Genomic DNA, 72,089 nt, shown 5'->3' on the forward strand with positions numbered 1-72,089 from the left:
TGCTACATCTGCCCAAGAAATTACAACAGTGATATCACTTCATAACCATGAAAATGCACACAATTCGATATGTAGTGTTGATAGTGAAGAATCCTTGAAACTTACTATAGGAGACTTTGTACGGTCAGAGTTAACTGTCACTGAAAAGTCCTGTTTGAGGAAGAAATACTTTGCAGAAGTTCTTCAAGTTGATGAATAAGCTTAGCAGGTCTTACTGAAGTATATGCAACCCAGTTGGAAATGCTGGATTTGGCCCACAGAAGAAGACATATCTTGGGAAAATATTTCAGTAATCTCCCAGAAAGTAAATCCACCCAACCTGATGAATAACAGGGGACACTTTGTTTTTAAGTAGTATTGAAATAGGCCTAGTTCTCTCTTGTTTAAGTTTTTATCATTTTAATATAATAATTAAAGCATTTTCTTGCTGTTTTGTTTTAAATTTCACTCAATAATATTGATGTATCTATGTGTCACACTCGCAACATGAAGGAAAAAAATATGTTGTCTTTTGGAAGTGTCTGTGAATAAAAATTATCAATCTTGTATTTTATTACTCCTTTCTTCACTGTGAAAAAAATTATCAACCATCCTGATTCAGAAGTAGAAGACGAAATAACTAAAGAACACGGCTATGTGCAAATGAAGGGTAAAGTTTTGTGACACCTGCAATACTACTTCACGATTTTTTTAGCAGGTTGAGTGTATAATTAAGAGCTATAATTTTTACAGGAACTTAATAACATGCTATTCTATTCACTAAATTAAAGTTAGCCTTACTCTGACACCTGAAGTACGAATAAATATAACTTTATGCATGAAAAATGTGACAAAATGTCACACCCGCAACAGTGGAATGACCCACTGCTGAGATTGTGGCATTATATTGATAAGAGAGGCAGAGAGAAGTCAAAACCAGCCTGTGTGGTGGACTATAATAAAAACGAGTTGGTTGTCTACTTATCAGTGACTATCGTACGGGGCTTTTGAGCATCGAACAGTGAAGTGGTGGAGACAATTGTCATTCCACATAATACTAGTGGTGATGATAAATTCAAGTACATTGTACAACAAGGTAATTGGGAAGTGCCTCACAGCATCACAGATTATGACAATGATCTGTGCAGGTCTTGCAGACAACAGAGATCACGAACCACAACCTGGTACATCGGGACTCTCCATATTATCAACTGGAAACCATTTTTGGGAAAAGACTGAGACAGAAATAGGCAAGAAACAGAAGCAAAAACAATGTGTAGTGTGTTCTCTGAGAGGCAAAAGCTTACTGGGAAAGTGTGGCATAACAACACAAGCTACCAGTGTAATGAATGCAAAGTGGGATTGTGCAAACTACCGTGTTTCAAAATTTATCATACAAAGACCAAAACTGCATGTTAAAATAAAGCCAAAAGAGGTTACTGTATATAAAACAAGCAGTATAAATAATAATTAAAATTCTTCCTTAAAATAACGTAGTATTCCTTCTGAGCATTAAGTGCATATATCCTTGACCAATTTTTCCTCTTTTCAAAAACAATGCTATAATTGAAAGTTTCACGAAAGCAAATATTAATTAAGAGACCAAAGTATTATACATAACTTTGAACTAGAAATTTCAGGCTTTTCAATAAGGGTAATGTCATTACTATAACAAAAACTATTTGGGAGTTGTAAATTAAAATACACTACAAACAGCTAGGCCTCGTGGTAGAGCTTCATGCGCTATGTCTCAGGGCCGAAAGCATTAACACCACCCTGCGCAACTATTAAAGTTACAGAAAGCCGTGCGACCGCATAAGGGTTAACCGTAATTACCTTGTGCTAGAAAACTCTGACAAAGTTCTGGTTTGGAGTAGATGAAAATGTCACGTAATGTTAAGATTTCATTCGCAAAGTGTGTTCACATAACTCCAATAACAAAAATCTTTCCTGCGCATCGAAAATTCGGTAACATCGCAAGCAAATGCATTTTTGTAAACTGTCCGTAACCACTTGTTGGCGCACATAAAAAGTAAAATCGAAATGTAGTGCAACTCTTCCAGAACACACTGAAGCCAGTTCCATATTTGTATGTTTCACAAAACATGTAACAGAGAAAGCAATGCAACCAATAATGGCAATAATGAAATACAATACATCAGATCCCTTAGCCTAGAGACAGCAACGGCACTATTCAGAGCCAAAATATTCCCAATACTGACGTACGGCATAGAAATTATTGGACTCCATCTTACAGTGAACAACCTAACAACACTATAAAGAGTGAAGGCGACCTATATAAAGAAAGCAATAGGAGTGTCCAAAACAACACGATCGACACTTATACCTACAGGCGAGGGAACCCTTCCACACTGAAGACCTTCGGACAATCCTGATGCTACCCTATAGCAGCGCCTCGGAAAGTCTACTTGAAACATTGAAGAAAAAAAGGGAAGACATACCTCCAGAATTTTACAACACAGGTGCCACAATTGACCAAACATAGACAAAGGAAAACTTCGAAATGAGACACTTGATCACCATTAGCAGTCCACGGTTTCCACCACCTTATTTGCAACAACACGTCATATCACGAACCAAACGAAATGTGCGAGTGTAAACTGTGTCACCAAATTTGCAAACGTCTGAGCTCTGTACCAAAAGGACACGAACAATAAGTGACTATGCAAATCGCAATATGTGAAATTTCTAATTTATCTTATTATTATCACTGTAGATTGAATTTGTATGGCTATTTGGCTGCAATAAACTTATTATTATGTGGAACAGTTTGTCTGTTTGGGTGCGTTGGATGAAATATAACATTACACGGGTGTTCTGTGCCAGGCACGGCAGACAACACACACTGAGGTGGGGAGGCAGTGAGAAGAAACTCCCCCGTCAGAGAATTTTCTATTCGTACTAAATTGTGAACTTTCTCGGAGAATGTTCTTTTGCTCTGAGAATCTTCCCGGGGGAATGTTCTCTTTTTTATTTATACGACCCAATAACAGATCTGATAGAGCACAATTACATTAACAAGCAGGGCACACACAGATGCATATTACACAGTGCTTCGAAGTGTCGTGAAAGACCTTATACCTGAGGAACAACGTATAGCTATGTTGAGAGCCAGCCGACAGCTCGACTTTCCTGCGTTAAAATCTCCTAGATTGCCGTAGAAAACAAAGGACTACCAGTTTAAGAGTGAGGCGATTGAGGGTCCTGTAACCGTGTTGCAACATACAGATAAATATTGTTTTCGCTATAATCTGAAAGTGTTTGAAGAAATACAAACCGATGTGTACGGTTCAAATTGGGTTGCGAGGCTACCACGCATTTATTCCACCAGTTGAAATTTTACTGGCAAAAAATGGTTCAAATGGCTCTGAGCACTATGGGACTCAACTGCTGTGGTCATAAGTCCCCTAGAACTTAGAACTACTTAAACCTAACTAACCTAAGGACATCACACACATCCATGCCCGAGGCAGGATTCGAACCTGCGACCGTAGCGGTTGTGCAGTTCCAGACTGTAGCGCCTTTAACCGTTCGGCCACTCCGGCCGGCTTTTACTGGCACATTTGCGTTTGATATATCTTAAAATGAAAGACTTCTCACTGGCAGGTACACAGCACATAGCAGCAAAGTGAGAGGTGGTGCACACATCCCTCTTTCAGCAGCCCTCTAGCATAGCGAGCTGCACGTTTTCAGGGTGTAGTGCCCTAGAGAAATAACTCAATCTCGTTTTTCTCTCTTCTTATTCTGTCCATACCACTGCACTCAAGAACACATCAAAGAGCTGTCGTGCAGTCTTCGTGTGGTTTACAGTAGGTATTCCTGGAGTTACAACTACCTAATGAAAGAACAAAAATAGGGTGAGCCTTAACAAATCTTTCTAAAGGATGTACATTAATTTCTAAACATTTTAAAAGTTTCAATGACTTGGAAACAACAGCCAACCAGTTGCACAGGGAAAATTTATTAAGGCTTGACCACAGTTTCAACAGTTTTAGAACTGTCTTCTTCAGGAGGTATTGTACCTTTTTTAACAAATACTACAACACTGTGTGTGGTCTTTCGTGATGCATCTGCACATAGAATCACATCATCTATATCCAATGTGGGAGTCGTTGACTGTCTAGCATATGTGCATGTCATTCAACTAATCACCATTTAAAACACATGATTTAATGTAGTAGCTCTCTACTGTAGACCTTTGCTTAAAATTTTTTTTAAATATAAATAATTTATCAAAAGTCAGATTGCTGCTTACCATAAAGAAGACACGTCAAGTTGCAGACAAGCACAATTAACTGACAGACTCACATAGCTTTCAGCCACAGCCTTCATCAGAAAAAACACACACACACACACACACACACACACACAAAATCGCCAAATGCATTCCAGTCCGAAAAGCTGGAGTTGGCGGTCATGTGGACATGAGGTGTCTGTCTCTCTCTCTCTCTCTCTCTCTCTCTCTCTCTCTCTCTCTCTCTCTCTCTCTCTCTCTCTACTGATCATGGCCAAAAGCTATTATATGTGAGTGTCTTAATCGTGCCTGTCTGCAACTTGATGTGTCTTCTACACAGTAAGCAGTATCTGTCTTTTCCTACATTGCTAATATTTTAAAAAAGTTTAAGACAAAGCTCTACAGCAGAGAGCTACTACTTTTAAATCATATATCTTATATGTCGATTAGTTGAATGAGACGCACGTGTACTAGACAGAGTCAATGACGCCCACAATGGATACAGATAATGTGATTCTACGTGAGCACGCTTCACTAAACTTATTTGTAAACATTTCCTGTAATTATTTTATTGTAACAATACCATATCTATTCTACACACAATGTCATAATATTGTACAACACCTTCTCAAGAAGACAGTTATAAAACTGTCAAAACTACAGTCAAAATTTAATAAACTTGCAGTTTGCAACTGGTTAGCTGATATTTTCAATCTGCTGAAACTGTTGTATGCACAGTTGCTGAAGCGCAGCCATATTCAAAAAGTTTTAAAATTTGCAGCTTGTGTACTAAAAATTCATCAGGCCTGTCCATTTGCAAACACTGCCCAAAAAAAAACTTTTTCTAGAATAAGGCACAATGGTGTGAGCACAACACAAATACTTTAAGTCTTTCAGTGTCCATTTTCTGCCACTGTTAAGTAATTTGTAGCAATTAATACACCACAGTACAGGCAAGAATTTAGTGAGAAAACAGAAATAGCAAATTAGATATGTTAACAACACACAAAAGAAAGGAAAAAGTGCGACTCAATCTATTACCACAAGAGCGAAAGCAGAACAGTCAGAAATTAGCCACATTTCACTTGCATTTACATTAAAGTTTGTACATAAATTCTTTTGGACCAAAAATTGACATCTGCAAACGAACATAATGTAACATAGCAGGTCATTTGCTAATGATGTCTCAATAACAAAGGCGAAAAGCATCTGGATGATTAAGTATATTCATTTCCAGCATCCAAACACATTTGACACAAATATTTTCTGTCAGTCGGAGAAAAACTAATTTACATTACAAACCTCTTTTTTTTTTTTTTTTTGCATCTTTTAAAAACATTGATAGACCTGTTCTCTAATATGCCACGACAGGGGGTAAGAAGATACCTACAGCAATTTTCCTTTCATTTATCGTCACATTCGAATCAATATCGGCATTTCCTCAAACAAAGAGGTCACTTTCACATTGTAAATAGTCTGCAAACTCTTCAATAATTAATTATTTTACCAGCTTAAGAACCATCCCTGATTCTTGTAACTAAAGGTGTGAATGGCCACAACAAGAATTACAGCCAACAGTTACCAGCCAAAGAGTGTGAATTTTTTCACTAATATTGCAGCAAAAAGCTTCCTGCAACGCAGACGCTGTATCTTCCTCCTGGTAATGTTGAGCTCCGCACCTCCAGACACCTGCAAGCTATGCCAGCTCTGCAAAAGGACACACCTCTCTCACGGCACTGTGAGACTCGGCAAACACCGCTGTCACTCGTCTACCTGCGAAATAAAAGGGATCCTAATTCAAGAAATTAAACAAGTTGCAGCATAACATGTAGTACATAATTCAAACACTAACTGTGCAAACTATTCAATAGCATAAATTACAAGTGGTTCAGAATGTCTTAAAACGTAGATTAAACAAACATCACAGGTATCTTTCACTTGATGTTATCAGAGCATATAGTGATGCTCTACAATGCTCCTACAATGATTCACGTACAACATTCTAATGTGTAATCTCTCTATTGAGCATCTGATGCAACATTTTCTCTGATGCACCACACCTATATGTATCTCATTCTATTTCACAGTTGTTCCGATTGCAGTAAACTGTACTGCTTGCAGTAAACATAAAATAAAAGTCTTACTGTGCTGCAGAAATTGCACTGCAAATGAGTTGAGGCAAGGAAACACAGAATAATATGGACAATTATATTTTAAGTTCCTGAAAAATCTAATCTCTGGTTTCCACACAGCCAGATTAGGCCAATCAGTGCCAAATAATATGTAATCAAGACAATAATTTGGTGAAGGACATCTTTATGTAAACTATGAGATGTACTTCAAAATCATTATTTTCCAGACTGCTGTTAGGGAATACAGCCAATCAACAGTGACATCTGATACAGAGGACAAACAAACGAATATATCCACATCGGCGTCAATAACAACGAACGTGCTGTATATACTGATGTAGAGATATAAGATTACTTGCATTCTGTGCACTCCATCAACTGACACGAGTATCACGTATAAAATCTTTCTGTTTAAACCGTGCCCACAAGACCAGTTGAGAACTATTAGCTATCTTACCTCTACGGTACACGCATCACTGTCTTTACACACTGTTACTGTGAAACATAGCCACACTTACGAAATGTCACATTTATCAAATAAGTACAAGCTGCAAAGCACGAACCCTACAAGATGTTCCCAGGACAAGAATTGTGTCTTTTTTTAACACTATACATATTCTACACAGAATTCTCAAACGCCATTTTCCTTACGTGAAGATGAAGCTCATATTATTCTGTCTTTTGAATGAACACAAAGGTTCACTGATCATTCTTACATATTTCATTAAATTATTGTTAAAATCAAACAATGGAAAATCCAGGATGGAATAATTATAATATTATGACAAGGATGGACTGCAACCCACCATATAGTGGAGACGTTGAGTCACAGAGAGGCACAACCTTTCGACCAAAAAGGTCTTCATCAGAATTAAACTGCTGCATGACAGAAGCAGGGGTAAGGAGTCTGGGCAGGGAAGGGGAGGGGCTGGCTAGAGGGAGAGCAGAGTAGGAGGGGGACGGGGGGGGGGGGGGGGGGGGGGGGGAGGTACACTGCTACTTGCGGGACCATACACGTTCGAGGTTGAGAGAGAGGGTACATCTACATCTACATCTACTTCTACATTTATACTCCGCAAGCCACCCAACGGTGTGTGGCGGAGGGCACTTTACATGCCACCGTCATTACCTCCCTTTTCTGTTCCAGTCGCGTATCGTTCACGGGAAGAACGACAGTCTGAAAGCCTCCGTGCGCGCTCGAATCTCTCTAATTTTACATTCGTGATCTCCTCGGGAGGTATAAGTAGGGGGAAGCAATATATTCGATACCTCATCCAGAAACGCACCCTCTCGAAACCTGGACAGCAAGCTACACCGCCATGCAGAGTACCTCTCTTGCAGAGTCTGCCACTCGAGTTTGTTAAACATCTCCGTAACGCTATCACGGTTACCAAATAACCCTGTGACAAAATGCGCCGCTCTTCTTTGGATCTTCTCTATCTCCTCCGTCAACCCGATCTGGTACGGATCCCACACTGATGAGCAATACTCAAGTATAGGTTGAACGAGTGTTTTGTAAGCCACCTCCTTTGTTGATGGACTACATTTTCTAAGGAGTCTCCCAACGAATCTCAACCTGGTACCCGCCTTACCAACAATTAATTTTATGTGATCACTCCACTTCAAATCGTTCCGCACGCATACTCCCAGATATTTTACACAAGTAACTGCTACCAGTGTTTGTTCCGCTATCATATAATCATACAATAATGTATCCTTCTTTCTATGTATTCGCAATACATTACATTTGTCTATGTTAAGGGTCAGTTGCCACTCCCTGCACCAAGTGCCTATCCTCTGCAGATCTTCCTGCATTTCGCTGCAATTTTCTAATGCTGCAACTTCTCTGTATACTACAACATCATCCGCGAAAAGCCGCACGGACCTTCCGACACTATCTACTAGGTCATTTATATATATTGTGAAAAGCAATGGTCCCATAACACTTCCCTGTGGCACGCCAGAGGTTACTTTAACGTCTGTAGACGTCTCTCCACTGATGACAACATGCTGTGTTCTGTTTGCTAAAAACTCTTCAATCCAGCCACACAGCTAGGTGCAGTCATAACGTTAAGACAGAAGACAGGGAGGACGAGGGCAGCAGTGGAAAACGAGAGGAGTAAAACGATTGTTGTGGATATGTTCGTGGGACAGGAGGCTGTGTAGTGGGAGCAGTGATGGGGATAGGTGTGTGAAGGTAGTTAATGAAGGTCGAGGCCTGGGGGGTATTGCTGGGAGAGTTCCCACCTGTGAAATTCAGGAAAGCCGGTGTCGGTAGGGAGGATACGGGTGGCACAGGCTGTGAAGCAGTCATTAAAATGAAGAACTCTGTACCGGGTAGCACGCTCGGCAACTGGGCGGTGCAGCCATTTATCGGCTACAGTTTGTCAGCGGTAATTTGTGCTAACAGACAGCTCGTCGGTTGTCGTGCCCGCACAGAACACGGCACGGTGGTCGCAGCTCAGTTTGTAGATCGCACGACCAGCCCTGCCTCTGACAGGATAGGTGATGTTAGTGACCAGACTTGAGTACGTGTTATGTCCCTTCGTCGGGCCACGGAGGAGCATTCCCCTCACAACTCAGTAGCTGACTGTAGCAACCAAATCATATTCTCTACCAGAGTTTCAACTACCTCTCATCATACCCTGAAATGAGGAATGTTCTGCTCATTCTCCTTCCCATCCCTCCCAAAGTGGTACTCTGCCACCGACTAAAACTAATGGCAATCGAATCTCAATGTAGACAAGTGTAATGTGCTGCGAATACGTAGAAAGAAAGATCCCATATCATTTAGCTACAATATAGCAGGTCAGCAACTGGAAGCAGTTAATTCCATAAATTATCTGGGAGTACGCATTAGGGGTGATTTAAAATGGAATTATCATATAAAGTTGATCGTCGGTGAAGCAGATGCCAGACTGAGATTCATTGGAAGAATCCTAAGAAAATGCAATCCAAAAACAAAGGAAGTAGGTTACAGTACACTTGTTCGCCAACTGCTCAAATACTGCTCAGCAGTGTGGGATCCGTACCAGATAGGGTCGATAGAAGAGATAGAGAAGATCCAACGGAGAGCAGCCCGGTTCATTACAGGATCATTTAGTAATCGCGAAAGCATTACGGAGATGATAGATAAACTCCAGCAGAAGACTCTGCAGGAGAGACGCTCAGCAGCTCGGTACGGGCTTTTGTCGAAGTTTCGAGAACATACCTTCGCCGAGGAGTCGAGCAGTATATTGCTCCCTGCTACATATATCTCGCGAAGAGACCACGAGGATAAAATCAGAGAGATTAGAGCCCACACAGAAGCATACCGACAATCCTTCTTTCCACGAACAATACGAGACTGGAACAGAAGGGAGAACCTATAGAGGTACTCAAGGTACCCTCCGCCACACACCGTCACATGGCTTGCAGAGTATGGATGTAGATGTAGATGTAGATATACTCATCCGACACTTCTCTGCCCCTGCTCCTGAACACTTGCCTCGTGGCTAATGTCGCTGAAATACACCCAAATGTAGAACCTGTCCCATTTGTGCGCCCACCTGAACCTACTCCAGTCCGGTCACAAGCATCATGTATCCCATCAAAGGCAGGGCTACTCGTAAAGGTAGTCGCACGAGGTACAAGCTGAGCAGCTACCACTGTACTACGTTCTACGTGGACACGACAATCGACAAGCTGTCTGTGCGCACGAAAGCCCACAGATAAACTGTGGCCGAGAAACGGCTGCACCACCCAGCTGCTCGGCAATCTGCCCGACGTGAATTTCTTCATTTCAATGAGTGCTTCACAGCGTCCTATCAAAACCATTTTCCTGAGTAGTGCAGGTAGGACTCTCCCTGCAAGATATCCTATGTTCCCGTAAACCCCTGACCTCAACCTTCATTAGTCATCATCCCCTATCTTGTTCCCACTCCACAGCTTTCTATTCCACAAGTGCATCCAGTCTTTTACTTCTGTCCTTTTCTGGTCTCCTCTCTCCCTCTCACCCCCTCCACCCCCCTCTGACCTCATGGCTACAGCTAGCTGCCCTATACTCCACCCCCCCCCCCCTCCGTCACCCCTGTATGCTCCCACAAGCAGCACTTCACCAACCCCCACTCTTACCCTGCTACCCCTTTCCTTTCGTGCCCCAGCTTCCTCCTCACCCCCTTCACGCAGACTGTTCCCATCACGCGCTGCTGCTCACATTCTGGCCTCGGCAGCAACAGACTGTGGCGATGTGCGCCTAAAAAGTGTGTGTGTGTGTGTGTGTGTGTGTGTGTGTGTGTGTGTGTGTGTGTGTGTGTGTGTGTTCCAATTCCGATGAAGGCCTTGTTGGCTGATGTATTTGATGTTTGATAGTCTTTTTGTTGTGCCTATTTGCAAGCCAATACTTCCACTCTATATGGTGACTACCAATCTATCCTTTTCATCCTACTTAAATTGTTGTTGTTAGATATATTCACTGACCAAGACATTATATTCTGTGGTATGTATAATCTTTGGAGATGGTGAAGTTGCATTTTTCTGTTGTTGCATTTCACAGTTATGGAAGGTTTTTTCCTTTACTGCAAGCAACAGTGTAAAATTTCCTTCAGTTGTCTATACAAATTTTTAACATAATTTCAAACAATGCAAGTGTCAGAAAGCCACTATGACAACAACTTGCAAAAAGTTTTACCAGCACATGAAACAGGACATCAGTCTTCTGGAGAGCAGATCAAATGTCGGGACTCCGACTGTAGGGTAACGTCAAAGTGAAATGAAAGTTGAAGTACAAAATCTGACTGCAAAGAACATACAGATGTCGAACTTAGATGTGAGAGAGCAGATATTGCCCGGCCAAATAAGTGCGCAGTGTAACGTGCTGCTTCCCAAGAGAGAAGGCGTGCCGGTCCCCGGCACGAATCTGTCTGGCAGATAAGTGTCGAGGTCCGGTGTGCCGGCCAGCCTGTCGACGGTTTTTAGGCAGTTTTCCATCTGCCTCGGCAAATGCGGGCCGGTTCCCCTTATGCCGCCTCAGTTACATTATGTCGGCACGAATACTGTCTCCAAGTACACGTACACCACAATTACTCTACCACGTAAACATTTGGGTTACACTCGTCTGATACGAGTCGTTCCCAGGGGGAGGAGGGGTCCACTGGTGGCCCAACCGCACAATAACCCTGGGTTCGGTGTGGGGAGGCGATGAGGTGGGTGGACTGCTGTGGGGTCGTGAACCACTGAGGGCTGAGACGGGACGAAGCCTCTCCATCGTTTCTAGATCCCCAGTTCAATACATAATACACACAATACACAAGCAGATATTACATTCCCGGCAAGTTTCACATAATCGACACACTGCACAGAGAGAAAACTATAGAAACTGGTCACCAACCTATTCGTAAACTAGTTTTCAAAACTACAATTCCGATGCAACTTGGGACAATGACAATCCTCATTGTTAATCCTTCTGACTCGTAGCAGTAACCCACATATTTTTAATGCAAAAACCATGAAAATCTGAATATGGATCGTGGAAAGTGGAAAATTTAAGTTATGAATGGAATGAAAATGAAATCAAGGGAATGTACAGCAGATGGAGGGAGACAGTTCTCTCTGTAAGCCCACCTTTATACAAGACGGTTGCGGACCTCAGCTGTTCCATATAAAACATCAAATCAAAACACCTTCGCCGGGGTGGCCGAGCGGTTCTAGGCGCTTCAGTCTGGAACCGTGCGACCGCTACAGTCGCAGGTTCGGATCCTGCATCGGGCATGGATGTGTGTGATGTCCTTAGGTTTAAGTAGTTCTAAGTTCTACGGGACTGATGACCTCAGAAGTCCCATAGTGCTCAGAGGCAAAACACCTTCAGATGTCCAAATTTCCAGTTTTATTTTATTTGCACTACCAGTTACAGCATTACATTACACCATCTATAGGCCCCCTGACCGACGTGTAGGAGAAACTCACCTCTTAACACGGTCGAGCCAAGCTGGCAGCAAGAGACAGTAGCGCACAAAGGGGTGGCTGGAGGGGCAACATAACTGGCGATGCGCCAGTAAACGGACTTCATTCATCCAGTATTTGAGAATGAGAGCACTTGGCTACTTCCGGCACACTTTACACACAATTCCCAATCGTTATGCAGCTGTTTCTCACTGATACCCCACACAAAATGATCAGAGGAAAAAAAAGTTTATCACTTACAACATTTATTCTGTTCTTGCAGAAAAACTGCAGTGCTGAGCATATTGTTCCAATTTATTATTTCTTTACAACAAACTATTCATAACACAGTTTGCGCACAGTATCCATTCATATCACTAAATTTACCTGCAAAACTATGTCACAGTAAAACACACAGCAAAAGATATAGCATCATACACATCTACACCTATATTCTGCAAACAACCTGAAATGCACTGTACCAGCTATTCGGGTTTTTCCCGTTCTACTCAAATATGGACTGTGGGAGGAATGATTGATTGAATGCTTCTGTGTATACTGTAATAATTCTAATCTTGTCCTCATGATCCCTACAAGAGTGATATGTAGTAGTAATTCCTATAGTCGTCATTTAAAGACAGTTCTTGTCCTCTGTTAGTAGACATTCTTGGGATACTTTATGTCCACCCTCACGAGTCTGCCAGTTCAGTTTCTTCTGCACCATTGTAACACACTCTCAGAGGTCAAACAAACCTGTGGCCACTTGTTCTGCCCTTCTCTGTATACGTTCAATATCCCTCACACTCTAGCAGTATTCTACAACTGATGGCAGAGACTGCCACCCGGCCCAGATTTCGTAAACATCGATTGTACGAAACTTTTCTCACTCGACATTCTGAAAGCTTTGGATCGACGGGATCAGTTAGGTGCAGTATTTCTCAATTTCCGAAAAGCATTCGACTCGGTACCACATCTTCGCTTATTGTGTAAAGTTCAATCGTATGGGGTAACGAGTGAAATTTGTGACTGGATTGAAGACTTTTTGGTAACGATCTTTGGTGAAGAGTTATCGTCGTAAGAAGTAAACGTAAGTACAGGTGTGCCCCAGGGAACTGTCTCGGGAGCCTCGCCGTTCGTATTGTATATTAATGACCCCGCAGTCAACGTTAATAGTAACGTCAGAGTTTTCGCAAATGATTCAGTTATCTATAGTGAAGTACTGTCTGAAAGAAACTGAATTAATATTAATCCAGATTCTGAAAAAAATTTCAAAGTGGTATAAAGATAGGCAACTTGCTTTAAATGTTCAGAAATGTAAAATTGTGCACTTCACAAAACGAAAAAACATAGTATCCTATGACTATAATATCAACGAGTCACTGTTGGAATTGGCCAACTCGCACACACGTGCTTTAACACACTGTAGAAACATGAAATGTAATGATGACATAGGCTCAGTCTTCGGTAAAGCAGGTGCTAGACTTCGGTTTATTGGAAGAGTACTGGGGAAGTGTCATCAGTCTATAAAGGATACTGCTTACGCATCATCCGTGTGACCGATTCTAGAACACTGCTCAACTGTACCTGTATCTAATAGAACTAACAGGGGATAATGAATGTATACAGTGAAGGGCAGATCACAGGTTTGTATGACTCGTGGGAGAGTGTAACAGTGATGCTGAACAAACTGAACTGGCAGACTCTTTAAGACAGATGTAAATTAGTCTGTGAAAGTCTACTAACAAAGTTTCAAGAAACGGCCTTAATTAGGAATCTTGAGGACAAGACTAGAATAATCACAGCAAGCACAGTGACATTCAAACTATCATTGACGCTGTGCTCCATAAGCGAACGGAACAGTAAGAAACCCTAGTAACAGGTGTAATAGGATGTACCCTCTTTCACGCATTTCGCGGAAGTTTTCAGAGTATGAATGTATGTTGGCTGAATGAAAAGTAATGCCTCCACCTTCATTAATTGGGTTTGGGTGGGAATATTTTAATAAATCAAATGCAGAAATAATCCTTAGAACGTGATCTTTAATTACCAATATTCACTTTTTCACATAATCACCAGCTAAGTGGATCAATTTCTGCCAATGATGAACACGTTTTCTGAAGCTGTCACGAAAGAAGTCTACACCATTTCCGCAACCACAGTCTCACAGTTCTCTCAACAGCTTCATCAGAAGCATAATGGTGTCCCTGATGATCGTCTTTCATTATCGGGAACAGAAGGAAGTCGCACGGTGCTAAATCTGGATTGTACGGAGGATGCCGTAGAGTGGTGAGATTCTGCTGTGGTGGCATGTGAAGTGTCTGGTTTGGCATTATCATGCTGCAGGAAAACCATTTCCCTCTTCCTTTCGAACCCTTGTTAGCTGTCGTTTCAAAGTTTGCAGCATTGTGATGTAACACTCTGAATTTATTGTTGTTCCGCAATTGAGGAAATCAACACAGATAACACCATCTGCATCCCAGACCACAGTGGCCACGATTTCTCCAGCCGAGGGCTGCGTCCTGATCCCCCCTCCCCGGGGCAAGCTTTGTGTCGATATTCCGTAGACTGACATTTCGTCTCTGGGTCATAATGGCGTACCCACATTTCATCTCCTGTCACAACTGAATGGAGAAAGCTGTCACCTTCATTCTCATAACACGAGAAGAGTTCCTCGCATATTTAAAGTCCGTGAGCTTTCATTTCAGGAGTCAGCATCCGGGGTACCCACTGTGCACAGATCTTCCGATAGCCGACCTAGGCAATAATGTGACGCACACGTTCTTGTGAAATGCTGATTGTGATTGCAATTTCTCTCCGAGTGATATGTAGATCGTCCTGAATCGATCTGTCAACATTTTGCTGTGAAACACCCAGTGGTTGCTCTCACAGAACGTCCAACTCTTTGTTTGTCACGCAGATCAGATGTTTCCACCTCAACATTTTTAAACTTACTCGCCCAACAATGCACAGTACTCACATCAACACAATCACCCATAAATGAGGTGACGAATCTCCTTTGGGGTGACACCTTCTGCTGCCAAGAATTCAATGACTGCACATTGCTTAAATCGCATTGACCGACCGTCTGCGCAGGGTTCCATACTTTACACTGTAACCACCCAACAGTTCAATGCTAAGGCTTCCTGCCAATTGGAGATGTAAAGAGGCAATGGAACAAGCCAGTACCTGCTGCATACCACTGCTGCCAACTGTTGAAGAGTTACGAAGGTGGTGGCATTACTTTTCAGTCAACCCTCGTAGATGCAGATGATCACAGATCCTCCAAACGTCCTCCTGCATCTCACTACAAGCTTCTGGCATTGCAACCACACTGTCTGCAAAAAAGCACCATGAAGCTCCCAGCATATTATACTAATTAACTTCTGTATACTGTAAACAGAAATGACCCTGTAACATTTCCTCACAGAAATCGAGACCAAAGAGTACAACAGCAATTGGTATTATGTCACAGGAACAAAAGAGGAAAAAATTCACCAAATTCAATCTCCAGATTGCAACCTGGAGACTGAATTTGGACAGTTATAAGTAACGCTCACACGCAGTCCCTAATGACGAATATGTCTAGCTTTGATATACGAGGGCAGTTCAATAAGTAATGCAACACATTTTTTTTCTCGGCCAATTTTGGTTGAAAAAACCGGAAATTTCTTGTGGAATATTTTCAAACATTCCTGCTTCGTCTCGTATAGTTTCATTGACTTCCGACAGGTGGCAGCGCTGTACGGAGCTGTTAAAATGGCGTCTGTAACGGATGTACGTTGCAAACAACGGGCAGTGATAGAGTTTCTTTTGGCGGAAAACCAGGGCATCTCAGATATTCATAGGCGCTTGCAGAATGTCTACGGTGATCTGGCAGTGGACAAAAGCACGGTGAGTCGTTGGGCAAAGCGTGTGTCATCATCGCCGCAAGGTCAAGCAAGCCTGTCTGATCTCCCGCGTGTGGGCCGGCTGTCCACAGCTGTGACTCCTGCAATGGCGGAGCATGCGAGATGATCGACGGATCACCATCAAACAACTCAGTGTTCAACTTGACATCTCTGTTGGTAGTGCTGTCACAATTGTTCACCAGTTGGGATATTCAAAGGTTTGTTCCCGCTGGGTCCCTCGTTGTCTAACCGAACACCATAAAGAGCACAGGAGAACCATCTGTGCGGAATTGCTTGCTCGTCATGTGGCTGAGGGTGACAATTTCTTGTCAAAGATTGTTACAGGCGATGAAACATGGGTTCATCACTTCGAACCTGAAACAAAACGGCAATCAATGGAGTGGCACCACACCCACTCCCCTACCAAGAAAAAGTTTAAAGCCATATCCTCAGCCGGTAAAGTCATGGTTACAGTCTTCTGGGACACTGAAGGGGTTATTCTGTTCGATGTCCTTCCCCATGGTCAAACGATCAACTCTGAAGTGGATTGTGCTACTCTTCAGAAATTGAAGAAACGACTTCAGCGTGTTCGTAGCCACAAAAATCTGAACGAACTTCTCCTTCTTCATGACAACGCAAGACCTCACACAAGTCTTCGCACCCGAGAGGAGCTCACAAAACTTCAGTGGACTGTTCCTCATGCACCCTACAGCCCCGATCTCGCACCGTCGGATTTCCATATGTTTGGCCCAATGAAGGACGCAATCCGTGGGAGGCACTACGCGGATGACGAAGAAGTTATTGATGCAGTATGACGTTGGCTCCGACATCGACCAGTGGGATGGTACCGTTCAGGCATACAGGCCCTCATTTCAAGGTGGCGTAAGGCCATAGCATTGAATGGAGATTACGTTGAAAAATAGTGTTGTATAGCTAAAAGATTGGAGAATAACCTGGTGTATTTCAATGCTGAATAAAACAACCCCTGTTTCAGAAAAAAAATGTGTTGCATTACTTATTGAACTGCCCTCGTATAAGAGAGGAAGCCGAATTGTCATTTTAAAGAGAACTGTCAATTTACACTGAGCACATGTAATGTCGTAACTTTCTGTATACAAACACTGTATGAAGAGTTAGTATTCTAAATGATGGGTGAAAATCTTGTAAGAAAAATGCTTCCCATTATCTGGTAGGAAGTTGAAGATATAGATAAGCACTTTCAAATTTTCAGCACCGATACATTTGCATCATAGACGTAGTCATTCATCTCAAGAACGATACAGTTTGACAGAATATCAATTCAAGAGATACTTATAAGCTCAAAATTTAAGTGTATTGTAGATTGTAACGTTAACTAGTAAACAGTGTCCACATATGAAACACCACACTTTATGTCCTAGATTTCATCATGTTAACCCTCTCACTACTACAGAACAGTTAACTCGTCATGCTTTGCTGCTATGCAGGTGCTGAGGACAGGCTAAAAGTTGCCCCTGGTTTTTCCAACAACTGCTACTGACGTGTTTAGGCATCCTGTTCCACTGACCTCTCACTGATCTGTACAACTTACTTCCATTTCTCAGTAAATAAAGAAGTTTCAAGTGTTTATCATATGACGTATGTACCTCTTTGTGTGCTACATTTGTAAAAACCTTGTTATGATGTTTCGAATCGTTTATAACATATGATGGCTGTTACAGCCACACGATTCCCAAAGGGCAGGGATGGAAATGGGTTCATTGCACACAACCGTCCAGCACATATCAAAACCAATAACTCAAAAATGAAATGAAATATCATTCGGCTCTCAATGCAAATAAAATTTCAACACACTGCAATGTACGAGCTAAAATCAACGGTATGCAAAGTTACCTTTTGTAAAATTTTGCGCAATATTTTACTCAATTTGATGCAGTACAGTAATTATGATAAATAACAAAAAGAAATTCAGTCCTTTTTCGAGCAAAGATATCAGACTGTAAGATGTGCAAAAATTAATTTCCTTTCGCTGAACGTTTTCTTACAAGTATTTCATAGCACTCAAAACGCCACCTCTCAGTACAGGTAGCAGAGTTCAGTGAGCAAATACACCGACAACAAAGCTGCGGCAGAACAGAATGTAAAGCTCATATCTGTAACAGCGAAACAGGTTAGAACAACATACTGACCCTATCTTCTACAAAGTCCTGAATCCAATCACACATCTGGCCCCGCACTCTGTAAGCTCTTATTTTGTTTACTAAATGACACTGGGAATATGTATCGAAGGTAAGTCTCTCTGCTAGAGCCGTGCTGCTGCACCGTTTGCTGACCCACTTCCAAATCGTTTATGTTGTAACCAGGCTCCCCCCAAAACTCTTTCTGTAACAAACCAAACTAATTTTAGTATTACATGTAGTACATGATGTTCATGTACCAAAATTACAGCAACTTGAATTTTTTTTTTTTTTTTTTTTTTTTTTTTTTTTTTTTTTTTTTTTTTACGTCAAACTGAGCAGGATTTTTCCCTTAATCCTCCAGACATCCGTAACATATTTGATTTCATTCAGAATTATAGTTAAGTAAATGTGAAACTCCATTCCAATAATATCACGAAGAGAATAGACTGCTGCTCACCATACAGAGGATGCATTGAGTGCTAGGCAGCCACAATAAAAGGACTGCAATACATATAAGGTTTCGAAGTAGAAAAACACACACACACACACACACACACACACACACACACACACAGAGAGAGAGAGAGAGAGAGAGAGAGAGAGAGAGAGAGAGAGAGAGAGAATGGTCATGTGTTTGTGAATTGTTCTTGTGCTAAAGCATGTGTGTTTTCCTATTTCAGAAGAAGGCCTTTTAGTCGAAAGCTTAAATGTATAGCAATCTTTTCAGTATGCCCATCTGCATTTCAATGTCTCCTCCATATGGTGAGTAGCAATCTATCCTGTTCATAATATTATTGTTATTGTTATTCTGATATGGAATTTCCATTGTTTGATCAAATCCCATTCCACTACCTGACGGGCTACAATTTATCAATATGGAATGTGAGATGTGATGAAATTATTATGACCCTGCAAAGCAAATTCATTACCAGGGTGTATATGCGGACAAGAAAAAATATATTTACATATTTCTTGGTTAAAAATAACTTTCCCTGGGTGAAAGTATACTTTTTCAATGCTAAGTGACAATATACTTTCCATCAGAGCTGTAAAACTTGTCAGTTCTTTCAATGGTAAAGGTTTTATACATTGGTGTAGAAGGTGTAGAATTTCCCTGCACCACTCAAGGGGGGGGAAAAAACGCATTTGGGAAAGATTTCTGAGGCGCAGCAACTGCATATTTTGTATTTTCAAAGTATAAATACGAATTCCACCAAATACTGCACAGCAGCTTCCAACACACTGAAATCTAGAATGTGATTCGCTTTTGTCAGCCAGTCACAGTTCACGTAACGTGATCTTGCCAGCCAATGACAGCAGATTTTCCAAGCACCGTACACGTGATCTAGTCAGCCAGTAGCGACATCACTGTGAAGTAGCATGAGGCACTAATTGGAAAAGTTAATGCTTTAAATTAATATGCATACAGTATAGCTACAAGAAAAGGTAAGCTTGCACATATAATATTGGTGGTCTGAATTTTTTGCCACTGGAAGGAGGAGTGATTGACATAGCACAGTGATAAGAGACGGGAGCCTCATATAGACAACAGCGGTTAAAATCCACACAACACCATCCACACTCAAGTTTTCTGGGCTTCTCCTGCAGCACTTCATGCAAATGTGGAGAAGGAGTGGAGGCGGGGGGGATTTCCTATGAAAATAACGAGGTTCATTTCCTTTGTCATACTTCCAGCAATCTCAACTCTTACTCCATCTCTACAGACCTCATAGTCAATGGGAGGTTGAACCAAAATCTTTATTTTGTTTGAAAAAGAGGGTAAATTAGTGTCATATTTTGATAAATCAGATTGTTTTACATTGAGCTAACTCAAAGCTCCATTTAAAACAGATGAGATATTTTCAAGAACTATTGGGTTGGCGCAGAAGTCTGTAGTGTTTTTTCATAAATTTTATAAACACGACAGATACACACAACAGACACTTTAGTCGTATATAAAATATTCTCCTTCACTATTTACAACAGTCTGCCAACGCTTGCATAACTTTTCAATTCCGCACCTGTAGAAATAGTGTGGTTTTGAGGAGGAGAACTCGTCGAGCCACGTTCGGAGCTCACTTTCATATGGAAAGAAAGTTCCTTGAAGGTTGTTCGATACAGAGCGGAAAGGGTGAAAATTTGAGGGCGCAAGATCACGTGAATAAGGTGAGTGCATAACAGCTTCCCAACCCAACTTCTGCATAGTGTATTTTGTCACTCTAGGAGAATGCAAGTGGGGGTTATCGTGGAGTAGCATAACTTCACGGAGTCTTCCTAGTAATTGTTGTCATACTGCGTCTGCAATATGTCTCTGACGCTGACAATAAGCGCCAACAATCGGCGAAGCAATTCGTAGTACACCACACTGTCACTGTTCCTCGACATGCCTAGCAGTATCTTTTGTGAATGTGAACAGGTCTTTGTTCGGGAGTTGCTGTTCTAGTTTCATCCATTTCTTTTTTTTCCTTATGTTAGCATGAAGACACCCTTTCTTGTTACCAGTCACAGTACAGGACAGTGCTGTTCGTGAGGATGACGAGCAAGCAAGCAAGCAACCGTTGATTTCAGTGATTTTGGCTTAGAGCATGCAGTACCCATACACCCAATTTTTGAACCTTCCCCATTGCATGCAAATGATGCACAATGGTGGAATGATCACAGTTCATCACATTTGCCAACCCTGAAGTAAACTGGCGTGGATCACTGTAGATTAATGGGTTTAAATTATATTCATCTAACCCAAAGGCCTTTCCGAACGTGAAAAGGCACTAATGTCAAAACTACAGTACTTAAAACAGAAAAACTATCTCCTTGCCGGGCTATGTCCGACAGCATAATCCCTGTAAGCAGCGCAAATGTTTCTGGCTGCCACCGCTGCTGTCATCCCTCAAACAGAAGAGTATATCGGAAATGTTCCAATTTCTTCACTTGGCACTCCACTTTCTAGTGTCCACTCACTACCTCCAAAGGAGAAACTGACAATATGTTGTTGTTGTTGTTGTTGTTGTTCTCTTCAGTCCCGAGACTGGTTTGATGCAGCTCTCCATGCTACTCTATCCTGTGCAAGCTTCTTCATCTCCCAGTACCTACTGCAGCCAACATCCTTCTGAATCTGCTTAGTGTATTCATCTCTTGGTCTCCCTCTTCAATTTTTACCCTCCACGCTGCCCTCTAATGCTAAATTTGTGATCCCTTGATGCCTCAGGACATGTCCTACCAACCGATCCCTTCTTCTAATCAAGTTGTGCCACAAACTCCTGTTCTCCCCAATTCTATTCAATACCTCCTCATTAGTTGTGTGATCTACCCATCTAATCTTCAGCATTCTTCTGTAGCACCACATTTCAAAAGCTACTATTCTCTTCTCGTCCAAACTATTTATCGTCCACGTTTCACTTCCATACATGGTTACACTCCATATAAATACTTTCAGCAACGACTTCCTGACATTTAAATCTATACTCGATGTTAACAAATTTCTCTTCTTCAGAAACGCTTTCCTTGCCATTGCCAGTCTACATTTTATATCTTCTCTACTTCGACCAAAATCAGTTATTTTGCTCCCCAAATAGCAAAACTCCTTTACTACTTTAAGTGTCTCATTTCCTAATCTAATACCCTCAGCATCACCCGACTTCATTCGACTACATTCCATTATCCTCGTTTTGCTTTTGTTGATGTTCATCTTATATCCTCCTTTCAAGACACTGTCAATTCCGTTCAACTGCTCTTCCAAGTCCTTTGCTGTCTCAGAAAGAATTACAATGTCATCGGCGAACCTCAACGTTTTTATTTCTTCTCCATGGACTTTAATACCTACTCCAAATTTGTCTTTTGTTTCCTTTACTGCTTGCTCAATATACAGATTGAATAACATCGGGGATAGGCTTCAACCCTGTCTCACTCCCTTCCCAACCACTGCTTCCCTTTCATACCCCTTGACTCTTATAACTGCCATCTGGTTTCTGTACAAATTGTAAACAGCCATTCGCTCCCTGTATTTTACCCCTGCCACCTTCAGAATTTGAGTTGCTGTGGATACAGCAGCAACTATATCATCAAAATTATTCATTAGTTCAAAAACTGTAATATGGGCCACAAGAAAAATTGCAGAAAGTTCAATCGTTCAAAATTGCGACAAAAATGAAGCCACACTCACAAACGTACATCACTGAAGAAAATGCATAAAGCCATTTAGTTACCACCATATAAACGTACGAGTGGTGGTGGTAGTGCCACTAAAAGGACGCAAATCAGGTTCGCTTTAAGTACACACTGTAACGGTCGTGAGCACCAGTTACGTTTGAGGTCGGATGGAGTGAACTGACGTTAGTCAAGAATACCTTTAAGGTGACAAGGACACCATTATCGACACCTCCCTCAGTTCGAATGAGGTCGTGTATTAGGGATACGAGAAGCCGTACGGTCCTTCTCAGAAGCCGGATGTCACTCTTGCGACACAGCAAAAGATTTGGCAGGAACGCTGCCACTGTACAACTGCTGGCAGCAGTGGTCACGAGAATGTACAGTCGCAAAAAGACTGAGCTCCAGGTGGCCACGTGGCACTACCTAGAGGGAAGACGGTCATGTTTGGCATCGCGCTCTGGCACATAATACTGCGTCTCCAGCAGCAATTTCAGCAGCTGTCAGTACCTCAGTGACACGACAAACTGTTACAAATCCATTATTTCGAGGACAGTTTTGAGACAGGTGCCCTGCACGCGAGCGTAGCACTGACCCCACACCGCCAGCACTTGAGAATTCAGTATTGACAAGTGAGAACTCATTGAAGGGCAAGATGGTGTTCTGTCGAGTTTTCTGACGAGAGCTGGTTCTGCTTCGGTGCCAGTAATGGACGTGTGTCAGTTAGGGGGAGGCCAGTTGAGGATCTGGTCTACATGCAAGACACATTGGACCTACCGTATTTACTCGAATCTAAGCCGCACTTTTTTCCGGTTTTTGTACTCAAAAAAACCGCCTGCGGTTTAGAATCGAGTGCAAAGTAAGCGGGAGTTGTGAAAAATGTTGGTAGGTGCCGCCACAACTAACTTCTGCCGTCGAATATATGTACAGACATGCTACACAGACATGCTTTGCAGGCTCGAAGATAAATACTCGCGTCAAAACCTCTGCATCAGTAAATAAATTTAAAAAAAGGTGGAAAACGAGATTTTTTTCTCCGCCCCGAGTTTCGACCACTGCATTTTCGTACATATCCAACGAAGTAAATACGAATTCCGTATCGTTCATCTTCGAATGTAGCAGCATTTCAATGTACTACAAAAGTCCGACTCGCAAGACTGTTTGGGATGTTTGTCAATATGGCCAACTCTACATTATGAATTTTTGCCTACCTGTGAGAAGAGATGGTTGCTAATAGGAACTTTTATGAATTGTGAATCACATGCAGTAGGCCTATTCTCTTCACCATAATAATAATAATAGGAATGTAAACATTTTGCCATGTATTCTTTTGTGTTTGCTGCGATCTCATTTAAATCCTGTCTGCCTAATAAACTACGAAACTAGAGTGAGACAACAACAAACGCGGAAGAATATAAATACGTCATCATGTTTTTATTTGCATTATTCTTATGCCTAATAGTGATACAGTCAGAAATGAAGCACGGCAATTGACTAGATTTTTAAATCTAAGATGACTAATTTCTGTGCAGAATCTAATGTACTAAAGAGGCGTCTGCAAAGATTTTCAAACGGAGAAAAATTTTCGATAAACTCTCGTTCAGAACATCTTCTATCATACGCAATCTATTATTTGGTTTTTGTTCATCATTATCAAAGAAAGCAGCAGAGAAAGTAACACCTACAACAAAGATTACGGCACTTATCAGATCAAAGAAAAATAAGCAATCCACTGAAACCAGACAAAGCACGTCAAAAAGGAAGGGTAACCGTATAAATACGGATGGAGCGCCTGACGCATAGCAAAGGTTAACTGGTAAAGCTTAACTGCTAACCTTACGACTCGAACCAAACTACTGTAGCTGTATCGCCATTCATTCGACCTAAATTGTGTCTCATATTACAATGGACCAACTTTGTTTCGATTTTAGAGATGCAGCCTAAAACGTTTCTCTCCCCTTGAATTTCGAGTCTCAGATTTCAGGTGCGACTTAGATTCGGGAAAATTTCTTTTCCTTGACTTCGAGTCTCATTTTTCAGGTGCGGCTTAGATTCGAGTAAATACGGTACACCTGGAGTTACGGTCTGGAGTGCAATTTAGTGAGAGAGCAGGAGCACCCTTGTGGTTACCCCACACACCCTGACGGGAAATCTGTACATCAATCTGGTGACTCAACCTGTTGTCTCATCTACAGCTACATCTACGTCTACCTTATTTACTCGAATCTAAGGTGCACTTTTTTTCCAGTTTTTGTAATCCAAAAAACCGCCTGCGGCTTAGAATCGAGTGCAAAGTAAGCAGAAGTTCTGAATTATGTTGGTAGGTGCCGCCACAACTAACTTCTGCTGTCGAATATATGTAGCGCTACACAGGCATGCTTTGCAGGCACAAAGATAAATACTGGCGCCAAAACCTCTGCGTCAGTAAATAAATTTAAAAAAAGGCGGAAGACGAGCTTTTTTCTCCGCCTCGAATTTCGACCACTGCATTTTAATACATTATCCAACGAAGTAAATACAAATTCCTTATTGTTCAACTTCGAATGTAGCAGCTTTTCAATGTACTACGAAAGTCCGACTGGCAAGACTGTTTGCGATGTTTGTCAGTATGGCCAATTCCACATTCTGAATTTTTTCCTACCTGTGAGAAGAGATGGTTGCTAATGGGAACTTTTGTGAATCACATGCAGTATTGTCTTCACCATAAGAATAATACGAATATAAACATTTTGCCATGTATTCTTTCGTGTATGCTGCTATCTCATTTAAATCCTGTCTGGCTAATAAACTACGAAACTAGAGTGAGACAACAGCAAACGCGGAAGTATACACATATCATATCATGTTTATATTAGTATTATTCTTATGCCTAATAGGGATACAGTCAGAAATGAAGCACGGCAATTGACTAGATTTTTGAATCTAAGATGACTCTAATTTCTGTGCAGAAAGTAATGTACTAAAGAGGCGTCTGCAAAGATTTTTAAACGGAGAAAAATTTTCGCTAAACTCTCATTCAGAACATATTCTATCATACGCAGTTTATTACTTGGTTCTTGTTGATCATTAACAAAGAAAGCAGCAGTGTAAATAACAACAAATAGCAGTCTCTTGCCATTGTTTCGCTACTGAGACAATTCCTCTCTTTTTTTTTTATTGTAAGCGGCGGTAGCACGCACAAAAGCAAACCATGCCGCGAGCGGCGACAGGTCGTAAACATTCATTATCAGAATGCGGCAAACAATGCATGACACAGTACAGTAATGCATTTTCAGCTCAGAGTGACGTAAACACCTATAAAAAAGAGAACAGCACTTATCAGATCAAAGAAAAATAAGCAATCAATTCAAACCAGACGAAGCACGTGAAAAACGAAGGGTACTCGTATAAATACGGACGGAGTGCCTGACGCATAGCAATGGTTACCTGGTAAAGCTTAACTGCTAAGCTTACGGCTCGAAGCAAACTACTGTAGCTGTATCGTCATTCGTTCGACCTAAATTGTGTCTCATATTACAATGGAACAACTTTGTTTCGCTTTGGAGGTGCGGCCTAAAACTTCTCTCCCCTTGAATTTCGAGTCTCAAATTTCAGGTGCGGCTTAGATTCGGGAAATTTTTTTTCCTTAATTTCGAGTCTCATTTTTCAGGTACGGCTTAGATTCGAGTGTGGCTTAAATTCGAGTAAATACAGTACATGATTACTCTGCTATTCACAATTAAGTGCCAGGCAGAGGGTTCAATGGACCACCTTCAAGCTGTCTCTCTACCATTCCACTCTCGAACGGCACGCGGGAAAAACGAGCACTTAAATTTTTCTGTGCGAGCCCCGATTTCCCTCATTTTATCGTGATGACCATTTCTCCCTATGTAGGTGGGTGGGAACAGAATGTTTTTGCAATCAGAGGAGAAAACTGGTGATTGAAATTTTGTGAGAAGATCCCATCGCAACGAAAAACGCCTTTGTTTTAATGATTGCCACTCCAACTCCCGTATCATGTCTGTGACACTATTTCTCCTATTTCGCGATAATACAAAACGAGCTGCCCTTCTTTGTACTTTTTCGATGTCATCCGTCAGTCCCACCTGATGCGGATCCCACACCGCACAGCAATACTCCAGAATAGGGTGAACAAGCGTGGTGTAAGCCGTCTCTTTAGTAGACCTGTTGCACCTTCTAAGTGTTCTGCCAATGAATCACAGTCTTTGGTTTGCTCTACCTACAATATTATCTATGTGATAGATAACTATGTGACAACCACTCTCTCTCTCTCTCTCTCTCTCTCTCTCTCTCTCTCTCTCTGAGGATGATTATTCTCTCTGCCATCATTATTGCATAATTTGTAACCTACATAATTTGTAATCTGTGGAAGAACCAAAATAAATACAAAAAACTAACCTTCAAACTTGGTCTTTCTTAGTGGGTGTTACCTTTTAAAGTATATCGAACAAATATGAGCAAGTAAAATTTTATATAATGGCATAAATGGTTGCTGGTGTTCTGGGCCCGAAATTTTTCTGTGGCTGGTCCTCAGTGTTAAGTTCTGAATGAGAGTCTAATGCTCTGCCATTTGAAGAATTCATCACACATTCTCACAGGTAACACAATTCATCATGTGTAAAAGGAAATTTACTTTGAAAGTGACGCTTCTCAAATCACCACTCTCAATAGTCTTCCCAAGACCTGTTAGGAATGTAAACAGTTGTGAAACGAGATCCACAAGAAAGACACATTGCACGCAGTTTGTTGTTTTCTCCATTCGGCACTCCAATTATATTCCTTTCGAAGTACACTGATAATATACCTCCATACATGACAATCGTATACAACCATTTGCTTCACGAAAGATCTATACCTACAGACTGGAAAGTTGCACACGTCACACCAATATTCACGCAAGGCAATACGAATAATGCTATAAATTACAAGCCGTATCACTAACATCAACATGCAGCAGGATTTTGATACATATATGTTTTTGAACATTACAAATTATCTAGAAGAGAACAGTCTATTGTCACACAGTCAACAAGGATTTAGAAAACATTGTTCTTGTGAAACAACTAGCCCCTTATACACACGAAGTGTTGAATCCTATTGACAATGGATTTCAATGTGTTTCTGGATTTCCAGAAGGCTTTGGACACAGCATCTCACAAGTGGCTTGCAATAAAATTTCGTGCTTACGGAATACCGTCTGAGTCGTGTGACTGTATTCATGATTTCCTGTCAGAGAAGTCACAGTTCGTAGTGACAGAAAGTCATCAAGTAAAACAGAATGATTTCTGGTGTTCCCCAAGGTAGTGTTGTAGGCCCTCTGCTGTTCCATACCTATAAATTTATGAGACACTCTGAGCAGTCCTCTTAAGATTGTTTACAGATGATGCTGTAATTTGCAGTCTTGTTGTTGTTGTTGTCTTCAGTCCTGAGACTGGTTTGATGCAGCTCTTCATGCTACTCTATCCTGCGCAAGCTTCTTCATCTCCCAGTACCTACTGCAGCCTACATCCTTCTGAATCTGATAGTGTATTCATCTCTTGGTCTCCCTCTACGATTTTTACTCTCCACACTGCCCTCCAATACTAAATTGGTGATCCCTTGATGCCTCAGAACATGTCCTACCAACCGACCCCTTCTTCTAGTCAAGTTGTGCCACAAACTCCTCTTCTCCTCAATTCTGTTCAATACCTCCTCATTAGTTATGTGATCTACCCATCTAATCTTCAGCATTCTTCTGTAGCACCACATTTCGAACGCTTCTATTCTCTTCTCGTCCAAACTATTTATCATCCACGTTTTACTTCCATACATGGCTACACTCCATACAAATACTTTCAGAAACGACTTCCTGACACTTAAATCTATACTCGATGTTAACAAATTTCTCTTCTTCAGAAACGCTTTCCTTGCCCCTGCCAGTCTGCATTTTATATCTTCTCTACTTCGACCATCATCAGTTATTTTGCTCCCCAAATAGCAAAACTCATTTACTACTTTAAGTGTCTCATTTCCTAATCTAATTCCCTCAGCATCACCCGACTTAACTCGACTACATTCCATTATCCTTGTTTTGCTTTTGTTGATGTTCATCTTATATCCTCTTTCCAAGACTGTCCATTCCGTTCAACTGCTCTTCCAAGTCCTTTGCTGTCTCAGAGAGAATTACAATGTCATCGGCGAACCTCAAAGTTTTTATTTCTTCTCCACAGATTTTAATATGTACTCCGAATTTTTCTTTTGTTTCGTTTACTGCTTGCTCAATATACAGATTGGATAACATCAGGGAAAGGCTACAACCCTGTCTCACTCCCTTCCCAACCACTGCTTCCCTTTCGGGTCCCTCGACTCTTATAACTGCCATCTGGTTTCTGTACAAATTGTAGATAGCCTTTCGCTCCCTGTATTTTACCCCTGCCACCTTCATAATTTGAAAGAGAGTATTCCATTGTCAAAAGCTTTCTCTAACTCTACAAATGCTAGAAACGTAGGTTTGCCTTTCCTTAATCTTTCTTCTAAGATAAGTTGTAGGGTCAGTATTGCCTCACGTGTTCCAACATTTCTATGGAATCCAAACTGATCTTCCCCGAGGTCGGCTTCCACCAGTTTTTCCATTCGTCTGTAAAGAATTTGCATTAGTATTTAGCAGCTGTGGCTTATTAAACTGATTGTTTGGTAATTTTCACATCTGTCAACACCTGCTTTCTTTGGGATTGGGATTATTATATTCTTCTTGAAGTCTGAGGGTATTTTGCCTGTCTCATACATCTTGCTCACCAGATGGTAGAGTTTTGTCAGGACTGGTTCTCCCAAGGCCGTCAGTAGTTCTAAAGGAATGTCATAAGATGATCAAAACAAATTGCAAAATGATTTAGATGGGATATGGTGCGAAAAGTGGCAACCGACTCTAAATAATGAAAAGTGTTAAGTCATCCACATGTACCAAAAGGATTCTGCTACATTTCCGATAAAGTTAAGACACACAAATCTAAAAACTGCAACTTCAACTAAATACTTGGAGATAACAACTAGGAATAACTTGAATTGGAAAGATCACATAGCTAATGTTGTGGGGTAGGCAAACCAAAGACTGTGTCTTACTGGCAGAATACTTAAAAGATGCAACAGATCTACTAAGGAGACTGCCTACACTACACTTGTCTGTCCTGCTGTGCAGTATCGAATCCTTACCAGATAGAATTAAAGTGAGTCTATCGGATAAGTTCAAAGAAGGGTGTGGAGTACACATGGGACAGGTCTTGCATCTACGTAAAAGTAAAAAGACTGGGCGCAATGGTCGGATAGGGTTGTATACTGCTGGAATGGGAACAGGGAGACTGGTTGGGTGAGGATAATGACTAACAAAAGTTGAGGCCAGGAGGGTTACAGGAATGTAGGATATACACTGTGTGATCAAAAGAATCCGGACACCCCCAAAAACATATGTTTTTCATATTAGACGCATTGTGCTGCCACCTACTCCCAGTTACTCCATATCAGCAATCACAGTACTCATTAGACATTGTGAGAGTGCAGAATGGGGCGCTCCACGGAACTCGTGGACTTTGAATGCGGTCAGGTGATTGGGTGTCACTTCTGTCATACATCAGTACGCGAGATTTCCACAGTCCTAAACATCCCTACGTCCACTGTTTCTGATGTGATAGTGATGTGGGAATGTGAAGGGACACGTACAGCACAAAAGTGTACAGGCCGATCTTGTCTGTTGACTGACACACACCGCTGACAGTTGAAGAGGGTCGTAATGTGTAACAGGTCTATACAGACCGTCACAAAGGAATTCCAAACTGCATCAGGATCCACTGCAAGTACTATGACAATTCGACAGGAGGTGAGAAAACTTCGATTTCGTGGTCGAGTGGCTGCTTGTAAGCCCCACATCACACCGGTAAATGCCAAACGATGCCTCGCTCGGTGTAAGGAGCGTAGAATATTGGACGATTGAACAGTGGAAAAACATTGTGTGGTGTGACAAATCACGGTACACAATGTGGCGATCTGATGTCAGGGTGTGGGAATGGCGAATGCCCGGTGAACATCATCTGGCAGCACATGTAGTGCCAACAGTAAAATTCGGAGACGGTGGTGTTACGGTGTGGTCGTGTTTTACATGGAGGATTTTTGCACCCTTTGTTGTTTAGCACGGCACTATCACAGCACAGGCCTACATTGGTGTTTTAAGCACCTTCTCGCTTCCCACTGTTGAAGAGCAATTCGCGGATAGAAATTGCATCTTCTGACACGATCAAGCACCCGTTCATAAAGCACGACCTGTGACAGAGTGGCTACACGACAATAACATCCCTGTAATAGTGTGGCCTGCAAAGAGTCCTGACCTGAATCCTATAGAATACCTTTGGGATGTTTTGGAATGGCGACTGCGCCAGGCCTCACCGACCGACATCGATACCTCTCCTCAGTGCGGCACTCCGTGAAAAATGGGCTGCCATTCCCCAAGAAACCTTACAGCACCTCATTGAAGATATGCCTGTGTAAGTGGAAGCTGTCATCAAGGCTAAGGGTGGGCCAACACCATACTGAATTCCAGCATTGCTGATGGAGGGCGTCACGAACTTTTAAGTCATTTTCAGTCAGGTGTCCGGATATTTTTGATCACAAAGTGTATTTTAGGGAAAGTTCCCACCTGCGCAGTTCAGAGAAGCTGGTGCTGATGGAAAGGATCCATACACTACACACTGTGAAGCAGTCATTGAAATGAAGGATGTTATGCTTGGCAGCATGCTCAGCAACAGCAACTGGGTGGTCCACCTGTTCCTTGGCCACAGTTTGTCGGAGCCCATTCATGCGGACAGCTTGTTGGTTGACATGCCCACATTCAATGCAACACAGTAGTGGCAGCATAGCTTGTAGATGACATGACTAGTGCCACAGGTAGCCCTGCCTTTGATGGGATGGGTGATATTTGTGATGACGAGTAGGTGGTCATAAGAGGATGTATCGGACAGGTCTTGCATCTAGGTCTATTACAGGGGTACGAGCCACGAGATAGGGGGTCGGGAGTAGATGTCGGGTACAGATGGACGAGTATATTGCGTAGGTTTGGTGGACAGCGGAATGCCACTGTGGGAGAGGTGGGAAGGATAGTGGGCAGGACATTTCTCATTTCAGTGCACGACAAGAGATAGTCAAAACCCTGGTGGAGAATGTAATTCAGTTGCTCCAGTCCTGGGTAGTACTAAGTTACGAGGGGAATGCTCCTCTGTGGCCGGACGATGGTACTTTGGGAGGTGGTGGGAGACTGGAAAGATAAAGCATGCGAGATTTGTTTTTGTACAAGGTTGGGAAGATAATTACTGTCCGCGAAGGCTCTGAAATAGACCTGGATGCAAGAACTGTCCCATACATCATCCCACCACCACCTACTCCAGCCTGGTTACAAACATAACCTATCCCATCAAAGGCAGGGCTACCTGTAAAACTAGTCATGTCGTCTACAAGCTGAGCTCCAGCCACTGCTGCATTCTATGTAGGCATTACAACCGACAAGCTGTCTGTCTGTAATTTTTCCAATTAATGACTGGATGATTAAAATCTCCATTGATGATCACTGTATAATTGGGGATCTTAAGTAAAAGTGAAATGAGGTTTTGTCTACAATTTTTCAGTTACATCAGAAGGTGAGTCTAGTTGGTGATAGAAGGATTCAACTATCATTTTATGCGCAACCTCGATAGCGAGTATTGCCCAAACAATTTCACATGCAGCTTTAATTTCTACCTCGTCGGATTTGAGTTCCTTGTCAACTGCGACAAATACACCACCTCCATTTCCCATTTGCCTATCCTTTCGATATACACTAAAATTTTCGCCAAAAGTCTCACTGCAATCAACTTCAGGTTTGACCAGCTTTCTGTACCTATTATTATGTGAGCTTCACTGCTTTTCACGAGTGCTTCAAACCCTGGCACTTTGTTGCAAATACTTCAGCAGTTTATCATTAGGATTTTAATACTCTCACCTTTGGGAGGCATTTCTTTGGATCTTACACTTTTACTTCTGGGTTTCCTACAGCTACTGTTATCTAGATAGGATGGAGAGTCGCCTAATCTAATAAAACCTGTGTGCACCCCACACAGTCAGCTACCTGAGTAGCAGCCTCTCTGATGTGTAGTGAGTTTTCAGCCTTACGGGCCAAGTACAAGAAGTCGCAGCCGAGCTCGTCACAGAAGCTTCAAAGTCACCGGTTCAGTCCTTCCAATCGACTCAGAACCGAACGACCACAATCAGTTCTGTGGAAAACGCTGCAAACTGTGCGCTTTGATGAAACTCCACGCACAACGCTCGTCTTCTCAACCTTCTCTACCAGTCACCGGAACGACCCAAGAATGACCTCGGAGCCCAGACGACAGGCACCATTTGTTCCAAAGTGCGTCAAAATCTAAAGTTGGTTGCACCCTGTTCCCTCAGTGGCTGCCAGAATAGCCTCTTCAACATGTCAAAAGAGGCCCCCACACATACATAATGAGCGCACCTGGTGTCATTTCCTGTCCCTTTCTGCCATTTCCCTGACGGGTTCCACCATTTGCCGTACGTTTGAGCTGCTGATGATAATATGGACTCCTACCCTCTTGCATTTGCCGCCTCCTGACAATGAACAAAACAGGTTTCCCCAAAACAGGTGAAGAGAGTTCCACTGACTCAGTTGCACTTTCAGTAAAAGACAGCATCTCATCTTGCCGGTTAGGGGGATCAGTACAACATCCTGAGGTCCTCCCCAGCCCCATCCACCCCGTACAGGATGCTTAGATATTGGCACACCACTCGCAGCCGAGTGGATGGGTAATGACAGATCCTGTACTTCCTTCAGAGGAGACAGGATCCACAGGAGAGGATAGTACTTGACGTACCTCTGGTACAGGTATCACAAGAACACGATCCTCGGGAGCTCTTCCAACCCACCGATTTGCAGCAGCCGCCAATCGTTAACATCTACACCTACATCTACATTTATACTCCGCAAGCCACCCAACGGTGTGTGGCGGAGGGCACTTTACGTGCCACTGTCATTACCTCCCTTTTCTGTTCCAGTCGCGTACGGTTCGCGGGAAGAACGACTGTCTGAAAGCCTCCGTGCGTGCTCGAATCACTAATTTTACATTCGTGACCTCCTCGGGAGGTATAAGTAGGGGGAAGCAATATATTTGATACCTCGTCCAGAAACGCACCCTCTCGAAACCTGGCGAGCCAGCAACACCGCAATGCACAGCGCCTCTCTTGCAGAGTCTGCCAGTCGAGTTTGCTAAATATCTCCGTAACGCTATCACGCTTACCAAATAACCATGTGACGAAACGCGCCGCTCTTCTTTGGATCTTCTATATCTCCTCCGTCAACCCGAACTGGTACGGATCCCACACTGATGAGCAATACTCAAGTATAGGCCGAACGAGTGTTTTGTAAGCCACCTCCTTTGTTGATGGACTACATTTTCTAAGGACTCTCCCAATGAATCTCAACCTGGTACCCGCCTTACCAACAATTAATTTTGATGTCATCATTCCACTTCAAATCATTCCGCACGCATACTCCCAGATATTTTACAGAAGTAACTGCTACCAGTGTTTGTTCCGCTATCATATAATCGTACAATAAAGGATCCTTCTTTCTATGTATTTGCAATACATTACATTTGTCTATGTTAAAGGTCAGTTGCCACTCCCTGCACCAACTGCCTAAAATAGCGAGTTGGGTCTCACACGATCGCTGTTTCCGGAATCCGTGTTGATTCCTACAGAGTAGATTCTGGGTTTCCAAAAACGACATGATATTCGAGCAAAAAACATGTTCTAAAATTCTACAACAGATCGATGTGAGAGCTATAGGTCTATAGTTTTGCGCATCTGCTCGACGACCCTTCTTCAAGACTGGGACTACCTGTGCTCTTTTCCAATCATTGGAACCTTCCGTTCCTCTAGAGACTTGCAGTACACGGCTGTTAGAAGGGGGGGCAAGTTCTTTTGCGTACTCTGTGTAGAATAGAATTGGTATCCCGTCAGGTCCAGTGGACTTTCCTCTGTTGAGTGATTCCAGTTGCTTTTCTATTCCTTGGACACTTATTTCAATGTCAGCCATTTTTTCGTTTGTGTGAGGATTTAGAGAAGGAACTGCAGAGCGGTCTTCATCTGTGAAACAGCTTTGGAAAAAGGTGTTTAGTATTTCAGCTTTACACGTGTCATCCTCTGTTTCAATGCCATCATCATCCCGGACTGTCTGGATATGCTGTTTCTAGCCACTTACTGATTTAACGTAAGACCAGAACTTCCTAGAATTTTCTGTCAAGTTGGTACATAGAATTTTACTTTCGAATTCACTGAACACTTCACGCATTGCCCTCCTTATGTATTGACTTAATAGAAATACCATTTCACTCACAGTAGTCGACGTAAACTTTGAAAACTGGCAAAAAAAAGAAAAAGGTAGTGAATGTTAATGCTGTAACATCACAATGACGGCTGAGAATAGAAGACTGGTGCAATGAGACCATTCTCTGCACTGGGTATTGCTCAAGAGTAAGAAGAAAAGCCTGTCATCAAATTGAGCTGACACAGTACAGACCATCGGACAAACAACAGCTTGAAATCTAAAGCTGCGCCTATAGCCCAAGTTTTCTTTTTCACCTCTAGAGAAGAGTGTAGGGATTGGGGGTAACTGACACTTGCCTCAGGCGATGCTAACAACCTGAACCAGAAACGGAAACTCATTCTCCATTTGGAGCGGAAACTCATTCTCCATTTGGAGCGACTACAACTGTTCTATTGAGGTAAACAATCAAAATGTTTACATATTTTGTGTAGACTAACAGTTTAACCCTCTCAGAATACACGACACTACAAAACTACAAGTGGCAGTCAACAATAACAGCACTTTTGAGCAGCAGAGAAGAAACAATGATTCTCTGATACAGTGCTACTAACAGATGCCAGACTCCTTAGCATACACGCCTTTTTAAGTTCAAACTATCCAATTTCTACTCACAAAATATCAAAATCGAGTTAGCCTTTATAAATGAAACAGTAATAAACTGAAAAGGCCAAATAGGCAATTGCTGACAGAAACTTACGTTAATGCACGATACAGGTCCAGCTTTAAAATCCCTCGTTTGCATTTCAGGTAGCAACCAGTCTGTTGACGTGACCGAAGGATGAAGAGGAGCACAGACTCTGCATCCAGTGCAATTTTCTGTCACTTCTTACGTTACACACCAGCTGAAAGTAATGTAAGAAAAAATTTGATAGGAATTGATCTTATCTTCTCGTGCACTAATACAAGCACATTTAAAAATTTCAAGGGACAATCTTGCAGTTTGCAAAGCCATTCTGGCAGTGATACATAAAGCCAAAACATTTGCAGGTATGAATACTGCAAAAAATATAATGTCTAAAAAAAGGCTATTTTTTATTCCTTATATCATTAAGAAATGTTATAATGAAGTGCAAGCTTCTAACACTTTCTCTTACACATTTTAATTATCTGACAATTTCAATAACGACTAAGCAAGTATAAATTCCCTAAAAGAAGTTTTTTTAAGTTCTTTAATAACAGCATCAGCAGGTGGCTACTCAAACTTCACAGGCTGCAGGCTTTTTTTTTTTTTTTTTTTTTTTTTTTTTTTTTTTTTTTTTTTTTTTTTTTTTGGGGGGGGGGGGTCAGAATTCCAGGTTTAGGAAAAACAATACTAACACAACAGATTTATAAGGAAATCATCGAAAATTGCTGATAAACTACACTCAAAACAAAATCAAAATCATTAAATTGATAGAAAACTATTTAAAATTAAGTAGTTATACAACATAATACAGGGTGATTCAAAAAGAATACCACAACTTTAAAAATGTGTATTTAATGAAAGAAACATAACATAACCTTCTGTTATACATCATTACAAAGAGTATTTAAAAAGGTTTTTTTTTTTCACTCAAAAACAAGTTCAGAGATGTTCAATATGGCCCCCTCCAGACACTCGAGCAATATCAACCCGATACTCCAACTTGTTCCACACTCTCTGTAGCATATCAGGCATAACAGTTTGGATAGCTGCTGTTATTTCTCGTTTCAAATCATCAATGGTGGCTGGGAGAGGTGGCCGAAACACCATATCCTTAACATACCCCCATAAGAAAAAAATCGCAGGGGGTAAGATCGGGGCTTCTTGGAGGCCAGTGATGAAGTGCTCTGTCACGGGCTGCCTGGCGGCCGATCCATCGCCTCGGGTAGTTGACGTTCAGGTAGTTACGGACAGATAAGTGCCAATGTGGTGGCGCTCCATCCTGCTGAAATATGAATTGTGCTTCTTGTTCGAGCTGAGGGAACAGCCAATTCTCTAACATCTCCAGAGACTGTAGTCCAGTTACAGTAGCACCTTCGAAGAAAAAGGGACCAAAAACTTTATTGGCTGAAATGGCACAGAAAACGTTCACCTTAGGCGAGTCACGTTCATACTGAGTTGTTTCCCGCGGATTCTCAGTGCCCCATATACAGACATTGTGACGGTTAACTTTCCCGTTAGTGTGGAAAGTTGCTTCATCACTAAACACAATCTTTGAAACGAAAGATTCATCTGTTTCCATTTGAGCAAGGATAAAATCACAGAAATCGATTCTTTTAATCTTATCAGCTGCAGACAGTGCTTGAACCAATTTCAGACGATAAGGTTTCATAACTAACCTTTTTCGTAGGACTCTCCATGCAGTTGATTGTGGAATTTGCAGCTCTCTGCTAGCTCTGCGAGTCGATTTTCCTGGGCTGCGAACAAATGCTTGCTGGATGCGTGCTACATTTTCATCACTCGTTCTCGGCCATCCAGAACTTTTCCCTTTGCACAAACACCCATTCTCTGTAAACTGTTTATACCAACGTTTAATACACCACCTATCAGGAGGTTTAACACCATACTTCGTTCGAAATGCACGCTGAACAACTGTCGTCGATTCACTTCTGCAACTGACGCTGACGCCTAGTCAACAGCGCCTCAAGCGAACAAATGTACAACTAAATGAAACTTTATAGCTCCCTTAATTCGCCGGCAGATAGTGCTTAGCTCTGCCTTTTGTCGTTCCAGAGTTTTAAATTCCTAAAGTTGTGGTATTCTTTTTGAATCACCCTGTATAATTCTCTGCCAAAAACTCACACACTTTAAGTACTATTTGCGACTATGGGTAATGGTACTTACACAATACATATATTTTTCAATGTTTCATTTATGCAAGTCCCAATGATTTCTTGAAATGTCCAATCCCCAACTCAAAACACACAAAATGTCTATTTAGAAAATTGAGACTAAGGTACAAACTTCTGAATTTTTACGAAGCAGATACACTGTCACAATGCAATTGTCTAATTTATTAAGACTTAATTTGTTCTGCAAGTGTCAACACTTCTTTTGTAGCACTTTCTCAAAGTGTCAAACACTTTGCTTCCAACTTTTTCTGTTTTTCTAAATTACTCTGTTTCTCTGCAAGCTATTCTCATTAAGTCGATTACAATTGTCTACATACCACGAGTGCGTATTTCTTGTGCCGTTAATAATGAACTTTGAAGTATCCAAACTGCCAAGGTCTCTAAAATTGTAAACAGTATCATATATCTGTGTACATATCATCACAGTTTTCTCTCCCATGCTTTCAAAGATGAATTCAGCATTAACAGGAAAGCCACTTCCAATGTTAGCACTTGCATGGGAGAGACTGTAAACTAATTTCGTGACAACTATCAAATTTTGGTATTTACCATTCAGGATACAGAGCAGAAATGGTCAACCCCCCCCCCCCCCTCCCCTCCCGACAATAACCGTTTCCCTGAGAAGAATTGGCAATGGTGGTAGAAAAGTCAGGTCCTTTAATTCACACATTTCATTATTCATGGCATTTCCTCTTAGTGATTATTTTCTGTGGGAACACCAAGCAGCTCCTATTCATTATTCTTGACCATATCTACCTCTATTTCACTAACTCCGAACAATAACAATCTTTTATTATCAATGACTTAAACTTTTCCGAAAGTACTTTACTACACGTAGCATCAATGGCGTAACGGCCATGAACACTAAAGAAACTGGGCTCTTCCATCCTGAGCATAACAAACACAAGAAAAGGTGTATAGATCAGAATGAAAAATGCTCCTATTATAACACGAAGAAGATGAAAATGTCGTGGGCAGAGTTAGGGATGTAAAAGAAAGGGAACTAGCTTTTCAAATTATTTGGTAGCTTGAAAGACATTTAAATCATAACATTTTGACATGCTGGCACTTTTTTACCTGTTAGTATTGGTACGCATGTCATATGATTTAATACACTGTGCCAAGTAAATTGACATGATCCATGATGTCTTCCTTAAAGAACATAGCCTCCCCCCCAGAAGCTTTATCCCTCCAGAAAACTTTTTTACCTGTTATATGTATGCTCTTCAGCCGTATGGTATTATACATAGGGTCAATCACTTAGAACTTGCATTTCAAATATTGCGGAAATTCAAAAAATGCTGTCGATGTGCAGCTTTCACGAAATAGATTGGTGGTCAGGGGCATGTATTGCTATCGAATAAATAGATTGTAATATTACTTAGAGAGTGTATGTTTTGTGCAAATATAAACTTTTTTAAATGGAACAATGCCCATTGGCATTAACAAACTAAAAGTAGGGTAAATTAGAATGTCAGAGATGTTTGTTCCAGGATTCTGTTGAGAGTCACATACGATTTAACGTATTTTGAGGAGTTTCCAGACCAACACTCGTACAATATATGCAGTAGCCCACACTAAAGAATAACCTAAGTGCATACACTAGTTATGTGGATGCCGACCAGCAACGAGACAATTGACCATCACAGGTACGACAACCACTTCCAGTCTGGTATAGAACAACTGCTGCACACGAGCTAGCATTTCAGCAGAGATTTCTGAGCAGAGTGCAGCCATTGCATATCACTGGGTATAGTTGGTACGTCCTTGTAGACAACGTCTTTCAGTTTCCCCCACAGAAAGAAGCCTACAGGTGTCAAATCCGTGGAAGGGGTCAGACAAGGTGCAGGTCCTCCAAGTTCAAGCCTACAATTTGGAAACAGTTCGTGAAGACACAGTAGTACTTCATGCGATAGGGGCTGGACAGCCATCATGTTGGTACCAGCACAAATTCCTCCTAGTCTGCAGCATCATCATCTAGCATCACTGGAAGATGATCTGTTAGGAGGCTGCAATACTTGTGCGCTTTCAGTGTCCTGTCTGTGAAAAACTGGCCTATGAGCTGATGGTTCACTACCCCATACCACTCTTTTACCCTCCACAGACACTGATATTCCACCTGACAAAGCCAATGGGTATTATCAACAGACCAGTTGTGCATATTTCAGTGGTTTACACAGTCACGATTGGTAAATGTGGGTTGGTCACTAAACAAGATACACGACACATGTCCACGTACTGAAGTTAAAATGATTCTCATAATTATTTCCACGCAGCTCTCGATGCAGAGAAAAGTGATAGTGACGGAACCTATGTCGACGGAGAATACGTAGGACATTTGCCTTATGCGTGCTACATCTTTGTGCGACTTGTGGTGTCACCGCCAGACAGCACACTTGCTAGGTGGTAGCTTTAAATCGGCCGCGGTCCATTAGTACAAGTCGGACCCGCGTGTCGCCACTGTCAGTACTTGCAGACCTAGCGCCACCACATGGCAGGTCTAGAAAGACGGATTAGCACTCGCCCCAGTTGTACTACGACTTTGCTAGCGACTACACTGACGAAGCCTTTCTCTCATTTGCCGAGAGACAGTTAGAATAGCCTTCAGCTAAGTCCATGGCTACGACCTAGCAAGGCGCCATTAACCGTATCTGAAGATAGTCTAATTTGTATAGTCAAGAGCGATGTACCCCAAGGATGCAATAAAGTTAAGTATCCGAGGAACAGCATATTTTTCTCTATAGCATTCACCAAGTATCCTGTTCCAGAACTCACGCCAGTCGGTGTGAGTTGACGCGTGCCCCTCGGAAACCTCACCCTGTGTCTAGACTGTCTTGTCTAGACACAACACGACTGTGCGGGAGCTATCATGCAGATCAACTGCAACAGCAGTAAGAATATTGATCTTCAACTCTTCTGTTACATTGTATAGGTTTTATACTACCACTTTTATGTACCTGGTTGAAGAGGCTAATAAATAATTGCTGAGATGGTTGATATCTATTGGGGTATTTTATCACATACACTTGTAGCGTCTCCTGGCCAGTCGTCATAAAAAGCGTGTGATAGAATTTTTTCCGTGTGTGTAAGGCCAGTTAACATGTATCGATATAGTGCCACGCATACGGCGATAGAGAAATAATTTAAACATGACCAAGTGAAGCAATAAAGCAAGACTGTGTAAACATTTCACAAATGTACTATGTGTGTATGTAGAACATTCATAATTATTTGACGTTTTATGCATTTGTTAACTTTGAATCCATGACATATTAGCTTTGAAAATCTTGTTAAATGAATTAGTGATTATGATCTGTGCCTCAGATAAAAAGGACAATTCAGTACATGTATAAATAGTAAAAAGCATTGTAATAATTTCTCTGTTCTCTTTGGGGTTCGTTACAAGTAACACTCGCGTGTTAAGCAAATGTATATGCTAGCCGTGAGTCTTTTGTTCATGAAGCTTGAGACCCGCCATTAGGCGAGTTGTTGAAAAAAGGTGTGTAAAATTAATGCATTTTTGTTTGAATATATAGAGTTTGGGCAAATATGTTTTTAAAATAATTTGTAAAGTTGCCAGCCATTTGTCCCGTAAATAATTTAGACATTTTCAGCATTTAATTTAGTGGAAGCCGCTGTACCAATCTGCGATGGCAACGGTCGCAGACGCGGTACATTTAAAAAATATTTATTTCAGGCATCGCAGTCGCCTCGCCAGTAAAGCGAGGTAACATAATAGTATTTAACATTTCCTTACAGCTTCCAGCAGTGCCAGCAGACTATATCATATTATTCAGTGCATTTCTCAGTTTGATTTGGAAGGTGCTGTGCGACATGTTCCATGCGGCAGAAAAAAATATAGCGAATAGCTGTGTTATGACTTTATCATTTTCACATTTTGTGACAAGGTCTGCTCTGTGAAACTAAAGCAATATTTTACATTTTTTCCCTGAGATTAAGAGAGCGCGGGCTAGCCGCGCACCTGTTCTAATTAACAGTATTCAAAAATCCACTGCATAACGTAACCAACATTCAGTGCTGTAACAATCATTTGAATTTCATTACTGACTTTTCTGAATACAATGCAAAGTAGTAAGTTCAGATACAGTAGTCTTTCTTTCTTGATTACAGTAGCAAGTGAATGTTCCACACATAATTGTCCAGAGCAGATGTGGAAAAGCAATAATTTGATCCACGGTGTGCCACATTTATGATAAAAGTGTTTATTCCCTCTCCCACACCATAACCACAAGCCGAATAAAATTAACTCCAGTAGTAAAAAAGTGAGAGGTGGAGTAAGGGAGACGGAATACACTGTACAAGAACAAACTACATCCTTCCTACTCTCCACACAACGACCAAGTCTGCTGTGGTAAATCCCGTCATCCACTCACGACCTACTACTTGGACTAACTGGCTAGCAGACTGCAATGAACCCAAGAAACACACAAGCACACTGTAAGCAAACATAACAATATTGTACCTAGCAACCACGCAGGACGAATGGCATAAACAAATGTTGGTCTAGAAACTATCAAAATACGGTATCTTGTAAAGGAATCACACTAGAATGCTACAAAAAACATCATTGACATTCTAATTTACCCTACTTTTAGTCTGTTAATGTCAACTATCAGGAGCACTTGTTTTCAATCAACTGCCAGCAACCACTAAAAACTTGGTTTCAGATAAAGCACAGTTTAAACCGAGTTTGAAAGACTTTTTGATAGGCAACTCCTTCTTTCTATAGATGAATATCTTAACAGGACTGTTAAAACCAGGTTCAGTAAAAATATCTTCCTGTTGTGACAGCACTTGGTCACGACAGTCAAGATTAGGTATTATATAAAGTGCATAAGAATGTTTCAATCTGACAGCGTATTGATTCTGTAAATACTTGCAGTTCCAGTTTACTGTAACATATTCACCTATTTTGGTAATCTCCTGACAAATGATCAGGGTAGTTAGCATTATATTCAAATGTTCTATGTTTTTTATGTTATACTTTCTGACATGTTCCACACCCACGAGAATTACCTGATTTTTGGCCCAAAGGAACGAAAACTCAATCTAATCTCTAGGAATTGCTCCATTTCAAAAAGTGTTAAGTTTGCAAAAAAAAATTCTAACTATTATTCCAATCTGTTGATTGGCTAACAATACAAGCCCTGACTACCAATCCACTTTTCTCACGTGACGTACTGAAAGCTTTGTATCGAGGCAAGCAGGTGTATATGCAGTGTATCTTGATTTCCAAAACGCATTTAACACGGTACCATACTTAAATGCTTTAAGTATTATCATATGGATATCAAGGGAAATTTGTAACTGGATTGAGGATCTTTTGGTAGGTCAGAGACAGCATGTTATCTTGGATGGAGAATCATCATCAGATGTAGAAATAACTCTGGGTTCCTTGCTGTTGATGTTGTATATTAATGACCTTGCAGACGATATTAATACTTTTTTTAATAGTTTTTGCAGATGATTCAGTTATCTATAGAGAAGTACTGCCTGAAAGGAACTGCGTAAGTATTCAGCCAGATCTTGAAAAGATTTCAAAGTGGTACAAAGATAGGCAACTCGCTTTAAATGTTCAAAAACTTAAAACTGTGCACTTTACAAAACAAAAAATCATAGTACCCTATGACTATAATATCAAAGAGTTACAGCTGGAATTGGCCAACTCATAGAAATACTTGGGTGCAATAGTTTGTAGGGATATGAAATGGAATGATCACATAGGCTCAGCTTTGGGTAAACCAAGTGGTAGACATCGGTTTATTGATAGAGTACTGGAACAGGGTAATCTACAAACCATTGTTAGGTGCATAGCAGAGGGTACATCCCACGGTAGCAGTTATTACAGTTTCTTCCTGTTCCACTCACATATGGAGCCCAGGAAGAATGAGTGAGTGAATGCTTCTGTGCGTACAGTAATTATCTACAGTATTAAATTAAAAACGATTCTTGAAACTTTGTTAATAGATTTTCTCGGGACAATTTATGTCTATCTTCAACAGTCTTTTCAAATGGCTCTGAGCACTATGGGACTCAACATCTGTGGTCATCAGTTCCCTAGAACTTAGAACTACTTAAACCTAACTAACCTAAGGACATCACACACATCCATGCCCGAGGCAGGATTCGAACCTGCGACCGTAGCGGTCACGCGGTTCCAGACTGTCGCACCTAGAACCGCAAGGCCACACCGGCCAGCAACAGTCTTTTAGTTCAGTTCCTTCAGTATACTCTCCCATGGGTTAAACAAACCTGTGACCATTCAGGCTGCCCTTTTCTGTATATGTCGTATCTGGCATGGGTCCCACACACTTCAGCAATATTCTAGAGCCAATCACACAAGTGATTTGCAAGCAATCTTCTTTGTGGGCTGACTGCACTTCCTCAGTATTCTACTGATCAACAGACGTCTACCACCTGCTTTACCCATGACTGATCCTATGTGACCATTCCATAATTCACGTTTCTACAAAGTGGTACACGCAGGTATTTGTGAAAGTTGGTCGATTCCAACAGTGACTCATTGATATTATAGCCACAGCATCCCATGTTTTTTTCACTTTGTGAAGTGCAAAATTTTACATTTATGAACATTTAAATGAAGTTTCCAATCTCTGCACCACTTTGAAATGTTATCACGATCTGACTGAATATTTAGGTGCCTTCTTTCAGATAGTACTTCATTATAGATAACTGCATCATCTGCACAACACCTGATTTTACTTTTAATATTGTCTGCAAGGTCATTAATACACAACATTAACAGCAAGGGTCCTAAAACACTTCCTGGGGCACACCTGAAGCTACTTCTACACACAATGATGACTCTCCATCGAAGATAACATACTGTGTCCTCCCTACCAAAAAGTCAATCCAGTCACAAATTTCACTCGATATCCCATATGATAACACTTTTGACAATAAGTGTAAATGTCATCATGAGTGCATTCTGTAATTGTTCTAATCTGAAGCCAATGATCCCTATGTGAGCAATATGTATGGAGTTGTAGTATACTCCTAGAGTCATTATTTAAATCCAGTTCTTTAAACTTTGTTAGCGGACTTTCTTGGGATTACACCTATCTTCAAGAGCCTGCAATTCAGTTTCTTCAACATTTCTGTGATACTCTCCCACGGGTCAAACAAACCTGTGGCAATTCATGCCACCCTTCTCTGCATACGTTCAATATCCCCCGTTAGTCCTATTCGGTTTAAGTCCCACACACCTAGGCGATAACCTAGAACCGATCACACAATGATTTGTAAGCTATCTCCTTTGTAGACTGATTGCACTTACCCAGTATTCTATCAATAAACTGAAGTCTACCATCTGCTTTATTCTCAATTCAGCCTATGTGACCATTCTACTTCACATTCCCATAAAGTGTTACGCCCATGTATTTGTACGAGTTGGTCGATTTCAACAGTGACTCTTCGATTTTATTATAGTCGTAGGATACTGTTTTATTTCTTCGTGAAGTTCACAACTTTACATTTCTGAACATTTAAAGCAAGCTGGCATTCTTTGCGCCAATCTGAAATCTGACTATTTATGCTGCTTCTTTCAGATAGTACTTCATTACAGATAAGTGCATCATCTGCACAGAGTCTGACTTTACTACTAATATTGTCTGCAAGGTCATTAATACACAACATCAACAGCATAACTCCCAACACACTTCCCTGAGGCACACATAAAGTTACTCCTACACCTGATGACGATTCTCCAGCTAAGATAACAGGTTGCGCCCTCCCTATCAAAAAGTCCTCAAGCCAGCCACAAATTTCAGTTGAAACGCCATACGATCATACCATTGACAATAAACGTAAGTGTGGTACTGAGTCAAATTTTTTTCAGAAAGCAAGAAAGACAGCATCAACCTGATTGCATTGATCCAAAGCTTTCAGTATTTCACATGAGAAAAGTGCGAGTCGAGTTTCACATGATCAATGTTTCTGGAATCCAAGCTGGTTGGCATGGAGAAGGTCATACTGTTCAAGATATGCCATTACATTTGAGCTCAGGATATGTTCTCATATTCTACAATGAATTGATGTAAAGGATATTTTACAGTAGTTTTCTGGATCACTTCTACAACCCTTCTTGTAGTTGGTGTGACCTGTGCTTTTGTCCAAGAGCTGGGCACCATATTTTATTTGAGGAATCTACACTGAATTATAGTTAAAAGAGGAACTAACACAGCTGCAAATTCAGTAAGGAATCTGACAGGGATTCCATTGGGCCCTGGAACTTTGTTCAAGTTTAATGATTTCGGCTGTTTCTCAACAACACTGACACTAACACTTAATTCACTCATCTTTTCAGTGGAATGAGGGTTCCTATGTGCTCGCTACTACATTGCTATTAATAGAACGGGATTTGGAAATACGGAAGTGTCTGATCCCGTCCGTCTGCTTTGACCCGTGACGTCACAAATATGGCGGAAACGACCATAAATCACGATTCCAATATGGCACATATAAAGTCGGTACGTACACATTATGAGGACGAAAATACATCGAAAAACAAACACACACACTTTCCACAAAAAGCCTAATGACACTAACGGGACAAGCATGGGAAATGGGGTGTTTTTGGGTGGGGGGAAACTAAATATAAACAAATTTAGACACCCATCCCCGGAAATACGGAAGCGTCCGATCCCGCCCGTCTGCTTTGACCCATGATGTCACAAATATGGCGGAAACAAAAACAAACACACACACTTTCCACAAGAAGCCTAATGACACTAACGGGACAAGCGCGGGAAATGGGGTGTTTTGGGTGGGGGGGGGGCAAACTAAATATAAACAAATTTAGACGTCTTGCGTAGCTACAATGTGTAAGTGAAGACAGCCATGCATGAATACCCACCCACCTCCCCAGGGGTCGTAACCCCTGCAACCCATAGAAGATAAAGATGCTTCAGTAGCTGATTAGTGTTTTTTTGTCTTTTTTTAAAAAAAAATCTCACGGGATAGAACGAACAGATCAGAAAGATAAATATAATAAACTAAAACAGAAATTGGAGGAAACAGATAATTAAAATAAGTAATAAGCGTTTTTAAATTTCAAAAAAAATCTCACGAGATAGAACAAACAGATCAGAAAAGTAAACAAAATAAGATAAAACAGAACTGGAGACAGCCACACTCAAACCAAACTCCGCGCCGTCATGACGTCACACACAACAACACCCTTACGTCACGGGTCAAAGCCGACGCGTGGGATCGGACGCTTCTGTCGACCCCCATCCCCATACCAAACCACACAAAACGACGAAAAAAACCGACATCACAAAACTCCCCAAACACCACTAAACACAATATCATCTGGAATCGGACACTTCCCTTGAACTATATCTCAACAGCAGCTCCGATCCCATAAATTAGGATCAAACACTTCCCTTGGCCTATATAGCTCAAAAACATCTCCCAATACCAATATCAACATACACAGCCACACATTGGGATCGAACACTTCCCTTGACCTGTGCACAGTTAATTTTATCCGTCACATCCATTCCTGAACAAAAACAACAACCGATTAACCTTACTAAAATTACCACACGATGTACAGCGAACAACACTACATTAACCTTCACACAAAATTGTTAACTCACTGAAACAAATTCCATTACAAACACAGCCGACACTCTAACAATTCTGGATAATAAGCAAAAGCAAACTGAGCCCATTACACCACACAAACGAAAACCGTGAACATACCACCAGAAAACACAACAAATCACAACACAACAACATCTACAAACATGCTACACTCACAAACCAAACTCCGCGCCGTCATGACGTCACACACGACAACACCCTTACGTCACGGGTCAAAACCGATGCGTGGGATAAGACGCTTCTGTCGACCCAGGTATTTTGTATGCATACAGCACTAACAGTAACTGTTATACAAAACAAGAGTGTAGAGTACTAATACACTGTCTAATTTTAAGTAGCTAATCAACCACAATGTGTCTTCTGCTACAAATTCTTTTTTGTGCAAATACTGCAAACAACTGCCCAGTTATTGTCAACTCCACAAATCACTCATTGTGCAGTAAGAAATTTGTAGCAATAGTGTTACCAACTCACCCATTTGTGCATAATAAATGATGGAAGTAAGAACAGATGCCACTCTTGAATTAACAAAAAGTTATTGAAACCATCAACTCTGACATTCATGAGTAACGCAACTTATTGACATATGCTTAAAATCTTCATTCATCACCTCTACCCAATCAATGCTTAAAATCTTCATTCATCACCTCTACCCAATCAGCATTGTAATGACTTCCATGTGTCAGTCATGCCAGCAATGAGCCTCAATTAAAAGGAAATAATTCAAAAGACAAGATTGTTTCAATACTGTTTACTGGATAAATGGTTTCAACACACTAGAGGTGCCATAATCGGATCTGAATGTAGATTAACATTCATAAAGCATTTGGATATAACGATACGTGAGGCAGACCAGCTGATATAAAATCATATCAGCTGGTCTGCCTCATGTTAATCTACATTCAGATCCCATGATGGCACCTTTAGTGTGCTGAAACCAGTTATCCAGTAAACAGTATTTGAGCGATCTTGGCTTTTGAATTATTTCTGTAACAGTGTGATCACCCCACGGTGCACTATGTATTCACTTCAATTAAAAAGAGTTCTGCCACAATATAGCTCGCACTCTGCAGACAAGTCTGTGACGTGAATACTCACAATGTGCTCAACATGACTCACCTAGTCACATCATCTGCAAGCAGATCATTCTACTAGCCTGAAGATAAAAATCTGTCTGTATAATTAGCGAAAGCAAATTACACTAAGCTCTTGTATGTAACACAAAATATTGGCAGAATCAACTCTTAAAGCCTAGGATATTTCAGTAATTTGTACATATCACGGATTGAGTTCAAACTCAGAATCAGTCTGCTCAGCATTGTTCAAAGTTTTATATGTAGGATCACACTGAAGTCAAAGATCTCAAACCAAAAACATTATCACCACACCAACAAAACACAGCATAAATTAAGCATTAACAGGCATCTTGTTGTTTCACTTCACAGGGAGGTCGGTTTGTACAGCTCTAAGGTTCATTCGGGAAATCTGAATTTTCAGGAGAAATCTTTCAACGAGTCACACAAAAAAATGGCATCACAGAGATAAATGAAACAAAGGATAAAACAGAGAAAACCTAAAAAGCACACTGAGTCCAAAATTTGTACTATCACAACTTACCATGTAAGAAAACATAATCCAAATTTGGTGAGCAGTATTCCAATTGGCTCGATGGAGCAACCACGATTTCCTCTTCATCTTTGAGTAGTACTTACATAAAACGTTTGTTCTGTACACATTCCAATCTCAGTATTGTACAAAAATTACATGTCTGCGATCATTTTCTGCTGGGGATTTGTCCTGTTTGCTGTTGAGTCCCAATCGCTTATTTCAACAACTCAGTTGCGATACCACAAATACCTTAAGCTTATTGTTCCACTCCACCAATTATCCTCGGGTAAATCATGTAACGCCAACTCTCAATGTATCTAAAGTAATCCCAAGTGGCAGAATGAGGTGATCCATGTCACAAGATTTCTCTTCCTCATCACATAATATAGTTCTATTGATACACAGCCGCCACAATTGCCTCGAAAATATGAAAACCTGCAATGAGTGCATTGCATCTTCCAACTGATCCAATAATACTCTCATTGTAACCTCAGTTTTCGAAGAATTAAGGTCTGGTACTTCCATAGGAGACTAGTACACTCATTACGGACTGTAACAGTAGCCTGCAACAGCTTTTCTTCATTTCTACGCATGGCTGCTACCTGAAAAATGAAGACAGTAGTAATACTTTTCAGATAATCCTCACTGCTATCCTTACAAACGAATTTTAAGTTTCACTCCACCATCTGATAAAGGAATTCATAATGCTGATTTTCTTAAAAAAAAAAAAAACTGCTATGTATAAAAGTATTCTACTTTTAAGCACCATAAACAAAACAGCTTTTCAAATGTTAAAAACAACTTAGCTAAATTTGTGCAAAGAATTTTGACGCATCCAAACAGCTCACTTAATTTACAGAACAGTTCTGCGCAAATCAGTTCCTATAAGCGAAGAGTCTAATCTTTACATCATATGACAGCGATCATAATGAAATTTAGAGTTCAGCTTTTATTGAGAAATGGAAAACTTTCTTCAATTTTCATTTTACAGCAAAAAAGTAAAAATACATCCAACTGGCTGAGGAAGTCAAGGACATGTGGCATCAGGATAAAGTTGACATTATACCAATTATACTATCAACTACAGGAGTCATACCACACAATATCCACCAGTACATCAACGCAATACAGCTACATCCAAACGTATATAAACAACTACAGAAATCTGTAATTATTGACATATGTTCAATTACCCGAAAGTTCCTAAATGCAATGTAACATATACCATACAGTTAAAAGGAAGTCATGCGACACGTATCACACAAAGGAGTAATAAATTTCGAAACAATGGTTCCATGCAGCTTTTCACATTCATCTACCCTGCACTTGTTCTTTCTCTGCACAAGTACTGCAACTCATATTCCTTTGAGAGGCATTTCACAGTATTATTATTATTATTATTTCTTTCCTTTCTCAGATGTTATGATTGGTTAAAAATGGAATGTGATGTGGACCTTGGACACGCACAACTTCCTTTTAACTGTACGGTATATGTTGCATTGCATTTAGGAACTTTCGGGTAATTGAACATGTATCAATAATTGCGGATTTCTGTAGTTGTATATATACGTTTGGATGTAGATGTATTGCGTTGATGTACTGTTGGATATTGTGTGGTATGACTCCTGTAGTTGATAGTATAATTGGTATAATGTCAACTTTATCCTGATGCCACATGTCCTTCACTTCCTCACCCAGTTGGATGTATTTTTACTTTTTTGCTTTTGTTATTATTATTATTATTATTATTTTAGGCATGTGACATTCAGAAGTTAAACTTGCCATTGCTCCTGCTGTTAATAGTTGTCACATACCTTTTAATTTACAAATAATTGTAACTAATACAACAGAAACTCCAGGTACGAATATCAACAATGTAGGAAAAGACAGATTGCTACTTATTGTACAGAAACATGTCAAGTTGCAGACAGGTGCAATTAAAAGATACTTACATAAAGCTTTTGGTGACAGCCTTCATCAGTAGAAGAGAGACACACACAAGCAAATACACCTCATGCTCACACGACCGAGATGCTAGAGTTGGTGGTTGCAAGTGAGTAAGGTGTGCTTGCTTGTGTGTGTGAATGGTGTGTGTCTCTCTTTAACTGATGAAGACTGAGGCTGAAAGCTTTATGCAAGTGTTTTAATTGCACCTGTCTGCAACTTGACATGTTTCTTTATGATCGGTAGCACTCTTGACTTTTCCTACATTATTTATAACTAATACAGTTAGGATAACAACTAATGACAAAATAGAATTAGATTTTTGTGATTAAAATAAATTAGGTTACATCTGTTAGGCATGTAACAGAGAAAGAACACAGAAAAAATAATTTTGGTAATTTGACAAAATCTCCTAAAGTTTTGTTATAAATCTGATGTATAACACTTTTACTCATAGTCACAATCTTCTATAAAGATTGCATGGTAATGTGACTTATTTCTACAATGTGTTATACATTGTTATTTTTATGATTTTATTTGTTTTTAATTATAATATGTATAGTATGCACTTTTGTGTTCATAGTTGTTTCTGTGTATCAAAATTGGTCATGACGCAATTTTTTCACAATTTTGGGGTCTTTCTTGTTAAGGCTTGGGTAACAGAGCTGATGATTTGAGTGTGTTGGTTTCATTTCAGCTGTCATATACACTCCTGGAAATTGAAATAAGAACACCGTGAATTCATTGTCCCAGGAAGGGGAAACTTTATTGACACATTCCTGGGGTCAGATACATCACATGATCACACTGACAGAACCACAGGCACATAGACACAGGCAACAGAGCATGCACAATGTCGGCACTAGTACAGTGTATATCCACCTTTCGCAGCAACGCAGGCTGCTATTCTCCCATGGAGACGATCGTAGAGATGCTGGATGCAGTCCTGTGGAACGGCTTGCCATGCCATTTCCACCTGGCGCCTCAGTTGGACCAGCGTTCGTGCTGGACGTGCAGACCGCGTGAGACGACGCTTCATCCAGTCCCAAACATGCTCAATGGGGGACAGATCCGGAGATCTTGCTGGCCAGGGTAGTTGACTTACACCTTCTAGAGCACGTTGGGTGGCACGGGATACATGCGGACGTGCAATGTCCTGTTGGAACAGCAAGTTCCCTTGCCGGTCTAGGAATGGTAGAACGATGGGTTCGATGACGGTTTGGATGTACCGTGCACTATTCAGTGTCCCCTCGACGATCACCAGTGGTGTACGGCCAGTGTAGGAGATCGCTCCCCACACCATGATGCCGGGTGTTGGCCCTGTGTGCCTCGGTCGTATGCAGTCCTGATTGTGGCGCTCACCTGCACGGCACGATGTTGGGGCGTGAGCGGAAGACGGCCTAACGGTGTGCGGGACCGTAGCCCAGCTTCATGGAGACGGTTGCGAATGGTCCTCGCCGATACCCCAGGTGCAACAGTGTCCCTAATTTGCTGGGAAGTGGCGGTGCGGTCCCCTACGGCACTGCGTAGGATCCTACGGTCTTGGCATGCATCCGTGCGTCGCTGCGGTCCGGTCCCAGGTCGACAGGCACGTGCACCTTCCGCCGACCACTGGCGACAACATCGATGTACTGTGGAGACCTCACGCCCCACGTGTTGAGCAATTCGGCAGTACGTCCACCCGGCCTCCCGCATGCCCACTATACGCCCTCGCTCAAAGTCCGTCAACTGCACATATGGTTCACGTCCACGCTGTCGCGGCATGCTACCAGTGTTAAAGACTGCGATGGAGCTCCGTATGCCACGGCAAACTGGCTGACACTGACGGCGGCGGTGCACAAATGCTGCGCAGCTAGCGCCATTCGACGGCCAACACCGTGGTTCCTGGTGTGTCCGCTGTGCCGTGCGTGTGATCATTGCTTGTACAGCCCTCTCGCAGTGTCCGGAGCAAGTATGGTGGGTCTGACACACCGGTGTCAATGTGTTCTTTTTTCCATTTCCAGGAGTGTAGGTCAAGTGAAATTTGTGGTATCAAGTTTTGGAGTTGTTTGTGGGTTCACAGCATCCAGGGATTTGTATGAGCTCTCTACATCAAGCACACTTTGCAATACTGGGTTTTTGAGTTGTAAGCAAGTGCGTTGGTCTACGTTTGAGATTTACAGGTTGAGCAAAATTTACGATACAACGGCTTTCCTCACTGCATTATTATGTTGAATGTTGATATTTTTGTGGGCTTGACTTTTTGGTTAATATTTGTTTTGGAGTAGTGTCACTATTCTTGTTGTTGTTGTTGTTGTTGTCTTCAGTCCTGAGACTGGATTGATGCAGCTCTCCATGCTACCCTTTCCTGTGCAAGCTTCTTCATCTCCCAGTACCTACTGCAACATACATCCTTCTGAATCTGCTTATCTCTTGGTCTCCCTCTACGATTTTTACCCTCCACGCTGCCCTCCAATACTAAATTGGTGATCCCTTGATGCCTCAGAACATGTCCTACCAACCGATCCCTTCTTCTGGTCAAGTTGTGCCACAAACTTCTCTTCTCCCCAATCCTATTCAATACTTCCTCATTAGTTATGTGATCTATCCATCTAATTATCAGCATTCTTCTGTAGTACCACATTTCGAAACCTTCTATTCTCTTCTTGTCCAAACTATTTATCGTCCATGTTTCACTTCCATACATAGCTACACTCCATACAAATACTTTCAGAAACGACTTCCTGACACTCAAATCAATACTCGATGTTAACAAATTTCTGTTCTTTAGAAACGCTTTCCTCGCCATTGCCAGTCTACATTTTATATCCTCTCTACTTCGACCGTCATCAGTTATTTTGCTCCCCAAATAGCAAAACTACTTTCAGTGTCTCATTTCCTAATCTAATTCCCTCAGCATCAACCGACTTAATTCGACTACATTCCATTATCCTCGTTTTGCTTTTGTTGATGTTCATCTTATATCCTCCTTTCAAGACACTGTCCATTCCATTCAACTGCTCTTCCAAGTCCTTTGCTGTCTCTGACAGAATTACAATGTCATCAGCAAACCTCAAAAGTTTTTATTTCTTCCCCATGGATTTTAATACCTACTCCGAATTTTTCTTTCGTTTCCTTTACTGCTTGCTCAATATACAGATTGAATAACATCAGGGAGAGGCTACAACCCTGTCTCACTCCCTTCCCAACCACTGCTTCCCTTTCATGCCCCTTGACTCTTTATAACTGCCGTCTGCTTTCTGTACAAATTGTAAATAGCCTTTCGCTCCCTGTATTTTACCCCAGCCACCTTTAGAATTTGAAAGAGAGTATTCCAGTCAACATTGTCAAAAGCATTCTCTAAGTCCACAAATGCTAGAAACGTAGGTTTGCCTTTCCTTAATCTTTCTTCTAAGATAAGTCGTAGGGTCAGCATTGCCTCACGTGTTCCAGTGTTTCTACGGAATCCAAACTGATCCTCCCCGAGGTCGGCTTCTACTAGTTTTTCCATTCGTCTGTAAAGAATTCGTGTTCGTATTTTGCAGCTGTGGCTTATTAAACTGACAGTTCGGTAATTTTCACATCTGTCAACACCTGCTTTCTTTGGGATTGGAATTATTATATTCTTCTTGAAGTCTGAGGGTATTTCGCTTGTTTCATACATCTTGCTCACCAGATGGTAGAGTTTTGACAGGACTGGCTCTCCCAAGGCCGTGAGTAGTTCCAATGGAATCACTATTCTTACCATTATATATTTAGTTTGACCCTGCTCAAAACCCCTACAATTGTCCTGTTAAGAGTAATTCTATTGCCGGAATTAAATATTCCATGTGTTACGTTTGGCCGCAGATATAATGAGTGCCCCCCTCCCCCAACCCATCTTGATGCTGTCAATGATCAAAGCACAATGATCACAACTCTGGGTTTTGCCTTCCAGTGGACCACCACATTTCAAAAGCTTCTGTCATACCCATCTGTAACACCGACTATTGATTGTCTATACCACAATACTGACAGGTAAGAATATTACAAAACTATCAATTTAATATGTCACTGTGGCAAAATACTAACAAATTATTTTCATAAGAGTGGAAAAACCGGCAAAGCTCTCCTCAAGGAACATCAGTTCGAATTTCGGAGAAATGTAGGAACATACTAGGGAATATCGACCCTACGACTTATATTAGAAGAGAGATTTTAACAAAAGCCAAATGTATGCTTAATTACAGATATGGAGAAAGCTACTGACAAAGACACCCTCTGAAAATCTGAAGGTAGCAGATGTAACCTACAGGGAGTGTAAACATTATACAGAACTTTTACACAAACCAGAAGGCAGTTATAAAGAGTAAAGGGACATGAAAGAGAAGCAGTGGTTGAGAAGGAAGTGAGATTGGACTGTAATCTACCCTCGATGCTACTCATTCTGTACACTGAGCATGTTGTACAGGACAAATAAGAAAAATTTACATGAATTAAATTTCAAGATTAAGAAGAAATAACTTTCTGGTTTGCCACCAAAACTGTAGCTCTATCACAGACAGCAGATTAGAAGAGCAGGTGAGCAGAATTGATGGTTTCTTGATAGGGCATAAGATAAACATCAACAAAAGCGAAACAAAGGTACTATAATGAACATAGCCAAATTAAATTGTGTGATACTTAGGGAATTAGATTAGGAAAATATACATTAAAGGTAGTTGATGAGTTTTGCTGTAAAATAACTGATAATGGCCAAAGTAGAGAGGATGTGAATGAAGACTAGCAGTGGCAAGAAAAGGGTTTCTGAAGAAGAAAAATTTGTCAAGATCGAACATAGATTTAAGTGTTAGGAAATCTTTTCATAAGGTATTTGTGTGGAACATGGTCTTGTACAAAAGCAAAATGTGGATGATAACCAATTCATACACGAAGGGAATAGAACATTTTGAAACATGGTAGTGTAAAAGAATGTTGATAATATAGGTAAATCGGGTAATCAATGAGGAGATGATGAAGACAAATGGGGAGAAAAGAAATATGTGACATAACGTGACTAACAGAAGGGACTGGTTAATAGGCCGCATTTCAATACATTAAGGGTTCACCAATTTAATACTGAAAGGACGTGTTTATAAAAATTCCAGGAAGAAACCAAGACATGAATCAGTAATCAGGTTCAAAAGGATATTGGTTGCAGTAGTCATTTGGAAATGAAGAAGCCTGCACAGGATGGAGTAGCATGAAGAGCTGCATCAAACCAATCTTCGGATAGAAGACCAAAACAATGACTACACTCTCCAGACAAAACACATAGATCTCTTTCACTATAGCTTTCGTTTCCATTGCCAATGAAAATGTCATATTCCATTCACGTCACAGTATTAGCAGAAACAAAATAATATAATTAACAACATCGAATACGAATAAATTATCTACAACAGAAAATGCAAATCACCAAAAGAAAAATTGCATAATAAAAATAAAGGAGGCTAGTGGAAACGGTATGACAATCAGTGCCCATTACTGAACTACAACTTAGAAAGAAAACAAATACGCCAAGAACTATGAGGAAAACTTTTCGTCCGACAAAAAGCAACAGAGCTTACCTCTTGGGGAGTAGTGAATACAAACATAAAAATACTCAAAAATAATTGGACAATGAGGCAGAATATGTGAAAAAACTGCAATAAGAAGACAATATGTTCACAAGCAAGTCTTCAAGTATATTTCACATAAGAAATTAACAGAGGGCACCAGCAAACAAACAGTACGCAGCAAGTGAGAAGGAATTTGAATTGGCGCGTTAACTCTTAACTACCCATGAAGTGTAAAACTACTCAAAATACTTAGAAATACCGAGCCTTTTCCTTTCCAAGCCGACTTTCATCTCTTCTAATTTAATAGGTTTTGATAGAAAAACAACTAATTGTTAAACCATAACATACAAACAAATATCGGAGGTATTTCTTATAAACTACTGCACAATTTTTATCATTTTTATGCTCACCATGCAGTTTATTCAATAGGATACGTCTAATTAGGTGAAAAACATCAACTCAACACAAAAATCATTTGTGCAAATCAACAAACACACGCAAAACCGTTGCGGCACTCACCACTGACTGCGACTTTCGCCAGCGATTTAACACAATGCGTCAACGGTCGAAGACTATACATACTATTCACACCTTGTATCAACTAACTACTTTAGAAAAGCGCGACGTCACAACTGCTTTCACAAACTGAAGTCGCGGGACAATAAATGCGAAAATCCGAAGTTTCTGAAAACAACACTTAACGTCTGGAATCTGATAATATATTCACCAAATATCTATTTTGTAAATAAAACCGCATTTCCTTCCTTCAACTGTAATTTATCTCGGGGGAAAAAAAGAGACCGACCAGTAAAGTGCATTACTTGGAAGAGTGGCTGAGTTTCATGGTTTGATGTTTATTCTTTGTTTCTGTTTTTTGTTTAGAGCTGTACTTGCGACTGCAATGCATGTAAAAAAGTGTCTCAAAGTATATGTGGGTTTGATTTCTGACCTACGTAATTGGTGACACCGAAAACAAAAACGGTGTAAGTTGCAATAACATTCTTCGAATTACATCCGTTAAACACGTAAGGCACAAACAGTTCTTTACAAACCGTTGGTGACAAGATCCTGCAACTGCAAAAAGAGACCGAATTTTTAGAAGAGTCGACGTTGAGAAACGACAGCAAGACAGGCACGACGAGATCACAAACTCCAGCGATAACTGCAGCGCCGCGAGCGCACACCCGCGCCGAAAATGTTTCGTTCGTGCCAACTGCGACGCGCATACAACTGCGGGCACCTCCATTTACACCCGCACAACCAGACATATGGTTTGCGATCTTGGAAAACATTTTCGCACAACAACAGATCACAGAAGACCATGAACAATTTACGCTGGCAATTAGCAACTTGGACTAGCGAGCGACGACAGTAGTCTTCGATGTGATTCTACACCCACCCCATGAACAAGCATACCTTTTCCTAAGGACTTCGCTAATCACTCGCTGCACGAAGTTATCCAAGCAGAGGCTTTCACAAGTGCTTTACCAGAAAAAACACGGGGACAGAAACAAGACGGAATTTTAGAGACATTTACGAGCGATAGTGGACTGTACCATAATATCTAATGAGTTACATATCTGGCGACAACTGCTTCTGTCCCAAGTACAGTTGATATTAATAGCGTACGAAGGACAACTGCTGGATAAATTCCTGCAAGCAGCTGATAGAGCATATGCCACATTGGAGTCAACCACTGTGACATGCGTAGCAGCGACAAATACGAGCGTCACAACAGAAGGTGACAAATACGCATCGCTGTTTTTGGAGGAGCCCATGCAGAACTGTGCCGCCGCAACTTGTCGACAGTCACCGGACATCACTGGGGAACTCTGAGAATTACGCACCACAATGGGAAGAACTGTCACACAGTTACAGAACTTGTAGTTACAAACGGACTCCAGTAAGAGGACGCAGTCGCGTCGTTCATCCAACCTACAGCCATTAGATACCACTCAAGGTCAAACTGCTGCCGATGATATCTGCTGGTACCACATATGGTTCGGCGCCCATGGCAAGAGTAGTCCGAATTAGGCACCACGGGCTGCAGCACTCGCAAATGGTACTGCCAGCTTAAGAAGAGTCATATTGTAGCAACATGCAGATGAACACATGGCAAAGGTAAGGCCCATGATGGCATGCTTACTTCTTTTCCGATGAGTCGCGGCACGACATCGCGTCAGCTGTACGTGATTGATAAGATTTCAGGCTTAAGATTTATAAAAGGCAGTAGTTCAGAGGTCAGCACCCTTCCAGTCAAGGGCACAGTTAAGCCCACAATGCAAGATTCCCTACAGTTGCTAGCCATGAACAACTACAGCATCAAAATGTATGAGTGCATAGATATGATGATAGACATTGGTTTCCCTACTCCATACAGTTGGTGTTTCGTCGTAGCAGACATCATGCAACCCATATTAGGTGCTGTCGCACTTTGCACTGGCTGTAGATTTGGCAAATGCCTGCCTTATAAGTGGGACACAATGTGACAGGGTGAAGGTAATTCAGAGAGCCCCTGTGGACAACGTAATAGGAGTAATTACTGATGCAAGTAAAACAGTCAATCCCACATACTTCGGTGCAGCCAAGCAGTGTTAAGCATTATACAGTGCATTATATATGCATGAACCAGGTCCATCGGTTACACAACGCGTCCATAGGAGAGCTCCAGAAAGACAGACTGAGACTAAAGCGATATTTGAGGATATGTTCTGTGCTCCTGTTATACGAAGCTCAGTCAGCCCATGGTCATCCCCGTTTCACATAGTGCGCAAAGAGGACGACACATAGCGCCCCAGGGACGGTTACCGTAGGCTGAACGCAAGTACTGACACGTAATATCCAACAATTTACCTATTCTCTGTCTGGTGCAAAATTTTTCGCAGTGTTGGATTGCCAGATAGCTTACAATCAGATCTCAGTGGCACATACCGATGTTGCAAAGACAGCAGTTATTACACCTTTCAGCCCATTTGAGTTTTTGTTTATGCCATTTGGTCTTAAAAGTGCAGCCCAAACCTGGCGGAAATTCATTGAAGAGATGTTACAAGGCTTGCCATTTTGCTTCACATATTTGGGCCGATATGACATATTAACATATTGAGCTGATACACAAGTTCACGACAAGCATATACGTGAAGTGCATCAGAGGTTGTGTAACTATAGACTGGTACTAAATGAAGACAAGTGCGTCATGTACAAAACCGAGGTAACATTCCTAAGTCGAAAAGTCTCGGCTGATGGGATTCCGACCTTAGCCTGAAAAGCTTACCACAATGTGTAATCTACCAAAGCCAACGGACTATAAACAACTTAGACGATTATTAGGCATTGTAAATTTTTACCACTGTCATTTGCCGGTAACAGCTGCCACCCAGGTACCACTAATGGATACGATTGCGAGTAAGAATACCAAGAGCAATCAAATATTACAATGGGCAACAGAAATTCATAACGCTTTCAGCCAATTACAAACCAGCCTTGAGGAAGCAGCATTGCTTGTCCACGCTGTCCCAGCTGCATCATTGAATATTGTGGTCGGCGCCAGCCATGCCGCAATTGGAGCACCACTACACCAAGAAGTGAATGGACATTGGCAGCCTTTGAGTTTTTTTGACGAAGAAGCTACAGCACAGACAGACAAAATGGAGTGCATACAATAGGGAGTTATTGACGGTATAGGAGAGTGTGAGACATATTCGCCCTTACATTGAAGCCCAACTAGTGACAATTTTCATGGATCATAAACCTATCATATCAGCATTCCACAACATCAGCGACAAATGTTCGACAGGGGAGTTACAACACACAGAGTTCGACAGCCAATTCACTACAGACATACGGCAAATTAGAGACGCAGAGCACATAATCGTCGATTATTTTTCTCAAGTATGCAACACAGTCAGCATCTTAAATTACGACGACCTCGCCACAGTACAAGAGAGAGATCAAGAGTTGCAAGACTTACTAACAGGGTAGCGACTGGAACAAATATAAAATCAAGGAAGCAAAATCAAAATATGGTGGAATGTATCAAAACAGAGACCACGGCCTACATTACGCAGCGATTCTGCAAAGTGGTTTTTGACCAGGCGCGGCTCGTGGTTTCTATACTGGGGAAGGCTGCGGCATTTATCAGTCGGAGCCAATATAGACCTCTGGTTACACTACAGATTAGTCTGACATAAACAACTAAGAATTCAGGGGGAGGGGGGTGGGCAGATCACTCTCTACCCATAATTTTACGTACTGTGTCTTCTATAATCAGGTATTTATTAAGTATCATTAGAAGCTAACTTTGAGTTAAAATCTTTGGTTAGCGTTTTTATACGTCATCATTACATTTTCTGACACTTTGCAGCAAATCATATGAAAAGACGCGTTTCGGAGAGGTCTTTAATGCGATGAATGTTAACTTTGCAGCTGCTTAATATTTTTGGTGTTTTCAGTTCTAAATTTAAGGCGTTTATTGTAGTTTACCTCCAAAGCTCGAAGTTAAATGTTTTTCGCTGGAATTATGTTTTTTCACCTTTGCGTGAAAATTCTTTAAGTCAGTGATACCAGTTTCAGTCCAGGCACTATCAGTACTATTTGTACGAAGACAGGTGAAACAGAAAAATGCATTTTTCACTTCACAAACACTCAGCTGCATCGTACATTGCTCTATTATAACTGCGTTTGTATCCTTGCCTAGATTTGCACTGATTCTGTTCTTGATTGATCGTTAGATCGGGTCTGGGTGCACCAAGTTCTTTCACTTGCATCCTATGGCCGTATTCCAAGTTTTTACTTATTAAATTGCACACTGAATTCATATTGCGCTGGTTTCACACTCGCGGTATGTCGCAGATATTCACAAGCAAGTAGAAATCACTAAAATCTTGCAAAATACACTCCGAAAAAGAAACTTGCTAACATCACACGATATCAACAAAAGCAGTCAGCATCAGCAAGCAAGGAAAGTAAAGTCACGGGACAAATTTCGCGCGCTTTGTCCTCTAATCACTTATGAAACTCTCGCTAGATGGCAGTACTGTTGTTACGGTTAGAGAGCCTGTAGTTACGGTAGTCTAGTGCACTCTGGCGGGATATTTGCAAACTTATTCTAAATGTGGAGAAAATAGCCAATGGTAGAAACAAAACAACTATGTAAAACATTATCAAAAGAATAAAACTAAACGTCGATTAATGACGCATCGAAGCGTAGTAGAGATGTGCAGAGACAGAGATTGGATAGCGAAGTTTCGGCCACTCTGCATTCCTTCATTACATAGATAGTGGAACGTGAAAAACGTGTGGTGGTTGGTATGACACCCTTAGGCTGCAAGCTCTGAGCCTTCGGGTCGCCCATAAAGAGCGGTACTATGTAGAAGCCACGCCCCCAAACCGCTACTACATGCAGCTTACGGACGTTCCAAGGCGCAGCCTAAACACTACTAACCGTTCAGAAAACATCTATCGATACAAACAGTTCCAAAAACGTTGACCGTCGTTATTTTAATCGGAATAGGAAATGTCCGAAATTCGTCCTGATAATTTAAATTTTGTAATACGTTCTTGCGAAATTTACTTTAACATATATTTTGGGGCGGCTCCGCCTCAGAGCCTTTAATTACGAGCCGCGCCTGTTTTTGACTGTGTCCACAGCGTAGTACACCCAGGTACAAACATCACTATCAAATTGCTAACTGAGCTCTTTGTGTGGCCATTGACTCAAAAGGCAGCCAGGAATTGGAATCGTTCATGCCTTCAACGCCAGCGTTGTGAAGTAGGACAGCAGAGGTCGGAAATTTTGCAGATTCGCCAGCAAGGTTTGTTCACGTTCATCTCGACACAGTGGATCCACTTCCACCTTCAGGGGGCTATAAATACTTGCTCACAGCAGTAGACAGATGCACAAGATGGGCACGTTTCGGGTGCCCCCTATCTACTACAACAGATCAGCGTCAACAATTCGAATCTAGTCTTTTCAATGAACTGGCTAGACTGTGTGGATTCCAGCGTCACCACGCAACCAGTTATCACACAGCAAGCAACGAGATGGTGGAAAGGTGGCGCAGAACACTGAAGGCGGCCCTCATGTGTCACCGGGAACGTTGGACAGAGGCGCTACCACTAGTATTTTTAGGTTTTCAGACTGTGTATAAGGTGGATATAGACGCATCAGTGGCGGAGATGGTTCACAGAGAACCCTTGAGAATTGCTGCAGACTATCTCACAACGGCACCACAACAACCACTGCTGGTACACAGCATTCGTGACCATGTGACAAGGATGAGAGAGCCAAAGGCGTCCTGCCATGGTGAACATCCAGTCTTTGTGCACAAAGTGTTGGCGGATTGCTCGCACATCATGTTGCACAGAGACAACGTACAGGCACGCCTACAACTTCCTTATACTGGGCCCTAGCAAGTACAGCAATGTAATGCCCATGCCATAGACATCTCTCAAAATGAAAAACTTTTAGGGTATCCATTGAAAGAAAGAAACCAGCACGGACCTTATCGTCACCGAAGCACGAAAGCACTCCTCAAGTTCAGGATGATCGAGGGTCAGGCGAGCCTACACCCAGTTAAACTGAAGAGACAACACAAAGATGCCAGAGGACTACAGAACAACTGGTCGCACCCGTGCTCACACTCACACAACAACCAGTGGACGACAAATCAAATCCAAGTACCCATACAGCCCTGGTGCTCTGCACTGTAAAGGAGAGGGGCTGTGTGAAAAGAGATACCAACCAGTAAAGTGCATTGTTTATTCCTTGGAAGAGGAGCTGATTTTGATGGTTGTCCTTTGTTTTTTTTTGTTTAGAGCTGTTCTTCCGACTGTAATCCAAGCAAATAAATGTCTCTAAGTATATGTGGGTTTTATTCCTGACCTGCAGTCTTTAGTGGGATTTAAAGCGATACATTTTTGTTTTGATATGTGTTATTTTTAGATTATATCAAAGAGTTCATGTCACTTTTTTATGTAAATAAGCAATTATTTACAACTTATTGGCATCTGCATTTCCTCTCATGTGGTCTGGAAATAGCACTACCGCTTCAATTCCGAAACATAAGCACATTTTTAAATTCTGAGCTTCTTCTTTCACACTGTTTCCTCCTGTTTGGTTTCTTTACCTAAATGTTTTCAACATAAAGATGTATATGTTGAAAACTAAAGTCTATTCATGACGTTTATATCTCTATATGTATGAAAACGCTAATTTTTACCTGTTAACCAACTAGGTACAGACAGTTTCACCAGAATGGAATGCACTTAAACGGAAAGGGAAAGAGACTTATCAGCTACAAAATTACGGAAATGTCGATGGGAACAGCAGAACCAAGGTTACCAAGCCAGCAACAAATGACAGTACAGCTATCACCACCAACTACAACAGTTAAACCATCAGACATTACAGAAAAAAATACTATTTATATCAGAAACCAGGAGCAGAAAAACCCACATCTTCTTCTTTTTCTACTGCCTGCGTCCCACAGTGCAGGATCGGCAGGGTTAAGTACATATTTGGCAAGGTTAATTTTAAGCAGTGGCCTAATGCCCTTCCTGCCACCACCCCATATCCCTCCCGGGATGGAATTAGTGTACCCCAGCTGCCTGCGTCTAGTGTAATGCATGAAAGAGTGCGAATGTGTTGCAGATGTCTGTGAGTCGTGGAACTGAGGCTGAACGTGAGGACCAGCCCAGTATTCACCTAGTAGGACGTGGAAAACCGCCTAAAACCACATCCAGACTGGCCAGCACACTGGCCCTCGTTATTAATCCGCCAGGAGGACTCGATCTAGGGGTGGCGCGTCTACCCAAGTCCAGGAAGGAGCAGGATAGTGCTCTCGGCTACCCTACTGGGTAGCAGAGAAACCCACATCAACTGAAGCAAAACAATCCTCTTCAGAAGTGGCAGGACCTATGGATGCAGCAACATCATCTCAATGGACAACGCAACCACCACCATCTGTGACAATAACAGAGGCCCTGTCACCAGTGGCAGCACCACCAGCATTTCCACAATCATGACCATTATCATCACAAGAATAAGCAACATGGGAACAAGCAACAGAGACAGAAGAACCAACAACATCAGCAGAAGAAACAACAGCAGAAGAAGCAATAAGAACCACTCATCCCCATAACAAGAGAAAATTTTCACCACCATGGAATGTTAATGATTTTTTAATAGAAACTGCGATGAAAGAAACACTAAGATAAATAACCTACAAAACGTTGTGCATGGTCATCTTAGAATAGATAATTTTAATAATGTCACATCCAGAATAGCAAATAATAATCTTATAATGAATTTAAATATTGGAGGCTTATCAAGTAATCTCGTGAGTCACCTTCATGACTTAGAAATATTTCTAGAGTGAACAAAATGCTTTGTAAAGGTTATTTGCTTAAGAGAACATAGGCTTAGAAATGAAAATATTTATTGAACAAACTTACAGATTAAGAAGTAGCAGCTAGCTTCTGTAGAGACAATGGGTATGGTAGCTCATGTATTCTGGTTCATTCATCAGTGAAATATTGAATTAGTCAAAATTCCAACAATTTAATTGAAGAACGTACATTTGAGAGCTGCTGTATAGAACGTAAGGAGTATAACATGCTGATAGTCAGCACTTATCGTACCCCTGATCACTAACTCTCCTGTAGTTTTCTGGTCAAAATTGAAAATTTACTTCACCAACTAAAAACTGAAAAGTTGTGTAAAAAAATTGTTGTTTGTGCTCATTTTAATATAGACATGAGAAAAAAATGACAAATTTGCCTTTGAGATGAAGGAGCTGATGTCCACAAATGGTCTTATTTTGTAGAAATGACAAGGGCAACTGTTTAATCTGCATCCTATATAGATAACATTGCTAGTAGCTTAAATTACAGAGTAACAGAAAAATGTGTAGTAAACTTAGGTATCTCAGACAACAGTGCTTCATTACTGCTATTACGTTGTGTTATCACAAAGGACACAAATAGGAAAGTCAGAAATTTTAGACAAGAAAATAAGGAAATGCTTCGCAATAAAATCTGCCTCATCTCGTGACCGTTTACTACTCAGTCCTCAGTAAAAGAGAATTTCATTAGCTTTTTGAAGGCCCCGTTGATGTTGTTCAGTGAATGCTTTCGTATTCTAATCATAAAAACTGACAGATCTAAGAAGGGTTCATGGATAAGACAGGGTATTCAGATTTCAAGCATGAGGAAAAGAGAATTTCATATGAAAGCAAAAGTCAATCAAACCTACAATTCTTAATTATGTAATATAAAAATTATGCACTATAAAAAAATTGATTAAGTAGTCAGACAAACCAAAAACTGACAAATAATAAATAGATTCTGAATGCTAAAAATAAGTCTAAAGCAGTATGGACCATTGTAAAGAATGAAATGGGCATCAAAAGAGACAGACAAACAAAACTTGAACTTGTATTTGCTGATGAAACTATTCCAGACCCCACACAGTTCTGTGAAGCTTTTAACTGTCACTTCACAAATCCATGTCAAACTGATGCACTTCTACCTCCAATGTGTATCCTTTTTCCACTTTAATTAACTGCACTGAATTCAAATTCACTCATATATCCTACTCTGAAATAGTTGATGCCATAAAGTCATTTAAGTATATTAATTCTGTTGGCTGGGATGAAATTTCTACAAAAATAATAAAGGCAGTCACTTGTAGTATTGCATACCTTCTGTCCTTCACAATTAGTCAATATTTCGAGGAAAGCTATTTCACCAGCAGATTGAAGTATGCTGAAATACGACCCATTTATAAAAAAGGCTAGCACAATGAAGTGGGTAATTCTCGACCAATCTAATACTTATCAATATTTTCCAAAATATCTGAAAGAGTAGCATGTAACCAGATAGTTAACTATAATAATCTGCAAAATATTATCCAGAATTATCAGCATAGTTTCCAAAGAGGATGTTGCACTGTGGAAGCCATCAAAGAACTTATTACAAAAATTAAAGCCTTTGACGTAATACACCATAGACTACTACTTCATAAGCTACAACCATATGGTTTTAGTGAAAATTCTAAGAGTTGGATGTCCTCTTACCTATTAAAAAGCAAACAGAGAGTAGCAATAGAAGAGAATGGTAAGAGATTCTTCTCAAGTTGAAAAAAAGGCAGAACAAGGTGTGACACAATAACCTATCCTTGGGGCAGTACTGTTTTTGTATTCTATAAATGACATGCTGACTAACACAAATTCAGACATGATTCTTTACGCAGATGACTTGACAGTGTTAGTTCATTGCAAGAAACTTGAAAATTTAATTAGCCATCTTCAGCAGACTCTTGATGAAATCGAGACTTTGGTGAGAAATAATGGTCTGAAAATATACCTAACAAAGACACCAATCATTCACTTTATCACAAAACAAGCTCTAAAGGATATACTTGAAACGTATGAGGACAATCACCTTGCCACAACAAACTGTACCAAATTTCTGTGTGTATCCCTGAATAAGAATTTGTCATGGTCAGACCATGTAGATGCCATGTGACCCTGGCTACATAGTCTAATATTTTCAATGAATGTTATAATTTGTTTAATAGAAACTCCAGTCGAAATAATTGTATGTCATGCATATTTTGTGTCTATGATTAGATATGGTATAATTTTTTTGGGGACCAAAGAAAACAAACTTACAGAGAGACTTTAGGCTACAGAAAAAATCATTACAACCATGGCAGATGAAGAAAAAACACAATCATACAGACCTATGTTCAAGGCTCTTTATCTTACTACTGTTCCTGGCCTCTATATCTGTGAGACAATTAAGTTTTCTAAAACTAACCCACAACTTTTTGAGAATGAGATGAAAAATTTAAAAATCTTGAACCAGAAGAGTCTGGGCTAAACAGGTACCTAGCAAGTGAATATTATTACAGTGTAGAAGAATTTATGACTACTTGTCACAAGTAATTGTTCCTGATGTTTAACTTTATTCTATTTCATGCTAGAAAAAGTACTTTGAGTAAATATTTATTCTTAATTGTACTTTATTTTCAACATGACTGTATTAAATCATTTTGTGGTGCTTAAAATTATAAAACAGCAGTAAATTACTCTTCGATGAGTCACCTACATCCCAATCATTTGATTGTATATGAGATGTAATGTGCGAATAAAGTGATCAATTGATACGAGTTTTGCTTTAAATGTTCTGTGGAGGGATTCATCGACAAGTGAATGAAAATATGTAGTGTGGTATTATTATTATGATAATAATCCTGTTTTGGAGTGTTATCTTATTTTTGTCTATTAGTACAATCTAAAAATAACATATATAAAAACAAAACTATGTCATACTAGACCCCACTGAAGATAACATACAGTAAAAAAAGTTGAGACTCGTCTGGGAGAAAATAATTATAGTTGCAGCAAGGAAATGCGGTTTTATTTACAAAACTAATATTTCTGTACTTGTTGCAGAGGATGGCCACGCAAACAAACTTGTTAAATAGAAATGTGTTAATGAAAACAGCTGACGTAAATATTACAGCTTCGTTATTTTATATTATTTATTTGTGTGACCTTCAGAGCACATACACTATTAAATCATCAACAATTAACTTCTTTTGCTTTCAACAATATCTTTGTTCCAACTCTTCTTCCATATCCAATCTCTGTGTTTATTTGTGTCTTCTATAGACCATAAATAAATTTGATTCATTCTTCATCCCTGAAGATTCTCCATCTTCATTGAGTTTTGTCTTGAATCAAATTTTGTGCTTTGTATGACAAACAGAAGTAATGACCTCCAAACTGTGGGTTTTCTCGACAAACCCATCAGCTACATTTTAGGAAGTATTGGCAAAACAGAATGTTTAGTTTATTTTTAAGCAACAAGTAATTGTTTCATCACAGGGATTGTTCCATTGCAACAATTAAGTAATGATGTTTTGTAGGAAAGATTAATGTATAACTAACCAATTAATGGATAATTTTTTGTTAATAATTAACAGAACACATATATGCTTCTGATAAACATTCAAATTATTTCAGTAAAACCAGTCATTTTATTATATCACTAAACTGAAGAAGTTATTTTTTCCTGCACTACTTTATATATCCGTGTCACTACTGTCACTGTCTTCTACACCAGGTTCAGGACCTGTGTTGGTGGCTGCAGTTGAAATAGGAGGAGACATATACCAAATGTGGAATTCCCTTTTTGCATCACTGTATCAGGCATTTCTTTTCCGTTCCACTTATTAACAGAATCTTAGAATGAAGATCTTGTAAGTCAAAACTTTTTATGTTTAAAGAATGTCTTTTGACAAATATTTGTATTCACTTATATTCTGATGAGTGATTGTATCTCCACTCTATCACTCCTGGATTGCATTTCTGGTAGCGAAAACATTTCACTTTTATCCAGTTAATTTTATTTCCTGGACTCTCAGTACTTTTGTTTTTAATGATAGGTGCAGAAAGTTTACCTAAACCCTTGAATTCTGCAGCTTTCAATGCGTATACTGCATAAGGTGAACCTTTCTTGTTTCAAAGCCTTTTCAATCTTCCTAGTACGAATACGTTTGGCCAATCCATTAAAAATGCAGCTATGTTTTGATTCCCATTCTGACCTCCATAAGTGTGAGAGAAGAAGAAAATGTGTTTTATAATTTATCAAATGTGTTTAATGCATTTCATGAAATAGGTACCCCTTTCTGAGCTACCTCTTCTTCCATTTAACTCAGCCCAAGCATAACAGAATACACCATTTGGCACAAAAAGTTCATAGATAGTGGAACTGTATGCACAGATTTTCAGACTATAGTAGATATGATCGACTTCACTTGAAGGAATTTCCAAGACAGATTTTAAATCATATGTGGAACACATCAATGTTTTGTCTGGTTTACATTGTTCTTTATCATCAGCTTTTGCTTGCTGTATTCATTTTTCCTTGCAAATGCTCATTGTACTCAGTTTCTAATGCTTTTTTTTTCTTCCTAACTCATACATTTTTGACATTGATCTTTTTAGGTTTGTAGGTCAGATTATCATTCTAACAAGATATTCTCTATAAGTTATTTTACTGACTGGTTTGAAATCCGTACAATCTTCCTTGCAGAGACTGTACATTTTAGATATAGGTAATTAGTTTGCAGTCTATGTGAAGTCGTTTTGTGGATTTCCTCGAGTATTGAGACTCCACTGTAGGAAACTTTTCTGTGTGTTCTGTAACTCTCTGCACATTATCTGGTTTAGTTTTATTATGGGGAATTGTTTTTCCTCTCTTATCACTTATTATGAAAGCCATTCTCACCTTCCCCTTTGTAGGCAGTGTCAATGAAATCTGGCAAAATACATAAAGTTTTAATAAAGAAGTTCTTACAGAACCTGAGTTTTTTACCTTTATTTATATAGTAAACTATAGAATCTTTACGTTGTTTCAGTTGGTGATCAGTATTTCGTCTTTGAGCTGGGGTTAGACTCACTGTGTAACCAGGCATAAAATCTTTCTGCATTGGATATTCTTAAACTCAGAAGCTTCTACAAAAGGAGAACCTCATTTCATCAGAAAATTTTTTGTTGCATTTGTATCTACATGTTTAACAATTAACTGGCTTTGGCTTCTTAGATTAAATTCTATATTTTTTTAATTATATTCTTCTTCCATCTTTTGGGATCACTTGTGTTCCTTCTTGACATTTTAGCGCTGTTAGTCCCTCTTAGAATATTGATTTCTGCAATCGCGTTATCTATCTACATCTACATTTATACTCCGCAAGCCACCCAACGGTGTGTGGCGGAGGGCACTTTACTGCATGTATCACTGGAACCTGCTTCATAAGATACAATCAGAGTCAAACTCAATCTCTTCTCAACTATGTTTAACCATTTCACTAAAAGCACTTCCAGAGAGGCTCATCTCATACAGTTTCTGCTTTGGTTTATCTTGTACCACTGGCTGGGTGGGAACTTCATCATATACCCTGCTTGCATCATCTGCATTCTTTTATCGACCTCACAACTCAGATAATATAATTGCTGAAGGGTTCAAACAAAACTTGTTTAATTTCAAACACGTAATCTACTCGTGCAACTATAGTTGATTGTAACTTCTCGATATGTTAGCAAAAATACATATTTAATGCTCGAGCAGGCGAGCCGTTTCTCATAACACGAGCAGGGGGGGGGGGGGGTGCCCTTGTACAAATGAAAAGAATAGGTTCCTTTATATGACCAAAGTAAGTCATGTACGATCAAAATCACAGTTTAACCTTAGTTCATTTAAACAAGGAGTAGTACACTTAGATAATATGAGCTAAACTACTGTTTTATTAAACAATAACGAAACAACTTTTCTCTATAACTCTCTGTTGCCAAGGACAGGTGTTAAACAAACAGTAATGACGCATTCGAAGCATTAAGTAGTTCAGTTGCATCAGATCTCGGTCAGCTGCTTATTCGAGCACTAATTATCTCATAGACAACTGCCTCAATGCGGGATTATGTTGCTAGCTCGTAACTGGAGTCATTTGAAGTGATCGTAAATTTTTTCTCGTCTAGCTCGCTTTGTATTTAATATCACTGGTGCTCACTTGGACGTATGATAACACAATTTATTGCTGTGTTACCTGAAGCAATACTGAAGGACTAGGTATAGGTTTGCAGTTGTGAAACAAAAATGGAACCGCACAAAGGCATTTTATTTTTGGTCGGCGCACTTCATACACAGGCACGCGCCAGCACGAGGATTAAATCCCAAAGTACGCATAAAACATCATGTGAAATTGTGCTAAACACATTCTCTGAAAATTATTTTGAGCAGTTAGTTCATGAGCCTGAGCGAAGATCAAAACAAATGGCAAAACGATTTAGAAATGATAGCTGAATGGGTCGAATATTGGCAACTGATCCTAAATAATGAAAAGTGGGAGGTCATCCAGATGAGCACTAAAAGGAATCCATTAAACTTCGATTACACTAATCTAAAGGGCATAAATTTAACTACACTCATGTTCATAAATTACCGATAATTGCAGAATGTGGTGCCACACAACGTGGCACTACACAAAACTAATAGCATAGGCACATAAAGAACACACATGACACAGATCTGTAAGTCCACGGTATTGATTATAAGTCCCGAAACACATGTGCTAAAAAACGCCACTGTTTCCTGCACATGTACCGAGACATTAGTATGGGATATAATCACCATGCAGACGTACACAGACCGCACAATGGGTTGGCATACTCTAGATCAGATGGTCGAGCAGCTGCTGGGGTATAGCCTCCCATTCTTGCACCAGTGCCTGTCGGAGCTCCTGAAGTGTCTTAGGGGTTTGAAGACATGCAGCAATACGTCGACCGAGAGCATACCAGACGTGCTCGATCCCTCATTACGTCATAAATATGGGTTTTTTAAGCCATTTTCAACACACAGTACCATTATCACTTCTGAAAACGTCTGCACACTTACTCGCTGCACTGTACCCTGTATTGCACCGAAACACCTCTGCATATGTGGACTGCTGCCAGAGCCACCGTGCGACGACCACAGGTCAAATCCACCACATGGTGATACCCTTAGGTGATTTAAACCCGCAAACCGCTCACCAGACCGTTGTTTCACCATGTATCAGCATTATCCTTAATTTACG

At 40.7% G+C, this 72,089-nt stretch overlaps 1 long non-coding RNA gene across 1 annotated transcript; it reads right to left on the reverse strand.

Moving 5' to 3' along the window:
- Positions 1-5,564: 5,564 nt before the first annotated feature.
- Positions 5,565-49,138, reverse strand: LOC126108859 (uncharacterized). The gene is made up of 3 exons (XR_007523643.1): positions 48,957-49,138; positions 35,572-35,716; positions 5,565-6,007 (listed from the first exon to the last, which is right to left on the reverse strand). It is a non-coding gene; the product is annotated as an uncharacterized LOC126108859 (long non-coding RNA).
- Between the last annotated feature and the right edge of the window lie 22,951 nt (positions 49,139-72,089).

The sequence above is a fragment of the Schistocerca cancellata genome, chromosome 11 (assembly GCF_023864275.1).
Source record: "Schistocerca cancellata isolate TAMUIC-IGC-003103 chromosome 11, iqSchCanc2.1, whole genome shotgun sequence".
Taxonomy (NCBI): Eukaryota; Metazoa; Arthropoda; class Insecta; order Orthoptera; family Acrididae; genus Schistocerca; species Schistocerca cancellata.